Raw genomic sequence first — 58,862 nt, forward strand, 5'->3', positions numbered from 1 at the left:
TGTAATGATTGTTTGCCATTGAAACTTCATTCTGGTTGTAGTCTGAAGCCTGCTTTGGATTTTCACTGGTACATTGCCTTCAGTTGACCTTTTGCACAAGAACAAACTTCATCCAGACCCAGCAGAAAGATTAAATACTTTCTTGGCTGTGGAAGAAGGTGGCTATAAAAGAGACAGTAATGAAAGATAAGGGGACAGGTAAAGATCAGTAGAAGCATATTTATACTTATATATATAGCAGTATATCAGCTCCAGGTATATGCTGCTGAAAGGAATATTTGTTCCTCAGATAGTCATCAAGACCTGCTTTTAGGTCCAGCAGACTTGAAATGATGTCTGGTTGGTGCTGCATATTTCATTATATCAGTTGGTGCTTGCTGGAAAGGAGGGAAAAAGAATGAACTCCATTCTCTCACTTGGATACAGCATATTAAAGGTAAGCTTTGATATGAGATGATTTAATTCGTCTACTGCTTGCTTAAATAGTATATTGTGTTTTTGCAAAGGAGGTGTAGCAGTTAGTCATGAGAAATGGAATTTGCTTCCAGCTCTGAAGAGGGGATCAGAAAATGGCTCTCCAGAGTAAAAAGCATTTACAGTTGCAGAAACAATAGTGTACATCGCCTTTCTGAGCCTTTTCAGAAGGCTCAGCTACCCTAGTTGGATCTCACACAGTGGGTTTAGACTTTTGCAATTGGCCCTTACCCTTACATTCTCCTGGATCTCAGGCACATCAGCTGTGCAAGCTGCGGCACCTCTCCTGCACTGTTCTGTGCCATGTCAGATGGGTCACTGCTAACTTGCAGCACAGTGTCAAGGACTCTCCTCCTGACATGCCTATACCAAATGTCTCCCCTGACAAATTGCTTTGCTGTCAGGATCGTTGGAAAGAGAGAAACTTGAGACACCTTCCTGGTCCTCTGAAGGAACAAGTGCTGATGTTAAGGAAGGTCTATGCCTATCATCACAGACTCACTGAGGGATTGTAACCACATGACTTCACACTCTTAATTTTTTTTTCTTGACCTAACTTTGCAAATGGATTAGCTGTAAATCTGTCCAGAGCTTTGCACTGCCACAACAGTAATAGCTATTATTATGATTGTTGAAATATACTGCTAAGTCTCATAGAAATGATTCAGCTGGCTGTGTATTTCCCTGAATATTTTAGTATTATAAGAAAGTATAAAGTCCCCACCGTCACAAGATTTGAGGTTCCATTTATACAGTCAATGCACTGCAATTAGCCTCCTCAAAAACATGGAACGGGCAAACATAACCTGCAGTTGCTAGCTGGGAACCCTCATTCTGCTATACTGTATCCTGAAGAAAATACAGTATGTCCTGGAAACGCTAATCAGAGTCTAAATGCAGGATGCTTTGGTTTACTTTGGCATACAAGGATTACAGAGAAAATACTTCAATGATTTGGGTGTATAATGGTGGTTGAGGCTTTGGCAGTGAAGGAGAAGAACTGATGATTTGTCTCCGGTCAGACGTGTTGAGGGGATCTTTTAGCTATGCATGCCTTCTGTGGGCTCTCCCAAACATCTGTCTGACCTCAGAGCGGCTGCCTCGTTACCTCAGAGCTCTCAAGCCTGCTTGTACCTGGTATGTCCCTGCTCCTTCCTTGCACATGCATTTCAGATGATTGTCATCATTTCAAGGTTTGATTCTATGTCTTCACTTCTGAAGTGTCTTAGGAGTGAACACTGATGGAAGCACATATAGTTGAGGTACAAGGAAGGAACGGGGAGTTACTAGCAGAGGGGTTCCCAGCTTTCTCTTCAATGTGATTGCAGCCATGCTAAGCTTTGTCCAGGTATTCCAAAATGCGATGTAAGCAGTCACTGCAACTGAAGTCTGTATTGTTTCAAGGGAACAACATAATTGTTTTGACATACAGGTGTTTTATTTAATTTGACCAGATGGAACAACCCCATTTAGATTCAGAATACAGCCAATCGTAGAACAGGTTTTTTTTCAAGCAAGAAATATTCTACCATAAATATACAAGCTTTACACTTGGGAAGATGGAGAGGAAAATTTTATCATCAATGCACGAAACTGTATAATCATTTATAATCATTCTCCTTCCAGCTGTAAAGAGTATGTCTCTTTTCAGTGTATACTGTCATATTCAAATGCTGGCTAAGTGCATGTTTTGCTTTCCAGTATGGATGATTCTCTTGGCAGCAGGGGGACATTCTGCAGCCTTTATTACAAAACCTTACTCCTTTAAATTATGGGTTTTACCCCCTCTGCAGGGCTGCCCCCAGTCCCTACCCAGGTCTGTCCATGGACAGCCCTTCCATTAGCAATGACAATGACGTTGAAGGGTGCAGGCCGTGAGTCACAGGTAAGAAAGCTAAGGAGAGAAAACATGGGTCTGAATACAAAAGAGGGCTCAGCTGCTCAAAGCATGGTCATTGCACCTGTATACCAGGGAGACATGTACACCGTCCTCCCAGTCTAGAGGAAAAATTGTTGTCACCGTAGCAAAATAAAATTTACAGGTCACAAGATGGCAGCATAATCTCAGTAGTCAGGGTGACAAAATTTGAGGGATCAGGTCATTACTCTTCCTCAACTCAAACTCCTATTTTGAACAATCAGAAACTCCTGTGTCTAACTAGCTCGTGCTTCCTGGGCTCTAAACTACTGTGTGTATAGGTGAAACTATTATGTATGTAGGTGAAAATCCTGTTACATCACTTTTCAAACTAACCTATTTAATTTAAATTCAGATGCACTGTGATAGTGTTGAAATAAATTTCTCACCTGGAGTTCAATACTGAACAAAAAATTAGACCAGCATGTTATCTAACTAATCTATTAAAAAAGCAACATTTATGGAACATTGACTTTGCAAAGCCTATGCAACTGAGTCATGTTTGTTATATTTTCCCTTCCTTTCTGCTCTTGAGAGCCAGATATTCTGAATCCTGCCTCAAAATACACATTTCTTACTGAACATTAATTTTTTTATAGTAGTACTGAGTGAATATATTCTCTGTGAAGAGCTTATTTAATGTATTATTCTATTTCTGTTTGTGGGCTATGTAGTAACCTGTATTCAGTTTTCATCTGCCTGTTTGCCTGCCTCTCTCTGTCTCTGTGTCTCACAAAGAAATCTGCCTATTCTTACTATTCTTTGTGAGCTGTACCTTTCGAATGTGCAGTACTTGATTTGGAAAAAAAGAACCGTGCTAGGGAGAGATGATTCATCACATCAGCCACCGTATTATATAACACAGAGTGATAACAACTACTGAGAACATTTCTGGCAGCAATATTCCCACTTGTGAATTGAAATACTTTCCTCAGGACTGTCTGTCAAAATAAATAGAGGTATCTGCATATACTTGGAAGGAAAACAAGCCATGAGAACAAGGCATCTATCCATTTTCAAAATTAATTGCAATTTTTTGTGATATTACTGCAGAATTAAACCATGGATAGTTAGGTGCACCTTCCAGGTGCACTATTTTGAGAAGAACGTAGAATCATAGTTCTACCAGTTGCTTGCATCTACCAAGTGAATATGATGTTTTGGCACATGTGCAAACTGTGCTTATGCGTATTTACTTGCCGAACTTACAGGAGAGTTTTCAGAGGACACTTTCGCAAACATCAGACTTTTGAACATATGCTGAAATCCCAAATGGTCATTGGCTTTGGTTCTGTGTACCTGTTCAGATGACAATTGTTCTATCCAAGTTTACTCTCACGAGTTAGTAAAGTTGTATCTGAGCATCCCTAAGCTAAATTTAATAAAGCAAAAGAAAAAATGAGAAAGTTGTACACTGCCCTTTCCATTAGCACCTCGTTTCTGGGCTGAGCAATTGGCCACATGGTGTCACTGTGTCTTAAGGCAGCAAAAGCTCTAGCAATAAAGCCTTTAGCAACTCCGAGTTTTCAAAGTATCCCAGCCATGTGGTATTATCTAAGGAGACACTTCAGCAAAAATGGCAAGGTCATGGAAGCTTCGCTGTAGGAGTGTTTTAGGAAGATGTTTCATACAAAGCATTTCTTTCCCACCTTCTTTTACCTTCCTGGAATACATCAGAAATGTTTTTAGCTCAGAAGTGCTTGGTCTCCAGATATCTGCATTTGGGAGCATGCTTATATGGAAAGCTTTATCTTAGGTTGTTGCAAGTCAGAGATTTAAAAATTCAGTGGTGCTGGACTCATCCTAAACTTTAGTCTCTTCTCTTTTCCTTCTGTCTTTGTAAATCTGAATGTGCAATATCCTTTGGCGCTGCTGAGCAGAGGAAACTTGGCCTTATGGAGCTCAGAGCAATATAAACTGCAGCTCCTGGGACCCACAAAATACCATTTAATCCCTGCTAGTCCTGAAGAATGCTTTGCACAACACACCTGCTCAAGAGAGCTATGCCAAAAGCTGATGTATTGGGTGTTTAAGGAGTTTCGTAATGTACAGCTATAGCAACACTGAGAGAAACAGTTGTGTACAGATACAGTATGAGCCTTAGCCAAGAAAATGATATCTGGCTCAGGGCATATTGAAAGACTGAAGAATCTCATGCAGTGATAAGTGTTGGTGTGCACTGTTTCTCCTGTAAAATGGTAAGTAAGCCTAGAGTAGCAGCCCTTATGCTAACATCCTGATAGTCTGCGTAGGTTAGATTAAGATTTTGTAGGAAGAATAAATGTCTGGCAATGACTTACCACCTATGTAGAGTGCAAGGTGCTTTGTTTTGATTGATAGAACATTAGGTAGTTGCAATGCTTTTCCTAAGTCAGATGCTCTGCTTTGTATGAAGCTTATTCTCTCCGTAGCTGCTGAGAATGATAGTGCTGTTTTAAGATGTGTATTTCTTAGTGATAGTTTTGCTACTTATTTTCTTTGAGCCCGGAGTTCACTTGTAATATACCTGTTTTGATGGCCACATCTTCAATTTAGTGCATGGTCAACTCATATTTAGAGTTATTAGGTCTACAAAGCATGGGTCTGTGAAAATTCTGGTGCTTTGGTATGAATTTTGGTGCAATAGTATGAATTGAGGAAATGGCTGTGTTAGTCTGCTCTTGAATGTGACATGACACTAAATGCTAAATAAAACCTGGATTGTCAGATCTCACAGGCTAGAGTGGAGCAGAGATGCCCTGGAGTATGTGACTCCCTTGAAGAGGCAGCAACAGCATACAGGGTGGGTTTGGAAGACCAGAACACATTTTTAAGTAGCAGATAAAGTTGTGTTTCTTCTTGTTACTTGCAATGTAACAACAGCTTAGAAGTATGTTCAGTGATGTTTATTTAGGAACACTTACTTGAATATGATTTTGGCCTATGACTCCTCCCCTTTCCCACTCACCATTGCTTCTGTTATTATCTTAACGGTAAGAATTCTCCATTGGCCTCTGTGCTGGCGGTGGCCCTTAGTGTGGGAGCTTCTGCAGAGGGTAAAATGTGATGTGGTTCATCCTGGGGGAAGAAGAGCCTGAAGCAGAAAGTAGCGTTGAACAGTAGTGCAGAAAAGCAGATGAGGTCTGCTGTAGGAGAAGGTGGAACAGGCAAACTTGGGAGTAAATCAGGCACGTTGCCAAAACAATTTGTCTTTGTTTCACAAATCTTGGAAATTGCTGACCTCGTTATCTAGACATACAATGTCTTTTGGTAGTGTGCAAGGGAGTTCTATCATAACTATAATTATACTAATGGCACTACTGCCATGATGGTATATAAACTATAAACAGGAAAGGCTGAAACCCACTGACACAGATGAGATGCAAATGAAGGGCTGGTGCCTCTACTATAGGAATATGAATAAGAAATGGAAATTGACTGAGGAAATCTCTCAAGATTTGTCTCCGGGAACTGCCTTCAAAATGTTTGCTTAGGGAAGAAAAGTGTGAAGAAGGGGAAGGGTGTGTTTCTACCCCTTGTGGTTTTATGTACCCCAGGCCCTGGAACCAAGGCTCCTTTGGAGAAAGCTTTTACATGTTGTCCTGTGCAATGTATTTTCCGGGAAGCTCTGTTGCACCGTATTTGTTGGAAGAGGTACACTATATATCAGTGCCAAGGGCGTTTAGTTTCTAACGTTATAAGACTACAGAGCAAATCTTCTTGAAATAATGGGAACAGCTTCTTTCTTCATGTGAACCTTTTTTATAAAGCACATAAACCATCAAAGCCTATAGTTATTAGTCAACTACAGGCTCCTAATACATGTTCGAGATGTAAAGAAAAGGTTGATGCATGGAAGAAAAAGAGATTTTTAAAGCTAAGGTCAGCTATGGTTATTTAGTCTGATCTACACAATGCATGCATTTTTGTCAGTAATTCCTGAATCAAGTTCCTAATGTCTGATTGAGCTACACATAAAAGACAATCATCCACTCTTGATTTAAATTTAGCTATCATGTGGGAGGGAAATGTGGTGTGGAGGCTGAGAAAAGTCAAAGGTCAGAATGTGAAAGGAAGGTGTAGGAGGGAAAATAGATAGTTTATCTATAACACAGGTTTCAAGGATCAGAAATAGAATTTATTGTTATTTATGGTACTGTGGCTGTGCGAAAAGTCAACAGAGAAGTGAGCCCCATTTTGCTAAAAGTGATAAAAGTTCCCAGATAAGCTGTAGACCTTGCTCAGAAAAAAACCTGCAATCTAAGTAGATTACATAAACACCAATGCAAACACCAACACAAATCAGAAAATAGAAGTAAAAGGGCAGGACTTAAACAATAATTAAGCCTATGAATAAAATTTGATATGATATGTTATGTTTTTTGTGGGGAGCAGAGAGGGGAGAGTAGGCTAATATTCTTTTATTATTTGCTTGTGCTCCAATTCATCACTTATGCACCTGAGGTGGCACTTTAACTGTGATTTTTATCCTATTATTATCAGTTAGACTATTCCTGAGAGGAACATGTGTAAGTGTGTGAGAGGATTAAAGCTTTTGACTTTTTAAATGCATGAGATAACTACTCTGTGAATCTTTTCAGCACATCTTTTTCCAACAGCAAACAGACAACTTTGAACTTTCAGAATTTTACTGTAGGTTGGTTTTTGACTGGCTGAATTTTGACTAGCTCCCCTCAGTAATCTGGCGTGGTGAGGGACAGGAAGCATAGTGTAAGAGATGAGGATTTTCCTCATGCTTGGCACCACACAGGTAGCAGTAAAAAACCTGAGATGCTCTGTTGTCAGTATGTTTTACGTTAGACACTGTCCTGACGCAGACAGACCGCATAATGATGATGACTACATATGTCAGAAGGAAGGAAGTGAAGCTCGAATAGTCACAACCAGAACTAGAATTAATAAATCAAATAGATGTTCCTGACTCTAGAGGCTGAAGTGGATTGGCATGGGTTCATCTGTACAGTTCTTCTTTCAAAATGTTAGGTATAAAAGTTGTTAATAGACAGCTATTAAGGTCTGTTCCCATTTCGGAAAGCATCAAATAGCTTTACAGTATCACAGAATCACAGAATCACAGAATGTTAGGGATTGGAAGGGACCTCAAAAGATCATCTAGTCCAATCCCCCTGACGGAGCAGGATTACCTAGATCATATCACACAGGAAAATCTTTGTTTCTTGGTTTTGCAATGGATACCATAATATATTCCATTGAAGTTATTAATATAGACTTCCTAATACATGAGTATATCGAATGAAAAGTAAGTTGCCCTGCTTACTATTTCTTACAGACTGTCCCTGGTGCCGAGTGAAACCATTAATTAACTGTCTGACTCCGAGGTTGTTCCCCACAGAGTAGAAGCATGTTTTGCTGGGGACAAGTGAATAGCATTTAGCTGCATCTGTAATAATGTAATACAACCACTCATTTAATTTGATTCAGAGCCACATAAGGCTAGACAATGCCCTATGTGGAACAAGAAGCATCCTCAAATATGAATTCAGAGGGTGGGACACATTTCTGACCCATGCTATGTCTGCTGAACGTTTTGGTGCTCTCTACACCATGTGTAAAATGATGTCTCCCATTATACAGACACTTAGTGGGGAATACATTAAATTTCTCTGAAAATTGACAGTATCAGTATACAATGTTTGCGTTCATAAATGGAAGGTGTCTGAAAGGGATGTTTTCAAATTGTAATTATTTGGAGGAAGGGCCCGTAATATTGTGTAACAATAGAATCACGATAGTTTTTCTTTGCGTTTCTAGTTTGTCTTTCCTCTGAGTTGCTCCATTTTCCCTGATCTCAGGTCAACTGGCTGTTGCTACTTTCATTTGACACTACAAATTGTTCACTAACTTGCCTAAGATGTGCAGAGAATTTATGACAGAGCCAAGGAGTATTCAAATGGAGCAGGGGGTACAATACCATTTTAATTCTCATTTCCTCTCACCTCTTTTTCCTGTAAGCAACAGCATGCAGTTGTTGCATAAGGCATTCCGTGTTCCACATATCTGTCCATGTTGTCAGCTGTTTGTGATTCAAGTCTGAGGAGGAGGAAGAAATATGAGGTGTGTTAACAAGTCAGGTACTTCCTATTCACAATTCTAGCATACACGAGGAAGTGACATCTGATGAATAGAGCTGATCATAAGTTTTCTGATGCAATACTTCTCCTTTTGAAAATGTTGATTGGATTCTGTATTGCTGGGTTGGCCAGTTCTCCAGCTTCATGGAAACCTGCTTGGAAAGTTGTCATGCTGTTGTAAACCTTGTGGACCCACTTGGCCTGTTCCACTGGCTACCCATCATTCTGTGATGCCATGACAGTGCTGGCTTCTCCCAGTTACCAGGAGCTACCCCCTAGGCTGGTGAGCAGTTGAGCTGCCCATTAGATGTCCTTCAGCTCTTGGCCAATTCCTTTACTTCCAGCTTCCTAGATCTCTTAGCTTCGAAGCTCCTAGCCTGCCCAGGTGGGTGCCTAGCCACCCATGAGGTAGAAAAACAACTATGGAGGCAAGGTCTGGGCGTGTGAACTGAGGTACCAGCCCAGAAATGAATCAAAATCTTTCTTATATATGTGAATGAAACCTTTTTGGGAAGGGTGAAGGGAGGCGTGCCAACATGATTTCCTCTGTGGAATGAACATTCCAGTTCCCAGCACTGGTGCAGGCAAGTCACAGGATATTTTACCTTTTTGCGGTTCACAGCTTGCTTGCAAGTACTTGGCTGACAAATGCATTCAGTATGTGTGTGAGTACACAGTAGGGAAGACCCAACAATTAGTGGATTTGAATCATACAAGGTGAGGGTCTCTGCAGCTTTGCAACGTATCTATTGCATGGGGAGAGATTGCAGAGTACAAATTGCGTGTGTTGCAGAGAAGGAAGCATTACTGGTTTGAGCTCCACTGCATTGGCAGGCTGTGGGTGAGGCTTGATTCCTGGAGGCATTTATGGGAGAGGTCACCATCTGACATCTAGTCTTCCATCAGATCTCTGCTCCTGGAAGCTGGAGTTGCTGAGCGAGTGCATCACCTCCAGCCCAGACTCTCCCTGGCTAGGCCCAGGAGACCTATTTTTGTGCCTTTGGCACGTAGACTGGATCCTCTGGCAAAGGAGGCAGCGTAGGTAGCTTATTTTAATGTTCCGTTCTGAAGAGACTCAATTCCTCTCATGACCTACACAAAATTTTTCTGGCTTGTTGGCCATATCATGTCTCACCTGCCACATAAACCATGAATGTTGGAGGCCTAAGGTTAAAAGCACCCTAGTTCATTGAGATGCTGAAGGCTATAAATTTCCATTGGCTTTGGTATGAATTTCTATTCTGGGTTCTCAGGTTTCAAGAAGCATTGTACAAAAATCTGAGGAGCTTCAGAAGTCCCAAGGTTATTACCTGAATTAAGAGGTTAAAAAAGAGCTGTGCCTGTGAAAAATCAGTTTTCTACTAGAATGAAAGCATTTAAAATTGCAGTGAAGTGTTTGTTTTATGTGCTGCTGAAACAGAAGAATTAAAACAGACCGAATATGCATGCATAGAGACAGTCAGAGATAGTATCAGTCTCCATGGATGACTCTGCCTTGGCACAGGTTAGCGTAGCTTTCCTGAGAACAACTGAGACGCTCAGTGTGTTTCAAGTGCCAGGCTCTCTGCTCGCACTTGTCTGCTTTTTGCACTGGGTTAAGGGGAGCAGGTGACAGAAAGCTGCTTTAACACTGCTGGAATAAAGCTGAGAGTGCACTCAGCAAGGTGAATTTCCAGTTGCCCTATTAGGAAAACTTTCTGACTTCTTTTTGTGACAAGAATGGTACAAATGGTCTAAAAGGACAGACACATATGTAAACAAGAAATTTTTCTCATCAGAAATATTTTCTATAGGGATAAGTATCAATGCAGAAGGAGCTTTTGTATTAAAATCCGCATGAGACTGTAGAGCCCATGAAGTCCTCATGAACTAGTCTTCTGCTGTCAGAAGTTATAATCCACCAGGAGTGAGTCACAGGGTTCTTAATTGCTGTAAATAAGCTTGCAAGGCTTAGTCAAACTCTGTTTTTTCTGTTTTAAATTGTTCCCATAGCTTGGTTGATGTCTAGAGATATTGTTTTTAAAAAAAAAGATACAATGAAGAACATAAGTGAAGGAAGGGAAAAATTCTATTTTCAATTTTGACAACCTTGCAGTAACCTTAGAAGAACCATACAAAGAGGTAGTGAAAAACCCCCATAACTTTCTGGTACTGGGGTCAAGGACTTGTAATGATCCACTTGCAGGGATGTGCGCTGAACTGTCTAATGTCTTTTCCACCTCTGATACTCATTTCCACATGAGTCTTGATGTTTTAGGCAGTGCTTATGGACAATGCTATTTGCCCATCATCAGATTCCCACTATTGACCTCAAGGTGAGTTTGTACGTTCTAGTAAGCTGAGGTAATAGCTACATGCCACTAAAGAAGGGCAGTCCTGGAAATCCCTCAGAAAAAGGAAAAGAGTAATTTTCTATTGCTTCGGCTCCTCAAATAAGGTAGCATTTGGCCAGAAGAGTGCCAGAGCCAATACTATGGCGTAGAGGCAGAACACTTTAAGCTTGGGATGGGATGGGATGGGAGCAAGACCTCCTCTTTTAGTGACAGCTAGCTCTTAGGTGAGTTTTGCTGCAACATGAAACTTCACCCTCAGATATTTTTAAGACTTGAGCATTTTCAGATATTTACCAACTATTCTGCACCAGTATTCACTTCTTCTTGGTGACCAGTATGCCTGCTACACAGGCATACTTTGCAGATATTTCCAAAGCTACTGGTGATATACTTGGATGTATTCAATTCACTCTGATACTTGGATGTATTCAGTTCACTCTGAATTGGCTGTTTCTGTATTTCTTTACCCTATCTCTATGCTCAGATGAGTGGTTTTCTTACATTTACATGTCACTAAAGTCTTCCGGATTACTTAAGGTAGGACATAGGCTGGCTGATGCTAGCTTCATTTAACAAGCCTACCCATTAACTATACTAACCTACAGAATAACATAGTGAGGATACCTGCTAACTGTCTTTAGTCTTGGTAATTTGGGGGGGCTACTTAGAGGATAAGTTACTGCCAAGAATGAATGAATTGAACCCTTAATGGTTTGTATATTTTTTTCAATAAATCCTTGTATATCTTTTTCCCTTTCTGAGCCAACATCTAAGGGCTGTGCTCAGGTAAAGGTAGAACCTTGAATAAAATCACATACAAGGCTGAAAGAGGATTTGACACAGCAACAGGATTAGAAAGGAAGTACCGCTATGTGTGTCATACAATCACTGTAACCTTTGTTTTTTAATGACTCTTGCCCAGTATAATAACATTCAGTAGCAAGCATTTCCTTAGTAGGTCTTGCCCCAAAGAACAAAGTCATAGAGGGTGAAAAAGAATAGGAGAAAATAAGAGTTACTTTCTTAATTCTAAAAAAGTGACTATTAAAAAAACACAAAAAGGTTGGTGGCAACTATGAAAGAAACCCTTCTCTTGATAATTTGAAGCTAAATACCATAACCATAAGTCAAGCCTTCCTGTCAGCCAAGTGGTAAAGTACAATACTTACCTAACTCTTCTGAGGTCTTTACTCAAGCAATTTCATGCTGACATCAATGTCAGACTATTTGAATAAGATCTGAAGATAAAGGTCTCAGAAACTGGCTTGAGTGGAATGACATTGAAATATCTTACTCAATTATTTCAATTAGATGCTCTGCAATCACTTGGTTTAAAATAAAAAAACAATTTCTAAACATAAACACAGTGGGTTCAACGTGTGGCTTTACATTGACGTTTCTTGGAAAGATAACACTCCAATCCTCAGATACCCCAGGTAAGTAATAAGCAGCTTCCTCCCGTCCTGAAGCTGCAAAGATCACTATCTTGCCATATTTACAACCACACCTGCAAAGTATCTAAGGAAATTAGTAGCTCTCTTACTCTGGCCAGGAAAAAGAGCCAGTGATACTGGCTTTAATGTATGGTATCTTTATTTAAGATTGCAGTGGTTCAGGAGACAGGTTAGAGGATGTAGCACCTTTTACTTTTCTGAAACAGGTCTAGGTCTTGATAGCCAGAAGGACGGTCCATTTACAAACGCTGTTCTTGCCTGACTGCTACACAGATAGACAACTTGGTATTTTGTTCTAATTAATATTAGGTGTGCTGAAAATGGTTGTTTGGAAAGCATTCAAAGATCTAAATATAAAATTAGCTGTGTTGTTTTACTCAAAAAGAATGGGGTGGGGGGAAACAGTGAAAAATTAGAAAGCTTTTATTTCAAAGTTTTATGTTTTGGTTTTGAAAGGTCCCCAAATCTGGCATTTCTGAAGCTTTGCTTTATAGCTTCTAGTTTCACATGGCAATGTTGAATTGAAAAATGGAGGTATATTTTAATAAAGCTTTTTTTGTTTGGATTATTTTTTGCAGAGGTTAAATAACCCAGGTATAAAAAAAATAGTTGGGGGATGAGCTAGGGAAAAAGAAGGCTTTTTTTTCCTCAATTTCTGAGAACGTTTTGAATTTTTTTGGTTCAAACCTGATCAAACCTGATCAGAATCAACCTGATTGATTCTGTGATTCTGTGATTCTGTGAATTTGACTATAGACAATTATTTTATCAGATTACTATAATTTTTCTAAACCAGCCACTGAACTGAACAAGGTATGAACTGGTTTATGAGGCAAAGAGAAAGCAACTATCATGTCCCATTGTCACTGTCTGGCACAACAAGAAGTCTCCACAAAGCTGCACGGTCTTCCACAGAATCACAGAATCACAGAATGTTAGGGATTGGAAGGGACCTCGAAAGATCATCTAGTCCAATCCCCCTGCTGGAGCAGGATTACCTAGACCATATCACACAGGAACGCGTGCAGGCGGGTTTTGAATGTCTCCAGAGAAGGAGACTCCACAACCTCTCTGGGCAGCCTGTTCCAGTGTTCGGTCACCCTCACTGTAAAGAAGTTTTTCCTCATATTTATGTGGAACCTCCTGTGTTCCAGCTTGCACCCATTGCCCCTTGTCCTGTCACTGAGAAGATGTCACTGAGAAGAGCCTGGCTCCATCCTCATGACACTTGCCCTTTACATATTTATCAACATTAATGAGGTCACCCCTCAATCTCCTCTTCTCCAAGCTAAAGAGGCCCAGCTCCCTCAGCCTCTCCTCATAAGGGAGATGTTCCACTCCCTTAATCATCTTCGTGGCTCTGCGCTGGACTCTCTCTAGCAGTTCCCTGTCCTTCTTGAACTGAGGGGCCCAGAACTGGACACTATATTCCAGATGCAGCCTCACCAGGGCAGAGTAGAGGGGGAGGAGAACCTCTCTCAACCTGCTAACCACACCCCTTCTAATACACCCCAGGATGCCATTGGCCTTCTTGGCCACAAGGGCACACTGCTGGCTCATGGTCATCCTGTTGTCCACTAGGACCCCCAGGTCCCTTTCCCCTACGCTGCTCTCCAACAGGTCTGCCCCCAACTTGTACTGGTACATGGGGTTGTTCTTGCCCAGATGCAGGACTCTACACTTGCCCTTGTTATATTTCATTAATTAAGTTTCTCCCCGCCCAACTCTCCAGCCTGTCCAGGTCTCTCTGAATGGCTGTGCAGCCTTCTGGTGTGTCAGCCACTCCTCCCAGTTTTGTGTCATCAGCAAACTTGCTGACAGTGCACTCTATTCCCTCATCCAAGTCATTAATGAATATATTGAATAGTACTGGTCCCAGTACCGACCCTTGAGGGACTCCGCTAGACACAGGCCTCCAACTGGACTCTGTCCCATTGACCAACACTCTCTGGCTTCTTTCCTTCAGCCAGTTCACAATCCACCTCACTACCCGATCATGCAGACCACACTTCCTCAGTTTAGCTGCGAGGATGCTGTGGGAGACCGTGTCAAACGCTTTACTGAAATCGAGATAGACCACATCCACAGCTTTACCACCATCTATCCACTGGGTTACGTCCTCATAAAAGGCTATCAAGTTGGTTAAGCATGACTTCCCCTTGGTGAAGCCATGTTGAGTGCCCCTAATGATCCCCCTATCCCTGATGTGCCTAGAGACAGCACCAAGGACAAGTTGTTCCATCACCTTTCCGGGGATGGAGGTGAGGCTGACCGGTCTATAGTTACCCGGGTCCTCCTTCTTGCCCTTTCTGAAGACTGGAGTGACATTCGCTTTCCTCCAGTCCTCAGGCACCTCTCCCGTTGCCCACGACTTAGCAAAGATGATGGAGAGTGGCCTAGCAATGACTTCCGCCAGCTCCCTCAGCACCTGCGGGTGCATCCCATCAGGGCCCATGGATTTATGGACGTCCAGGTTGCTTAATTGGTCCCTGACCCAGCCCTCATCTACCAAGACAGATTCCTCCTCTATCCTGACTTCTTCTGGAGCCTCAGGGGTCCGGGGCTCCTCAGGACAGCCTCCAGCAGTATAGACAGAGGCAAAGAAGGCATTCAGTAACTCCGCCTTCTTTTTATCCTCTGTCTCCAGGGCCCCTACCTCATTCATCAGTGGGCCTACATTGCCTCTAGTGTTGGCTTTACCTGCAATGTATTTGAAGAAGCCCTTTCTGTTGTCCTTGACCTCTCTTGCAAGGTTTAATTCCAAGGAGGCCTTAGCTTTCCTAGTTGCCTCCCTACATCCTCTGACAACAGACTTATATTCCTCCCAAATATTACAACAGAGTTATATTCCACCTCTGTCTCCTTGATGGTGTGGTTGGATCTGGCCCTAGGAAGATCCATCTCTTATCTCTACTTAACAGATTTCATGGGATGAATACACAAATGTTCTCAAACAAAATCATAGGAGATTTATATTTATAGGAGAGTGTTTCAGTGATTGCCATCCTTGCTTGTGAAGCTGTTAGGATCAAGCATGGTAGGACTATGAAGACAGTGCTTCACTGAGGACATTTTTTGGTACACCAAAGCTGAGACATGCTTGTATGAAATTTTGCCGTTTCTGGGGTAAATAATGAACTCCACTAAATGAGTCTTCAGTACCTTTTGTAAGCTCTGTCCCTGTTAGCTTTTAAGTTTATGCCAGCAGTAGGATGTTCCAAATCACAGCCATTTAGAGGGGCCACCACTCTACTGCTTGGTTTCTGGCAGCTCAGCTGTGACTCTGAGTAGCTTCTTGCAAGGGGCTGTTAGTGAGCAGCCCACAGCATAAGTTGCATGAAGCTGAACACTATATTAATTAACTTTTATTTCTTGCATACTGGGAACAGCATGGGCTTGCATTCCTTCCATTCTGATTCTGTTTCACATACTCTCTTATGTGCATTATCCGAGTGCCAACAGGTAGGGTATGAAGCAATTTAAACTCAGTGCAATTTGATATGCCTTTTAATGTCTTTTTTTCCCCCTCATAGCTTATTTCCAAGTAATTTTCTTAATATTAATTCAGAAAAGAAATAAGTTTTGGTCATAAAGGTGGAATGAAACCAGCTTAATTAAGCTGTAAATTTTTTCTAGCATCCTTCTCCCCTGTGTTCTGAACAGCCTTTTACAAACTTGAAACTGCAGATACAGTGTTATATGTTCCGAATCTAACAACTCCACTAGTATAAGCCTGGCATGACTATGTCCTCCCTATAGCAAGGGGAGGGGGAGGACTTTCTGTACCCCCTTGAAGATATTGCCTACTATTTGGCTAATTTGCTAATGCATTGTGCTGTGCCCTCTTTGCTTTAGATTTAACCTTTTAGTTTTGTCCTTCCTTCTTTATGCAATTGACTTTCTTTGTCTTTCTTTCACCATGCTGTACATTTTTTGTGTCTGTAGTAAGTCCTGACATCACGTAGCCCATCTCCCTCATGTCCAGGAGGAAATGGACATGGTACTTGTCAGCATGCTTGTTGACAAGCAACACAAAATGTTGTATGTATTTTGGCCATGCTGATTTGCTGGAAACATTAACTTCTTAGAGAGTCTGTTGGAAAAATTAGTTCCATAGCTCTCCAAAATAACTTTTGCACCTTGATTTGAAGTCATTCTGGGAGCTTTTTTCCTTCTTTCCTGTTCCATTAAGACCTGGGTGTCCAGCTGTTCTGTTTTTAACATGTTGCTCCGTTTCCAGGCAGACATACCCCTCTTTGAGTAGAGTTCATTTTTCTCTGGCTGTTTTTCCATTTGCCTTCTCTTGAGGAGGTAAATTTGTCAGCCTGCTATTTTGGTCTCTCAGTTCGCTACAGCAGCAGAACCTGTGATCAAAGCTGCAACAGCAATATAAAGGAGGAAAACCAAAACTCCACTCTGAATAAGAGCTTTTTTCCCCTTTTTCTCTGCTTTTTTTTTTTCTTATCTCTGGAAACGGGATGCTACAGACTTCTGTGTCCAAGGAAGCATGGAGAAGAATGCTTGCACCACAGTCTTGACTGCTGCTGTAAAAATGCCCAAGTGAGGCTGTCAAAACAATGTTACTGCAGGAGTGCAAGACCTGCATGGTTAATTGCTCTGAACCCCAGATTGCTTTCTGATGAGCTTGGCTTATTTTTCTGGGAGTTTTGTAGCTGCCCTTTGAATTGTTGCACATACTCAGCAGACCTTCATTTGAGATATCTTTCTTTTTAGTATTTCAAAGTTGGCAACCTAACTATGCACTCAAGTTCGCAGCCTGCTGCTTGGGTAAGCCTGCATCCAGGCCTCACCGCTACCATGGTGGCTGCATTGCCAGCCACAGCAAAGTCTTTGTGATATGTCCATTTGAGCTGTTGGTTGTCACTTGTGTAAGCCCAGGAGCATCTGACTAGAACTGATTTTCAAATGGTGGCAGGTTTTTTTGTGGAAAATGCTTTAAAAAGTGGTTTAAAGGTGATCTACAGTGTGCATCTGAGTTTCAGGAAAAATCTAAAGCCAAAGATTTCAGGTAAACCTGTTTTCCTAAACAATTATTGTGGTTACATTTCATTTTTTTCTTCCCTTGCCAAAAGCCAAACTCATAACTACCATTCAATGAAAATTACCTCTTGACACTCTCCCTTTCCATCAGCATAAGGTGTCCACTGGTTGTTTGATGAGGCTTGGTCCTGTCTGATATTACTGTCCCACAGTGAGGACATATCTTCCTGCAAACTTATGGTGACCTCTAGGCCTTTCCAAGTCTGGGTCTGCATGACATCCATCATGAAATTGCAAGTGTGGATTAAGGTACAGCCAGAACAGATTGCCTGGAGCAATGTCCTGACAGGCACCCTGAGGGTTGTCTGTCAGCAGTCTGCACTAGGCTTGGGAGGGGTGGAGCAAGCCATGCCTGTGCCATCTCCAGAGGATACCTTAGGATCCACCGCTGTCACCAGCAAGCTGGTGGGGGAATAGGATGGGAAGCTGGGAGATGTCAGGTTGTCATGTTCTTCTAATAAGAAGTGTGAGGAGGGGAAAAGCCCAGAAGGTATGCAGATTTCCCTCTCCCTGCCAATATTTATCTCAGTTTCACCATCAGCTCTGCATTGGCCAGGTAATCATCCAGTAGGTACTTCTAAGTAAGGAGATTGATTTACGGGTTAGCAGAAAGATTCCCAGTAATATACTAATAGAAGTCCCTATTGTAGGGAGAGTTGAAAAGAGCATTCAGAAGTGGGTTGGTCTCCCACCAGAAATTTTAATAGATGAGATTTGTCTATCCCCTCCCTTTGATTTTTTTTTTCTGGAGTATTTTGTGGAAGAACTTAAAAGCTACTGGAAATTCAGCTACTGACTAGATAGACGGAAGAGATGGGGAGTGAAGGAAGACTTTTCGAACATGGCAGAATCCACCCAAAAACCTGGCAGGACAATACTGGGGCAATAACAAATTGTGAGAGGTAATAGTGTGACAGGCAAAGATGTGGTAACTGCAGCTTTCCTCTCACCTCTGACATTGCAGATCTTTCCCTCTCACACGTAGGTGTTCTCCACACAGAGGAGGCAGAGGGTGGAGCTCAGTGCCTGTATAAATTATATGTGTCTTTCAGGTTATTTCAGCAGCAACAACAAGCTGTGAGCGCATTTGTCAGCTGGCAGATCTGTTACCCAGACTGGGTTTTCTGTTGCTGTCGCCATCTTGCGTGTCATGGGGAGCCCACCAGCCAAGGTAAGAGAACTGCAGCTCCGTGCTTTGCTGTGGCCGGGCACCTTGCTGTTGGGACTTCCCTGCTCCGCTTCTCTCGAGCAAACTCCCTCCTCTTTGCATCTGCTGAGATGCGGAGACAAACGGCTGCTAGTGAGATGTGGCAGGGTCATATTGAACTTTGCAAATTTACCATTTTCCCCTTTTACCTGACTGTAACTAAAATGAAAGCAAGCTTCAGCGAAAACAAAACAAAAATGTGGCCCTTTTCTCTTATTGTGCGGTGTACGTGCTGGAGTGAACACCAGGAAGGAAGAGAGGGTTGGCCTTGATGCGTTTACCTCACTGTAAAATGAAAGTGCTTTAGCCCTGCTGCATGCTTTTCTCAGGATAGCACATATTCGTTGCTTGCCCCAGCTGAAAGAACCCAGCAGCTTTTTCTAGCAACAAAGCATAATTTATATTACTTTAGCTGCAGGGGAGAGTTCTAATGAGCTATTTGGCTGATTTAGCTATCTTTAATGTAATGTTTACAGCGTCTGTGATTCTAGTAGAACTATTTCATGTCTGGACTCGAGTAAGTTCCATTCAGAGATTTTAACTAATAGTTTTTAGTATAAATCAACAGAATTATTAGCTGAGAGTTATTTTCTCTTGTATATCTTCAAAAAGTAATGGATGCGGTGTCTGTAATGCAAGATGTGAATTATTTACAAACTAACTGTTCTTTATGTATCAAACCCTATGTCAAATTTTGCAGCAAATAAAAGAAATATGGGCATTCATGGGTTTTAAATACAGTGAGAAACAATGTTACATGCTATGGCTTATAGAGAATCATTAATGATTAAGAATAAAGAATACTTACTATACTTGTGTCATGGTAATGTTTGCAGGTGAAGTTAAAGATTCAGAAAAATATCAGTAACTTGAACAGATAGCTCAAATGATAGATTAAAAATATTGAAACATTGTATGCTCAGGACAAAGAATATAAATTGTAAATATAATGTACTTTCTGGATAAAATTAGTAGCTAATCTATCTACTTGTTAGACTCAGAGCTCTCTATCTGTCTTAGATATAAATATTATCTATAAATTTTAAATATCAATGTTGTATCTAATAAGATAATTCTGGATCTGATAGATAACTAGATAGCTTAGGTATAATTTTATCTAGAAAGTCTCAATTACAGCGAAAGTTCTTGCATTTCATCCTAATGCTGCAACTGCTATTCATGAGTATAGACATACTCCTGGTTAATAGGCAACACAGCCAAAAGGTTAGAGTACATGCATAGCTTTGGGTCAGAAAGCTATTCCTGAGGAAGGGTATTCATTCAATGCTGCAGGTAGGTCTGTCATTCTGTCAGGCAAATGCATTTTTCAGTATGTGTAAATTGGTAAATAGAAATAGAAATCAGAACAGAGTGGTTTTGTGATTTTTCTTTTATATTGAAAAAAGCAAGTTGCTTAGAAAATTGTGGATACTTTGAACTATCTAGGAAGACCTACTAAAAGTCTCCCAGTTGATTTTTTGCTGTTTAAAAAGCTACCAAATTGGCACAGAAGTGATGGACAATATTAATTTACAACTTGGTGGGAGTGCTTTTGATATTCGTAACAGGGTCTTTTCTTCTGCCCAGACAAGAATAGTCACTCTTTAACAGTTTTATTTTGTGAACTCTGGAATAATTTTTATGTGGTAAAATACTCAGAAATTCTGTCAACACAAAGCCCCGAGGTACCCACTCATACATGTAAAGAGGTGACTGAGAATTCGAACAGGGGATGCATCCCAAATCCACAATGAGTCTTGAAACAATCCATCAGTCATAACATGAAATGACAGTAACTGTAAGGCAGATTAGATTTGTTAACTAACTGTTCAGCTTCCAATGATAAGATTTTGGATAATTGTGATTTCCAAGGAAAATGAGACTTTCATGGTCATGCTCTCTCCTTCTATCCCCTCTCCTGGTTTTGCATATTTCTTCAGTCAGTCGCTTTTCCCACCAGAACTTTGCATTCCTCTAATTTTAATGGAAATAGGCAGCTGGTTGAAGGGCAAATTGCTAGCAGTGTTCTAACTGATGGAGGGATTAATAAACTTAGCTCATATTAGATGTTAAAGAATCTATGTGGAAGAGAGCGCTTTGGAACCAGGCTGGTCATGAAGCTTTTTTATAGTTTATAAGTTTACAGCTTTAACCTTAATTTGATAAATTGCCAAGTTGTAGTTGAACCAAATCTTCAGTATCTAAGATAAAATAAATAGTAAGAATATGCCAAATGATTACATTTGGTGTGAGATCTGTACATAAGGACTTTTTTTTTTTTTAAAAAAAAAAGACAAGAAAAAAGAGGTGGCAATGGGAGGAGGTTCCCAGATTGCCAGGCTCTGCAGAAACTACCCCCTAGAAAAATAACTTTCTAGTGAAGGTAGCTGTGAGATATTGTTTTAGGAGCAGCATGGAGGGGCAATAAGGAGTGAAATCAAAGATGGGAGCTGTTGATTGATAGGTTTTCTTCTTTCACTTCCATCCAAACACCATCTCGGTAGGCTGCTCATTGCTAGGGAGCTTTGAGAAGATTTCACACTCTCAAAGTTGTCTTTTTGTGATGAAACCTGTAAGTGACTAACTGCCTGTAAACAGGAGAATTATGTGTCCTCCTGAAGCTGACTGGCATATGACTGTTCTCTGGAAGCCAGACAGTAGGTCAGCAAATGTGTATTATTACAATCAGTGAGATGTTGGCAACAGATATGAATGTTCAGTTTGTTAAGTTTTGACACAGCTGTGGCAATTCTGCCATGCTAGTTTTATCTCCTGTTTATTGACTTTTCTGTATTCTAGACCTGAAATGACTCCCCCAAAACTTGCTTTGAGAATATAGAAATGTGGTTTAGTGCTAAATGCTATCAAGTGAAAAGAAGATTGTTTTTTTTTGGTGTTTTTTTTGCATTTTTTAGCCTATTCTTTAGTACTCTGGAGATGCTACTGTTTCTTGGTCTGGAGAGTTATCGTCTAGGATGCAAACATACACAGGTAGCTGAATACTGAACTCTGTCATTGGCCTCAATGTGGCACTACTAATTTTCCAGAAAAAAAAAAGCTACCTTTGACTCTGGGTATTTACAGAGGGGTTTTGTTGGTCTCTGTGTGCCTGTGCAGGAAACTATGGTTCTCCCAAGCAATTGGTCTAAAAAGAGCAAGACCAGTACAGCTGCAAGACTGTCAAGAGCTGTCTGGATATGGATATGTCTGTGCTTATCAGTTTGCATTAATCATGAAATTACACATTGCTTTTCATGTTAGGAAAATAGCAAATGGTATGTCTAACCATAATTATTTTTTTCTAGAAGGGTATTCTGGAGTGCCAGCACTTTTGGGCAAGGATGTTATTTTAGACCACCCAAATCAGACCCTAATAATCTGCTCTTGACCATTGTAGAAGAAAATTAGCTCTGCCTTTTTCTGATGAAAAAAAAAATTAGCCCATTTCTGAATGGTTATCACAGGCTGGAGTAACTGCAGTCTTGGGAGCAGGATGGCTTCTGGCTTCCTCTTGGGATTTGCACAGCCCATAGGGTTTATTATGGGCACATTTACCCATCTGAACCTGTTTATCTTTTACCCTGCAACAACACACGGGCTAAGCTGCACCAAATCAGAAGCAATGAACCGTCATCTTTGGTGATGTTTCTATTGGCAGGCAGATGTTGACATGTTTAAGGGAAGTGATTGCTGTTGAAAGGGGAAGGGAGGAGGAGTGAGGCTCTCTTGCTCCAGTGGGAGAGGACGAAAACATGACACCTATCACAACTAAGAGTACTCTGATGATGAACTGCAGACGCACCGTTTTTATAAGCAGTTAGGAAATTTTCATCACAAAAGGTTCAAAGCAAATTGTATACCAACATCCGTTTCTCCAGTGAAGGCAGACTCTGAGAATGGTTTGGGCTTCTGTTGAGCAAGGGGGAGGTTGATTACAAAATAACACAGAATTAACATATTAATTAAAAACAGCCCTGTAATTGGCTACATAATCCAATATTTCATGTTAATGAAACCCACTAGGAATGCTGACTGAGTGTTCCAGTTGGTACTTCTATGATAAATAACTATTTGCACAGGAAAATTAAGGTCAAATTCTTTCAGTGGGCAACTGGAATAATACGGAAGTGTCCTAACTGCAACTTGTAATGTCCATAATGCATTAAACTCAGAAGGTTTTAAATATGTCAGCTTCAAATTGGAGGAAAGCATAATAGAAACAGTTCTTGTCACACAAGAACAAATGTGTCTTGCAGTTTTATACAAAAAGTGTTTCAATCAAGCATTAAGAGGCCAAGAGACAGAGTACTCTGTGATATTGTAGGTTTAACAACAGGGTTTCTCTGCTCAGGGTGACTCTTGAATATTAATCTGAATTTAAAAAGGATGTAACTTTAAAAATGACATCATAAAATTTAATATTAAGCCTTTATTTGAACGTGCTAATTCACAGTTCAAATGGTATCCATTTGATGTAACATAATTTACCTCTAAACAAAACTGAATGAAACTGAATGAAGGCTATTCTCATCTCTAATAAACATGTCCAATAGTCTCCACCCCATTTAAAAAAATTTCAGATTAACTGTAGTGAGTGAGTCCTTCTATAGAGAAGTTCCTCCTTCCCCAGCTTTTTATGTCGCCAAAGTTAATCATTTCAGTGTCAGGAAGATTAATCTTGGTGCTAACTTTCAAAATAAAATTGTCAAATTATTTCATTACAGTGTAATGGGATACCCTCAGTTAGACAAATAGATACGATGTTTCAGTCGGTGTGTAGTTTACACTGCCATTCAAACTAATGAAACAGCTCCAACATGGTATGGCCCTTTTTAATTTATTAGTGGTAGCAGAACTGTATGTTATTATTGCTTATTATTGCTGACAAGCCATGCTAATATGCAAAAAAACAGATAAAACATTCAACAGAAAATTAAAAAGAAATTTAAATGTTCCAGTTTAAAAAAAGAACGAAACATTTTCCCGCTTTTAGTATTAAGATTGTCATGTGTCTGTATACATGTGTTCATTCAGGCTTATCAGAATGTCTTTTGAAAATGGGAAATATTTTCTGACCAGCTTGGGTTGGGAAGCTTAAGTCTTTGTTAGAGTTAGGAACAAGTAGCTTGAAATAAGCGTTACAATGACAGCTTGCCTGTGATAGAAATAAATCTCATGTCTGAAAGGGAAGTTGTTCCATTCCCATTAGGTATTTTCAAGATACCTAATGATGTGGGGGATTCTGTGATATTACGCCTCCAAAGCAGGGCACTTTTTTCTTCATATGGTCCATTCACTCAAAGTCAGTAGTACATTCCTCTAGATGCCTTCTGGTGAGCGTGGCCTATTTACGAGCGTCATGAAAGTTTAGTCGTAGCTGAGATACAAAGCCAGAAGTTTTTAGAGCACTTTGGTAACTACCATGTCCTGACCTAGTGTCAGTGCTTTGCCAGGACCCAGGCAGGCAGCTGCAGGTTCCTAGTATTGTCTTCCAAAGGTGCAGTTTTGACCTACCTGTGGCACAGGACCCTCGGCAGATTGGCAGTACAACTATCACCATGGCCATGCATGCATCAGTTTGTATAAATGGAAACAGGCACCCCTAGGGTGAATATGAAAGCTTTCCATACCATTGTCTGAGTCCATGTTTTCTTTCTCTGTCTTCACTTTCTCAAGCTACTTAGCAAATAGCTCAGTGTGCAATCGTGCTGTCATCTTAGTGTGGTGTAATTCCATTGGAGGGTGGTCCCCCCACTTCAAACAGACAAACAGAAGGACAGACTGTCCCCTATACTGTTCAAAATACATATTGTTTTTGTATTCTGTGCTGATAAAACTAACTGCATTTGTTTTCTCTACAGATGAAGTTTTGTCCCATCCACATGCTTTCTGTAAGAATCATACAAGCTAAGAACATCAAGTCAAGAGATCTGTGTGAGTTGTGGTTTGATTGTGGTTTTAGGCACCTTCAGAGTTTACACAGTGAGCAATATTCCTCCATTCTGAAGGTCTACAAGCAATGTACATAAAGCACAGCAATAGAACTACTAATGCCAGGGTTATAATTAGATCAAATGCCTGAGGTATCATTAGATTGGAGGACATATCTAGTGGCATTTCAGGGAACTGGTAAAAACCAAGACTACCAGATGAATTTCCTGGGCCAACAAGGGAAGGCAGACCTTGTGAGGACACCACAATCTGTAAATCTCCTTGGAGTTGTTTGGTTTTGATGTTCATAATTGGTATAAATCATATAATAGACTGGAATTTTGCCATACAGGCCACGTATTTAGGGACATTTTATTGAAATGCATCAATTATACACAATAATGAAACGTAAATTAGAGAATTTCAAGCCTTCTAAAATACAATATCATTCAGGGTATTTGTAGTTCTCAGATGACCAATCATGTTAAATTATATTGACAGTTTCTGGCTAAGGAGGGCCTCTGCAGATCCAGCCTTAAGTACATGCTGAACATGCAGTAAAAACAGACTCTTCTGTGTCCTTCTGTAGTCAACTTTCTTTAGCTCACCCTCACAGCCTCCTGCGGCTCCTTCTCAAGGTATACTTTGGACCAGCCATTCAGCTGCCATTTTTGCAGAGGTCTCCTGTGGGTTTCTCCATCAGGACAGAGACCTTGAGCTGCCTTTTCTCACACTCTTGAAACCTCTGGCCTGTGTATTCCTCCAGTGGAAACTGGCATGTTCAGCCAAAAAAGTGTCACTTTGCAGTGAGTTACTTGAGTTACAGCTGAGACCATTTACATCTTGCCGTGCAGGGCCAAACACAACGTTGGCCAAGCCCGGATACGAGGAAGATCAGAGGGAGTGAATCCCCTGCTGGTTGAGTAACTGCCTGCCGAAGGGCATCCTGTACTCCTGTGGCAAAAGCCACGTAGCAACATCCAGAGGTGGACACTAGAAAGGTGGTAGTATGACGAGGCCTGTATTTCTGAGTTTCAATGATCTCTTCTATCTACTCTATTGAAGGGACAGTTCCACTTTCCTGCCAAAACCTTGCGGGGCATTGTTATTCACTGCTTGATACCAGTCTGAAGTATTTAGGCATCTCGGGCTGCAGCAGACATCTTCAGTCAAGTCCAGACTCCAGCTCTGAAAGACATCACCTTGGAGATTTCTTTTCACACCGTTGTCAAGCTTCACAAAGTAAATGTGCTTTCCCACCCCGACCTTCCCAAAGGATGTCTGCTTGAGGCACTGACTGCACTAACCATAAGCAGTAGATGTAAGCTGGAAGTGAGCTGAAGATTTTCGACTTGATGCCCTTGTGTTCTTGGGCCCATACTGGCCTTTAGCTGCAACAGATTTTCTTCTCTAGTGCCTAACCCTTCTAGACAGCTGTCATGTCCCCTCTGCATGTTTGTGTTGTTAGACTGAGCTAGCCAGTCTCCTGTGATCTCTGTAATATGCGTTCTCCTTTCTTGTAATCATCCTAACAGCTCTTTTTGGAACTAGCTTTAGTTTCAGTTAAACTTTTTTAACATCGTTGACTGGAATTGTAGGGAATATGCCCAATGGATGGTCAGTGGGGTCTTTTATACCTTTCTCTTCACATGGGAAACATGGCTTTTAGTGTACTTTGTGTGTGTGTGTGTACATTTGCAATTTGTAGTCACCCAGGAATTAGATAGTATACCAAGATGATTTTCTTTGGTTGCTTCCAACCAATGGTTTCTTAACTTATTTTTAAAAAAGTAGTATTATTTATTAGTCCTTAGAATCATGGTCTTGCCCTACTTTTCATCTATAATATTGGCATTGGGTTTAATTTTTTTCTGCTGCAGTGACTGCATCAGACTGCTATGTGCGCTTGTGGCTGCCATCGGCTTCAAATGGAAAGCTTCAGACCAAAACCATCAAGAATTCTGACAACCCTGTCTGGAATGAGACTTTCTACTTTAGGATCCAGAGAGAAGTTGAGGTAATAAAAAAATAGAAATTTCACCATTTTGAATAGCTGGGAATCCTCAGTTGACACACTGTTGATCAGCTGTGCTAAATAACTTAAGAAAATGCTTGTGTACCAGAATTTGCAACTGCCAGGTTAGCCCAAAACAGCACACATACGGAGTAGTGTTCCCCTCAGCCAGTTATAGACATCAGCGATATGAATGCCTACACCTGAGCTAGTTCAGACTCCCTTTGTTGTTACCTGAGAGAAAGAATTACTGCTGTAGCATGCTTCATCTGGGCTGTTTTGGATGGTTAATTTAGAAAGAGCTTTCCCTCTACTGGTTGTAAGGGAAGGGTGGAGGAGTTGCTGTGGAGTAGACAGCAAATTAAATCCTACCCTAAGCTGTGTAGTTAAGAAAACTTTGGGGACAAACACACTGAGTAAGTGTATTCTTTGGGTGGGATATCAGTGTGGTGCAGAGCACTGACATCTTTTCTGTCTCAGGATAGTGGGAGCTCTCTGTTATAGGTAGTTGTCTTCTATTCCATGATAAGTTTCCCGAGGTTGGGTTTAATGACAGTGTTCCACATTAGCAAACTCCTGAAGGAAAGCACAGTTTTCTTTATTCTTACCACTGTGCTTGTCAATCAGCTGCTAAAGTCTATAACCATTTTTTTTTGTTTTTGTGTAATAGCAGGTCAATAAGAGTTCTTACTTATTTTCTTCTACTACCAGAACATTTTAGAATTGGCAGTGTGTGATGAAGATCCACTCACCAAAGATGACATGCAGTTTACAGTTCTTTTTAACGTTGCTAGAATCAGACCTGGAGAGACAGTACGTGAGACATTTGCTTTGAAACCAGAGGTAAGGGATGAAAATACACGGAGAGATCAGCAAGACCTCATTGTCCACATTGTCTTCCATGTTAAGTGAGGTTTGGATCTGCAATAAACAGATATCCATATATATTGGTATCATTATCAGTATTTCATCAAAACAGATATCATTGTGCTGGATTTTTGTGACTTCATTAATCTCTTTTCACAGATTCAGAAAATGAAGCAGCTTCTCTCTCATGCCCACCACCTCTGTGGAGGCAAAATATGTTAATAGCTAGCATCTGTAAAAAGTCATTTTTATCTTTTATAATCCAAATAAATATCTTCCTTAGCTTTTGGCTTTATTCCACTTTTGCTATGCTTAGAGGACATTTCCTCTTAAATGGCAACTTTTATTAAAAACATGAGACAATCCCCTGACCACTTGAATTAAATGATTCTTCCAGGCTTCTCCTATTGGTGTTTGTGCTGGTTTTCCCTCTAGGTGATTCAGGTTTCTCTAGCCCATAGTAAAAGGATGTCTGTTCTGCTAATATCTTTGGTATTCTGTTGAGAAGCCCATGAAAGAGAGTTGTCCAAAGAACAAAGCTGGCGTAGGTCTGTGACAACTCCTGGGCTTGTCTGAGCTGTGGCTGAGGTATTGCTACATGCTCATTGCATGAAGGAGGAAGTCCATACCCAACAGAACAACTACTTTCCAAATGCTGAAAGCTGTTAACATGGATCTTCCTAGTGACTCTGCAGGCTGGTGCCATGCGCTTCTCAGCCAGTGGGTGAGTCACTGGGAAATATAATGATACAATAACCATCTTAGTGCAGAGTACTCTTGCCTACTTCATCTCTGCTGGATTGAATGTGAATGTGATTTAAATGGTTTGCACACGGAAATGACAGTGGCATTAGTCACATTTGTTGCTGGCCTTCAATGCCTTTCTGCCCCATGCACACCATCTTTGCAGAAAGCCATTATATTTCTGCTTCAGTCAAGCTTTCCCTCTCTGATTGTATCTTTGGAAATATGTGTAATTCTACATATCCCACAATGGAAGAATGTTAATCTTCCCAAGGCTGTGTTTTCCCTTGCAAAGTCAGCTTTGGAAAGAGGTAATACACAGCCTTTTTGGTAAAATTAGTGGAAGAGATGTAAGCCATGGAAGTGCTTTTTAGATATGTCTATACTGACAAATTCTTGCAGCCTCCAATAATCCATATTTATTTTACACTTTTCTTTTTAGAAAGAGAGGTGCACTAAGAAATGGGAAAGTCTGGAAGTGGAATTCTGGATGGAAAGAATGTGAGTAAAATTCCAGAGCTGAAAGATGTAGATCTGCCAGAGAGCAATAATATCTCAGAGAAAGAGGAAATTCTTCCAGATCTTCCTCCCAGCAGTGAGCCAAAATTACTGTTTCAAACTTTTTTTTTACCTTAACTTCCCCAGCTAATTCTGCTTTTCAGTATATTTCATACAAATCTTACCTTCTGTTCAACATGTATATGTTTCCCACAGTGAAACTCAAGAAAATCTATTCAGTTTATCTATGAGAGATACCTTAAGAGATGGTATAAGCATCTCTTGCAAATGTGGAAGCAATCACAGCCAGATATATAAAAAGGACAGAATGAGATGCAGTGCTTGGAAACTGGTCTGAGTAGATTCAGACTAGAAATAAGAGGAACATCTTTCACCATTCTGGTTATAAGGTGTGTGGGGGATTCTCCATCCTTGGAAGTCAAACCTAGTTATTTACATTTAAATACATTCTACAGCTGAAATAGAAGTTTTAAGGCTGGAAGTGGTGCTTGGTAAAATACCCTGGACTTTTCAGAAAGTCAAATATTACATACTACATAAATTTACTGGTCTTTTCCTATATATGAAAGCACTTATGAATGTGTGTAACACAGTGATGTTGGAGTATTTGCCTTAATGAGAAATGCTGTTAGTTGACTCTATAGGTTACTCATAGTATTAAATAACTACATCCATTCAGTGACAGACCTAGGTCTTACAAGGTAAAATATCTGTGACAAAGATTTTTATTACTTACCTCTGTGTTTTCCAGTCATACATGTAGCACAGTGGGAGCTAATTCTTATTTGCCGTTCATTTATGATCAGTTGAGGGCCATAAAGATGATCAGAGGGCTGGAGCACCTCTCCTATGAAGACGGGCTGAGAGAGTTGGGGCTCTTCAGCCTGGAGAAGAGAAGGCTCCAGGGAGACCTTATCGCAGCCTTCCAGTACCTGAAGGGGGCCTACAGGAAAGCAGGAGAGGGACTTTTTACAAGGGCAAGTAGTGATAGGACGAGGGGGAATGGTTTTAAACTGAAAGAGGGTAGATTTAGATTGGATATGAGGAGGAAATTCTTTACTGTGAGGGTGGTGAGACACTGGAACAGGTTGCCCAGAGAAGCTGTGGCTGCCCCCTCCCTGGCAGTGTTCAAGGCCAGGCTGGATGAGGCTTTGAGCAACCTGGTCTAGTGGAAGGTGCCCCTGCCTGTGGCAGGGGGGTTGGAACTAGATGATCTTTAAGGTCCCTTCCAACCCAAACCATTCTATGATTCTATGATTCTATAATCTGGAACAGTCAGAAATGTCTTTCCTAATAAGCATTTCCAGAATACATTAATAGTAGTCTTTGCTTTCCTCCCCAAGTCATATGGTCATTTGTTAATAGCAGGACATGATTCCACACAGACCAATATGTCTTTGTTCTGCTGTATCTTAGCATATAGTTTTAAGCATTGGTATTTTTATGGTCTCTCCTGCCTTTCTTATTGCTTGGCTACTACATTTTGGTTCACGTGCTCAGTAAGTGATCATGTATGACACATTTTAGAAAACAAATTGTGATGCTAACATAACTTTATTCAATTTTAAGCAGGAAAGGTCATAAAACTACTATTTTTAAAAAATACCATATACTCACACAACTTTTGTTTGTTTGTTTCTCGATTCTGTCTTTTCAGTCCTGGCCCTCCAGAACACCTCATTACCAATGATGTCCTAGTGGTAAGGTTCACATATAAATTTAGCTTGGAGTGACTTTTCCTTCACTTTTATTCTCTCCTCTTCCCCCCAGCCGCCTGAGATTTTATAGAGAGAACAGAAGCTACCATGATCAATATGAGCATGGTGTGCGTTATAAAGTGAAAGATGTGGGACGATTCCCATTCGTTAGGGCTTAACTGTTGCCCTCTCCAGGCAAAAATAGAAGCTGTGTTTCTTGAAGTCCTCAGGTATTACAGATATTAATATTTTTCCCAGCTGTGGTTTGTTAATGTTACAGAACCCCATACTTGTTGGTGTTCAAAGTGAAAACTGCTTGTGTTTCATGTAATACAGTATGGCACTTGGCAGGAAAAACAAAGGTTGTAACAGGGACAAATCTGTAGAAGGCAATAGTAAGTATTCAGTGTGCTTATGACTGGAAGGTTATCTAATGTAACAGCTTTTCGGGAAATGAGTTTTTTAATAAAGAGTTATTTTAGTCCTTGAAGCAGAGTCCTCTTTCGGTATTAGTCAGCATGTGTCACCTATCTCCTTGGGCTTGCCCAGCATCTAAGGAGTACAAAGTACTTCATGCCAACCACTCCAAGCCTGCGCATGATTTCCAGATGCTAGCCTTTAATACACCTGAGGCAGAATAACACATATTCTGTTCTTTCCCCCTCATTTGCTGTGTGAGGCATAATAGCTGTAATGATCGGCATATGTTGTTCCTGAAATGGCTTGGAAAACTGTCCTGGCATGAGTTATTAAAGGTGAACTGGAATGACTCAGGTGGAGGTAGGGTGGAATAAATCCATGATCTCCCTACATCAAGACCAGCAAGAAGATGCCTTGTAGACTAATCACTGCCACAATACACAGTAACTCATCATCAGATGTTTCCCCCCTGCTTCCTAAATAATTATCAGATATATGTGTAGCTGTGTTTGGGCAACAATGTGTTGTACAGAGTTTCCTGATTTTGGGATAACTTGAATGGGTATAACAACCTCTGGCAATGCACCACTGTATGGACAAGCTAGTTCTGAAGCAGTGTAATTGGGCTACTGTCCTGGGATAATGAGCTCTGAATTTACTCTCTTGCAGCTGGATTGCTTCCAACACTGAGACCAGTTTAGTTGGCTCTATATTATAGCTAGTGGTTGTCTGCATGATATTTCATTATTTGCTGCAGATGTGGCATTTGCTATCTTTACACTTTTCCACTCCTGTCTTTTACAGTCCCGTGAGGTTTGCTGCTTGGAAGCGCAAGTGGACATTAATGAAAGCAGAAAATATTTGAAAGGTATGCTGATTTCTCTGTGAAGTGAGGACGTGACCAAATCAACCCTATCATAGTCATTCAGACTCAGATGGAGGCACTTCAGGGTACAGAGATGACTAAGAATGTTCTAAAGACAACAAAACGTAATGCAGTGAAAATCCCTGTACTGCCTCCAGTTGTAACACTGATCTCTGTGTCTTTTCCTTGAAGCTATCAAGTTGGGACATAGTAAACTTTACTGGTGGAGGTATGAGAGAGTGCTGACTCTGAGAGCACTCCAAGCTATGGGGTAAAGGCAAGAGTATCACTTCCTGTGCTGCAGGAGACTTGCCAGTGTGGCAGCTTACGGAGGGGTTACCACAGAGAATGACTCCCGCAGAAAGTTTGCCAACTTTGTTAGCTGTTTTGCCCGAACAGCGGTATTATTCTCTAAACACATCTGTTTTCACTAGAGGGTAAAAATCTCGTGCTTACGGTGCCTACATCTCATGAGGGAACACAGAGAACTACAGAGGACACAGATACTTTCTACTTCCATTGCGTGAAGGCTTGGGAGCCAGTTCTAAAAGTCAGGCTGCAGGTAATGGGCACTATACAATACCACTGTTCATACTGCTTGCTTATTTCCAGTGTCACCAAACAGTAAAGAACTGAATTTTTTCTATTCAGTGAATAAAAACCATGTTTTTTTGTTCTCTGTAGAAAGTTTCTGATATGGAAGATGACAACAGCTATTTAAGCGACACCTTAACAATACCACTGAAATTTCTCCCTGTTGGACATAAAGTGAGAGTAACCCTTCCTGTAAGAGATGTAAGTGCTTCACTATTTATATGATATTTTGGAGAGAAGAGTAAAGTAACCCTCAGTATTTAACACCATAACATTTTAAAAGAATCAGTTAGTTAAGTCTGTGTGAGAATTTTGTGCAAATACAAGTTTTCTGTGAAAAAGGTTAGTTTTCTCAGAGAAATATCAAATTTCTGTCAATAAAATCAATAACTGGGAATTCATCCTGGCCAGTTTTAGAGGCATTTAAGACCAGCCTCTGCTGTCCTTACACAGTTGGAGGAGAATATGCAATACCCCTAGCAAGGCTTTGGGATGCCCCACTGCTCTTTATCAAGCCCAGGTGGCTAGCTAAGTCTATATACCTAAATTTTAAATGGCAGAAGTTAGATGAGTTGAATCTTGCCCTCAGAAAACAATTCTGTCAAATTCTTCTATATGTACAGTCATGATGGTAACTGGGGGAGAGATACAACTCTTAAGTTGCTTTAAAAGCAGGAGTAATGCTGCCCTGTGGCCAGATAAATCTGTTAACAACAGCCAGAGATCCTTTCCCAGACCTTGCAGCAAATGAGAGGCAAAAATAGGGGAAGAATTTCACAGCAGCCTTTCCCGTAAAGAGAAGGGAGAATGAATGATTGTTTTGCCATTAGTGATTCCCCACTCCTCTGTTGGGACTCTCTTTTACCTCCAATAGCTTTTTGGAAGGATGTGGTGACTTGCATTTCCTCTTCCTATCACTGTCTTTATCTGGCTGCTGTTCCTCATCCTCAAGAACTGAAGGGTGGCAACGTGATACTGCTGCTGGGTTAGGATGGTTCATGGAGGTATATTCACAGTGAGGAAGAAAGCCTGTTTCACAGCCCATTCATCTAGCTACTTTGACTCCTCCTACCTCTTTTGCTTCTCTGTAGAATAAGTTTGGTGTTTAGTTGCTTTCCTTCGATTTCCCGCTAGTTTTCCAAAAATCTGTGTGCAGGGTGGGGCATTCCAGGAGGCACTGAAAATCTGGATTTCAAAACTTCTCTTTTTCCTAGTCATTCATGTTCCTGCTCTCATTTCTTTGTTTACAGAATGTGCCACTGCAGTTGTACCTCCAACTAAATGATTGGTAAGAGGACTGTTTTGTTCTCTAAAGGTTTTATTGCTCTTTGAACTGTGAATTCTAGAACAGAGCATCCTTTATTTAGATACAAGGAATGCACAAGACTAGGGGCAAAATATAACAATAGTTAAGTCACCACTGAAGAGTCACCACAACAGATCAAAGTTAAATGTCCTTGTGGCAAAAGAGTCATGCCAAGATGCAAAAAAAAAACAACTATGAGAATTTCAAACAGTGAGAAACTTAGTCACCGAGTGTCCTTTACGTCAAAGAACCAAAGACTGAGATTGGAGGCTTCTTCAAAAGGGACACAGAAGCGGGAAGAAGGCAGAGGGAAAAGGGGATATGGAATAAGCAAAACATCCAGAGTCCATACATTACTCAAACCACAGCAGTATTCTTAAGAAAATAGATTTGTGGCTCTGGTGATATCAGTAGACAGAAGCACAAGCTAGGGAAGATGAAATGCTACACTGTAAAATAATGAGACAGGCAACAAATAAACCAAAATTATTTGAATATCTTTTTCATTGTACTGTTTCTGTATAAATCTGTGGTACAAATCCCCATGAAAGACCTTGTTAGGTTCAAGTCACCCTTTGCTCAGAAATTATATGAAGCAGAAATAGAAAGGATTCAGCTTACAAAGCTACTGAAAGACACAAAGAAGTTTTTCTTTTTTCATATTTGCTCTCCTTAGCTGGCAGTAAAACTTAGAGTGAAACATCAGCAGGTAACAGCAAAGCAGTTGATTTCTTTCAAACTGGAAGCTGCATTTCTGTCTCTAAATCTGAACAGTGAATCATGATTTTTTATGATATTTAGTAGACTGCAGTTGCTGAAAATAGATCCATATATATGTTAAACACCAGTCTTGTACCTCTGGATTTATTTATGTTTCAGCACAGAAAAACTAGATGTCCGCTTAGGATATGATCTCTGTCGAGAAGAGCAAGAATTCTTGCAAAAAAGGAAGAGAGTGGTTGCCAGTGCCCTGAAAAGAGTTCTTCATCTGGAAAGAGATCTACATGGACATGAGGTCTGTGAGTTGGAATCCAAGCATGGGGTGTGGGTCTATTGAATTAGGATTGACACAACTCCCCACAAAATTTCTAGTAGTTTTGGCATGTTGATGACAAACCCATTGATTTGAATGGCAGCAGAACAGAAGTTCTCAGTGCAGCATACCCCAAACTCAACTAAAATTTCAGCTCAGCTATTCATGCCTCCATTCTTTTCAGTGGGTCAAATTCCCAAGGACATAATATAGCACTCTTCAAAGCCAGAGTTTCCAACAGTGTGATGCAGTGGGTCAGCAAGATGCAAAGCTTTGGTACATTGTGTTAGACACAGCCCAGCCAGACAACCCAAACCACGTAGGAAAACAGAAGTATTTGAAATTCACCTCACACAGATATTTATGAAATTATTGTAATGTCCCTGCTTTAGGCTTAGCTTTTTTTTTGTTGTTGTTTTCAGAACACTTTTCACAAGAAGTCAAAATTCTTTAGGGTGGAGAAAGAGCATTGTATAACAAGTTCCAGCTGAAGTACGTTTTGTTGCCAAGATCCAGGGTGAATTTTTAAGTGAACATTTATTTTCTTGCTGGAATTGTATTTGTTGAATGGATGCTGTCCAAAGAATCATTTTGTTTGCTTAGTATATTTTTTCTGAACTCTGCTCAGGACTTCCTTGAATCCATTCTTAACTACATTTATTGCAATTTTTGTTATTTATAATAAAATCATATAATTATCTGTTACCAATCATTGCAGTTCCAATTATAAAGAACAAGGGGAGGAAGGAAGGTTAAAATCACTGCATATTCAAACTCATCCAAGCTTTGGGGTTAAGGGAACCCACTGAGTATCTGGAGGTTAATTTAAAGAAGGTGCTGGTAAAGACTGGCTGAATGTTGATTTTATTTCATTGTCCTCCAATGAAGTCTGCTGAGGAAATTATAAGAGCTGTAATTAGACTTTTCCAAGAAGGCAAGTGAGTAACTTTTTCAAGATAATACTTATGTTTTGAACAGGTCCCAGTAATAGCTGTTATGGCAACAGGCGGAGGTCTCAGAGCAATGTCAGCTATGTTTGGCCACCTCTTAGCTCTTCAGAAGCTAAATCTGTTGGACTGTGTTACCTATGTCACCGGGGCTTCTGGCTCGACATGGTATGTATAGAAAATGAGATTTGTATTTGGAATGACTGTGACACTACGTTTGCACACAGTGAGATACATGTATCTCTTTTGAAGTCTTACATTGTTAATAAGTGAACATAATTCACTGGTAAAGCTATTACTGTTGGCTCTCAATCATAAATTCAGCTTAGGCTTGCTGATTCTCTTCTTTGATGAAAGTGGCTGGGTAAATACAGTAATTTTGCAAAATCATCCAAATAAATGGATGATTTTCTCGCATTTCTGTTCTTTAGGACCCTAGCAGACCTGTATGAGCACGCTGACTGGTCACAGAAGACTCTGGAGGATCCACTTAAGGCAGTAAAAGAACAAGTGACAAAATGCAAACTCAACCTTATGTCTATAGAGCATCTGAAGTATTATCACAAGGAACTCACTGAAAGGGCAAAAGCAGGACATGTCTCATCTTTTACGACTCTGTGGTCACTTGTTCAGGAAATGTTCTTACATGAATGGGTATGTACATGGTGCTGCCACACATTTGGGAAACATCTACTCATTGTCTTTAGAGCTTTACTCTTTGAGGGCATGACGTAATGTGTGGAACACATCCAAAGTGACTGAGGTGTCCCAGTGTGATTTGTAAACAGTGACAGAGGATCTTATAGCTAGGTTTTTCTGGAGTAGCTAATGGTTTGAAGGTGCCTCTGTACTAGGGTGCCCAACAGCTAGCAACTTCAGTAGGCAAACTTTCAGAAAAAGCTGAGCAATCCCCCCTGAAAAGTCAGGTCTTTTAAAGTCCTGTTTCTAGTTGGACACTTAAGAGCGAGAGTAATCTGTCCTCATGTGAACACTAGTCTCAGCCTTAGTAAAGATCTGTGGGATGTAGGCAATCAAGGCATTTAGATATTAATGAAGAGGTTACTAGGTATCAAAAAGGCAACCAGGAAGGAAAGTGTAGGAACATCAAGGAAGAGGTCTCTTATGAAAATGTGACTCACAGATTCCTCTGCGTTGTAAAACATCTGTTGTCTATCTGTACTCAGGTAGATTGTGTCAGTCTTTTTGCCTTATGCTCTTCCAGAGGTTTACTGTGATTTTTTTCTCCCTTTGGTTAGCCAAGAAAGTACAAACTCACAGACCAGCGCAAGGCATTGGAGCATGGACAAAACCCATTGCCTTTCTATGCAGTTCTAAATGTGAAAGAGGAAAAGTTCAGTACTTTCAAATTTAGAGGTAAGTATCCCTGGAGTTTCTTCTGACTCTGAGTAGGGACTAAAGAGAATTTGGAGGGAGGGTGCATGTGTGTGTAGAATAAAAGGGGAATACATCTGTTGCTTGCCCTGACACGGTATTCATCTTTTATTAAAACATTTGTCTTTTTTGCGAACTGCTGAGTGTTGATTAGAAAGAGCAGATCTACTGGATAACATCCTCAGGCATGAACAGGGCATTTCGGAAGATCTGGGCTGAAGTTCTAGTTTTGCCATAGACATTGTGAGTGAGTGTGGGCAAATCATGTGATCTTTGTCTGCCTCGGTTCCGCACCTGTAAAACGGCTTTGATGGTTCCTTAGTTTGTAGAGATGCTGTGAAATGTAATTGTCACTTCCCTAAATACTACACTGATGAGGGTAGGAAAATGGAGTGGAATATGATTGCTGTGACCAGTGTGATATGACACCCTTTAAACAGACACAGGCTACATTCAACATAAAGGTATTAAAATGAGCAGATACTGAAAAGAAAAAACAGTACTTACATTTGGTTAGGTTTATGGCTACTGTTCTACTGCAATATGTGTACAGGACAGCTTGAGTCAGGAAACTGTACAGCCATGCCCACACTGTGATACTTTCTAGTTCAGAACTGGTGCATCTCCAGGCTGCTTTGTTGGCATGTTATCACGTAGCCTGACATGTTTGGGTTAGCGGAGGTTTCATGCCAGTCGTTCCTTGCAGGTTGGATCACACTTGCATGTTGTACATTTGATGCTCTTGATTTAGAGGGACAAGTGGGATCCAAGAATCTTTATATAGAAATATAAATTCTATTTATCAAAGAAGCTAATGTTAGACTCTTTCTGAGGTGAAAAAGCTAGTTCCTTTTGTATGCAAATCATCTCTCAGTTTGTATGGAACTAGACAGTATAGTTTGCAATATAAAGCTACTGATAGTACAGAGCTGCTGAGACGGGCTTGTGGATAGCTTTATCCACAGGGGAAGGTTTTGTTTTCTTATTTTTATTACAGCAAACATGCCATGTGTCAATTCTTTTGTAGAGTGGGCGGAGTTCTCTCCTTACGAGATGACCATACCAAAATACGGAGCCTCCATTCGTTCAGAATATTTTGACAGCGAGTTCTTTATGGGAAGGCGAGTGAAGAAGCTGCCAGAATCTCGCATCTGCTATCTGGAAGGTGACCTAGCAGTGCACTATAATTAATCACAACATGGTAGAAAGCATGGTACTAGCTAGCCACTGTCTGTGTACAACACTCCTTGCCAGCAGGTCTGCTCTAGGTCTTGATTCAATGGGCTTTTTACCCCTTTTGTACACTTCTGCTCCTTGTAAAGCTTCTTTCCTCCTGTCCTCCCCTTTAACCTGGGCAGATTTGGGAGAGTTGCAGCATTATTCCCTTTCCCATTTTCTGAACCAAACAAGAAGGTGGAGAAGGCAAGTTGAGGAAATAAGCCTTTCTCCCCTGAGCAGTCATCAACTCTTCAACTTCATCAACTATATTTCTAGGCAATGCATTGCCAGGGTAGAATTAGAAGGAGCTGAAAATAAAATATAACTCATCTAGAACAACCCACAAAGGTGAGAACCACCTGAGCTTTGTGGGTTGAGAACAGCGTCACTAATCTTCCCTGCCCATCAGGATGAAGGGAGCCCTTTTAACCTCCAACAACTACTTTGCCTGGCTGTTCGGCCTCTAAAGGCGAAGAAAAGGGGAAAAATAGCTAGTCAGAGGAATCCATCTACCCCAGGCAGATTTTAAATCCTTGTCAGAATTTCAGCTTTTGATACCGGAAGCAAGGGTCCAGTGGAGACAAAAATCATATTTCTCTCATTGTGAAGTCTGCTAGATATTGAATTTGTTCCTCATGTGAGTACCTGGCATGGGGCTTATGACAAAGGATAGTTCTTTCTTTTCCAAAAGCACATGGAGCCAGTTCTAGTTTGATCCTGGACCAGTAGAACTCCACAGAAACAAAACATGCCTGAAAGGAAAAAATGCGTCTTAGATCAACTTAAAGAATAAATCCGTTTACAGAAGGGCCTGATGCTTACCTGGCTTCACCATGCTTCCAAAGCCTGCTTTCTTTCACAAGTACACAGTAAACACTCTAAAACATCATTTGGGTGACTGATACCTCTTCTTTTGTTACTCTGTACTATACAATGAATGGTCTGTGTGTAGTTATCTCTTGGGAAAGAACACTGAAGTGCTGACACCATTATGTTTGAACTCTGTGAGATCTGCTGCTTAAGCTGTGTCATGACAGGGTCCATTCACGTAGGCCAATAATATATAACTTGTAACAGTCAGTGGTTAACATGTGGTGGTGCAGTATTTTTCCTGTGTGGTTTGACTTGCAGGTCTTTGGACAAACATCTTTACTAGGAATTTGCTGGATGGCTTGTACTGGTCCTCAAATTCAAATGAATTCTGGGAACGATGGGCCAAAGATATGGTAGATATAGGTAAGAGTTTCAAAATCAATATTTGTTTTTGACCAGACAGTGCTTCCTATTGAGGATTAAGAAAGATACACTATTGCTACTGTTTGTGTATAATCTCACACATTCTCCCTAATTGCTGCATGTTGTGTTGCCTCACTATGGATCTTCCATCAAGATTTTCACTTCTATCAGAATGATCACTATGTGATGTTTTAATCTTAATTTAATTTTATTTTATTTTTAACCCAGAGGCACACTTCATGCTAGTTACAAATGGTTTTCATTTAAAATTTGCTCATGCTCTGTTGAATGACTCCTCCCATGACTACAGATGAGAAGGGTGGCTTTTACTTGTAGCCAAAAGTACAAAGCTAGTGTGTCATTTGAAAGAGTAAAAGACAGAAGTTGTGCTTGCTTTAAACAAAACCAAATATCCCTTTGTTTAAATGGGATTGGTCATGTGCATATGTTTTCAAGCAGACTGCAAGAAACAGGGAGGGGAGGGACCCACAAGAAGACAGCAAGGACAGCTAGCCAGTAAAGGTGCCTGGCAGAACAGATTGCTATTGTTTTATTCTCACAGTTCCTTCTCTATTTCAGAAAAACATTCCCCTGAGGATGATGTCACTGCCATTGAGCCTCCATCTTGTTTGTCAGGGAAGTTGTATGAAATGTTTCAGGACATTATGACCAAGCGTCCACTACTGGGAAAGTCTCATAACTTCCTGAGAGGCTTAGAATTTCATAAGGATTATAGCCATCAGAAAAAATTTATTGAATGGAAAGGTAACTGCAACAAAGAGTTAGCTGCAGTGCGCAGGTAACATCTCAGATTTTTTTTTTAGCCTTTGGAAATCTCACATTTAGAGATATTTTCCCAGGGTTTGGAAATATGCTGAGATGGAACTATGTTCATTGTGTCTGTTTCTTTAGGGTAACAGGTTAAAATGAACTAGTCCATGGGCCACTCTTTCACCTCCTGAAGATATCTGTAATTTGGGTCAAAGCACGCTCTTCTACAGGAAGTTTGTTACTCTGCATAGGTACAGTACTCAAAAGATTCAGAAAAGGTAGAATCTTTTGAGGTCAGGAAACAAAGGTAACACCGGAAGCATAAAATAGCAGGTTATTATGTGGATCAGATGAAGGAAAGAACTGGTGGCAAGCATGTGGTTGCCCATATGTGTTATTTCTGCCTGATGATTTATCCATCCGGACAAAGGGACATCTTTAACCCTACAGAAACAGAAATACCAAGATCCAACAACAGAAAGTTAAAGCCACGTAGGTTTAGACTGTATATATTAAACAAACAGAATGTGTAGACTTGGTGTATAAATTGAACAGCATTTTTTCCACGGCCTATGCTCTGCAGGCAGGCAAAGTAAACATTGTAATAGTTTTACCTCAAAATCTATGAAACAATCTGTGAAATGATAGCAAGGTGATGGAGCTGAGGTTTTGTGCATCACAAACCTTCCTGAAATCCCAGCATCCTCATTTTTTCCATTGGCAGGTAGCAGTGTGGGAGGACCCCACATTATTAAGAATAATCTGACTTCAGCAAGAAAGCACATGTGCTCTGCCTCCTCTGCATCCTTCTCTTTGGCAACTTATATTTTCTTTCCCCCGTTTCATTCAAGTTACAACACTTTTTGTCCCTGGCTGCCATTGCTACATGGTTTTCTGACAATGGCAAGAGATGGTGGAGCTTTTTGTGGATTAAGGCAGAGGCCACAATGTGCTAAGTACTTTCAAAATGTTCAGTAAGCAAGAAGTCCATGTCCTAAAAGAGTCTGCTCTAAGAAAACAAGTGAGAGAAGAAGAAAACAAGTAGCATAAGAAGGGTGGGTGAGAGAAGAAGCAAGCAAGTAGCTTAAGAAGGTAGATGAAGGCTAAAATTGTCAGTCAGTAAATGTGAAAAAGAATAATTTTTCTTACATTTGCTGACTAGCAATTTTGTAAAGGCAAATGGGTAAAAGCAGATTTCAAGGAGGATTTGGAGGAAGAGAGCATAGGGACACTAAAGACTACCTCAGGGTAGATATTCTACAAATAAAGTAAAATAAGTGGAAAGCACGAAGTCTGGAGTGGGAAAAGGGAAACAAAGCCTGGAGTGGGAAAAATCAGCAGATTTTGTATCCTCTTTTGGCTGCCTGCACGAGACCAAGCTAGAACCAAGTACAGATACATCTCTAGGAGCAAGAGGAGATGCCATCTCTGTGAGCAGAAATGATAGCCTCATGGTAGGTGAAGTCTCCAGAATATAGCTGTGTTCTAAAGGCTTCCCTGCAGCTCACGTTATCTGACACATTAAAACAAGACTTTAAATGCCATGTGAAAAGCCTAATTTTCATGGTGAGAAATTTAAGAACTCATAGCCTGGAATTAGTGTAATACATTTACAGTAGGGTTCATGCTTTTGAGGAAATTCCTGAGGCAGGACTTCTTCAAAGTCCCTTTTTTGGGTGTAGGATGGAAGAAGAGACTGTCCCAGGGAAATGCCTACTTCTATTTCACATATCCAGCTATGAATAAATGCTGCACAGTTCCATCTCTGTGATGAGAAAATGGGGGTAACAGAATTTCAACTAAAAATATTCACCAGGCCAAATAAAACTAGGTACACTCTGTTTCTTCTGTGAGAGACTGCAAGCAAATGTCTGTCATTACAGCAGAATCTGTGAATTCCCAGCAGCCATGAATGCTAATATAAGCAAATAATTTTGTAAAGACCTGACAGTGAGGGAATGGAAAAAAGATGAGTTATTACTCCAAGCTGCTGTCAAACATTCCAGGCTATGGAACAAACTGGAGTTATTCTGCACAGTTTAAATCGACAGTACAGAATGAGGTCAAGGAGGCACAGACACCGAAAGAAGTGAAATGCTGGAACTTACCTGCAGTATTTCTGTGATCAACAGTTTCTTAAAATACCCAAGCACAAATGATTTAAGGCTCAAGGGGTCTGCTCTGGGCTTTGCTGCCTCATTTTGTGAACTTGAGGAACTCTCTTAAACCATTATTTTGATATTTAAGACCATGGCAAAAGGTTTCTTATTCCATGGGGCTAGAAATGGCACCAGGGGAACAACAGTGGACTTGCTGTCTACAGGGCAGGCTGGTGGGGTTGCTAGCAGAGAAATAAGAGTCTATCAGAAACTGGCTTTAGATCTCAACTTGCCAGTTGGTATAATCCCCTTTTGTCTCCTTTTGGTGTTAAAGTGAGGTTTAATTAATTCAAGCAATATTTTAAGCTGTTGGCAGGGAATGCTGTGTGCATGATGTGGTATTTTTTTTGCAGCATGGCTGAGATAATTTATATGAGAGATCACTGAAAGCAGGTTGAAGTCAGATTTTTCACCCTGGAAGAGGAGTCTAATCCTGAAAATGAAAAAGCAAAAAAGAGAAATGCAAAAGTGCAGTCATGTACTTCATTTATTAGTTTTGTTGCTATACTGTGAAATTGTTTTTGTTGTTTGCATTTTTCCCAATTCTTAGGGGAAAAAAAATTGGCTAAAGTCTGTATTCTGTGAAAAATCAATCCCCAGAGCAGCTGTGAGGCCAGTGGAATCTGTGTCTCAACTGTCCTCTGCCTGGCTGCCTCACGGCCTGCCTTTGTGAGTGTGCCTGGGGGAGTGTGGTAACAGGCCAGATGTGCTCAGACGTGCAGTTTGGAGGGCGTGCTCCCGAGGCCACATTCGTGGGCTCACGTTATGGAGGGAGGTGAGCCTGATCTTGAGGGCAACCAAGGGGCTGCCCTTAACATGTAGCACAGACAGAATTACTGACTCCTCCTTTCCTACCAATGCACCACTAACTATATTCAAAATGTTTTTCAGACACTGTGCTGGACTCTTTCGCTAACAATCTGACACCGCTGCAGAAATATCTTTGCTTGATAGATGTTGGCTATTTCATCAACACCAGTGGTGCAGCACTTTTCAAGCCAGAGAGGAATGTAGATGTCATCATCTCACTTGATTATGGTTTGGGGAATGTGTTCAAGGTGAGATTAACATGCTCTGCTCCTTGCAGCTCTGGTAAAACTCTTCTTGTGAAGCTGTGAGGTTTAATAGCCAAATTCATAACCGATGCTCAAATTACATAATGACCAGTCACTCCAAAAATGACTAATTGGTAAAGGCATGGAAGTGATACTCACGTTAGAAAGGTTAGCTTGTGAGGTGAGTAATGGATTTTGTTGGTGTTGTGAAGAAGAGGACTGAATGAGGCTTGATCACTGCAGGTTGTATTGTAGGTACCATGCTTATATAGTTTTAATCACATCTTTCAGGGATTCTGCAGGTCCACCTAGGTGGTCAGGAATATTATTCTGCCTTCCCTTTAGTTGTTTTTTTTTGTGGTGAGGAAGGATGGGGATTGATCAACAGAACAGTGAATGCAGATGCCTGTGTTATTAAAACTTTCAAGTAAGCAACTGTCCAAGTCTTGATCGTATACTCAAGAGCAAACTAGTCACCATGTCTTGGAGGAGGAATGACACTTCCCTCAAGACCAGAACTGTAGAAACTGTTAGGCTCTTTTCTCTGTAGTGGATTGGAGCATACACTTCCTAGGATCCTCAGGGAATTGCAGTAACAATCGGTTGCTGGAGACCTTGATCCCTCCTGCTCTGTCCTCATGACAAATTCTAAGTTTGGCTTTTGGTCATTCCCTCTAGCTGTAAAAAACATCATAGGGTGATAAGAAGCATGTTCTGACTTGCAGTGAATGGTGGCAGAAAGTAGGGTTATTCTGTGGCTACTTTGGACTACACGTTCATTGCAGAGTGATTCTAGGGACTGAATTAAGTTGCCACAGTATTTCTATGATACTTCAGTAAACTTGATTCTTGTCTCAGTGTTGGCTTTAAAGCAATGACATTTTGTGTCCACAGCAATTAGAGATGACATACAAATACTGCAAGATACAAAAAATCCCATTCCCCAAAGTGGAGATAAGTAAAGAAGAAGAGAAGAACCCAAAGGAATGTTACGTGTTTTCAGATGCAGAGGACCCCAGAGCACCCATAGTAATCCATTTCCCACTGGTGAATGACACCTTTAAGGAATTCAAGGAGCCTGGTAAGTTCAGTCAACAAAACTATACTTTCTAGTTGAGTTCAAGCCATTTGTCTTTCCACAGCACGGATCTTATTTGTCCTGTGTAGCAATAATTTTAAGCAAGGGCACAGCCTTTGTGTGAGTGAGAACATCCTGTTTCCTACCCATCATGGTGAAGGTTCTAGAGCACAAGTCTTATGAGGAGCAGCTGAGGGAACTGGGGTTGTTTAGCCTAGAGAAAAGGAGGCTCAGGGGAGACCTTATTGCTCTCTACAACTACCTGAAAGGAGGTTGTAGCGAGGTGGGTGTTGGTCTCTTCTCCCAGATAACAAGCGATAGGACAAGAAGAAAAGGCCTCAAGTTGCACCAGGGGAGGTTTAGATTGGATATTAGGAAAAGTTTCTTCACTGAAAGGGTTGACAAGCATTTGAACAGGCTGCCCAGGAAGTGGTTGAGTCACCGTACCTCGAGGTATTTAAAAGATGTGTAGATGTGGCTCTTAGGGACATGGTTTAGTGGTGGACTTGGCAGTGTTAGGTTAATGGTTGGACTTGATGATCTTAAGGGTCTCTTCCAACCTAAATTATTCTATGATTCTATGGTCGTACATGTATAGAATCATAGAATGGTTTCAGTTGGAAGGGACCTTAAAGATCATCTAGTTCCAACCCTCCCTGCCACAGGCAGGGACACCTTTCCACTAGATCAGGTTGCCCAAAGCCTCATCCAATCTGGCCTTAAACACTGCCAGGGAGGGGGCAGCCACAACTTCTCTGGGCAACCTGTTCCAGTGTCTCACTACCCTCACAGTATATAATTTCTTCCTGATATCTAATCTAAATCTACCCTCTTTCAGTTTAAAACCATTCCCCCTCGTCCTATCACTACATGCCCTTGTAAAAAGTCCTTCTCCCGCTTTCCTGTTGGCCTCCTTCAAGTACTGGAAGGCTGCTATAAGGTCTTCCTGGAGCCTTCTCTTCTCCAGGCTGAACAGCCCCAACTGTCTCAGCCTGTCTTCATAGGAGAGGTTTTCCAGCCCTCTGATCATCTTTGTGGCCTTCCTCTGGACTCGCTCCAACAGCTCCATGTCCTTCTTATGTTGGGGGCCCCAGAGCTGGATGCAGTACTCTAGGTGGGGTCTCACGGGAGTGGAGCAGAGGGGCAGAATTACCTTCCTTGACCTGCTGGCCACACTGCTTTGGGTGCAGCCCAGGATACAATTGGCCTTCTGGGCTGCAAGCGCACATTGCCAGCTCATGTTGAGCTTCTCATCAACCATCACCCCCAAGTCCTTCTCCTCAGGGCTGCTCTCAATCCATTCTCCACCCAGCCTGTATTTGTGCTTGGGATTGCCCCGACCCACAGGCAGGACCTTGCACCTGGCCTTGTTGAACTTCATGCGGTTCGCACAGGCCCAGCTCTCAAGCCTGTCAAGGTCCCTCTGGATGGCATCCCTTCTCTCCAGCATGTTGACCGCACCACACAGCTTGGTGTCATCAGCAAACTTGCTGAGGGCACACTCAATCCCACTGTCCATGTCGCTGACAAAGATGTTAAACAGGACCGGTCCCAATACCGACCCCTGAGGAACGCCACTCATCACTGGTGTCCACTTGGACATCGAGCCATTGACCGTGACTCTTTGAGTGCAACCATCCAGCCAATTCTTTATTCACCGAGTGGTCCATCCATCAGTTCCATGTCTCTCCAATTTAGAGACAAGGATGTCATGCGGGACAGTATCAAATGCTTTGCACAAGTCCAGGTAGATGACATCAGTTGCTCTTCCCCTATCCACCAGCACTGTAACCCTGTCGTAGAAGGCCACCAAAATTATCAGGCATGATTTTCCCTTAGTGAAGTCATGCTGGCTGTCACCAATCACCTCCTTGATTTCCGTGTGCCTCAGTATAGTTTCCAGGAGGATCTGCTCCATGATCTTGCCAGGCACAGAGGTGAAACTGACTGGCCTGTAGTTCCCCAGGTCTTCCTTTTTTCCCTTCTTGAAGATGGGGGTTATGTTTCCCCTTTCCAGTCAGTGGGAACTTCACCAGTCTGCCACAACTTCTCAAAAATGACAGAGAGCGGCTTAGCAACTTCATCCTCCAGTTCCCTCAGGACCTGTGGATGCACCTCATCAGGTCCCATGGACTTGTTCACCTTCAGGTTCCTTAGATGGTCTCAAACCTGATCTTCTCCTACAGTGGGTGGTTCTTCATCCTTCCAGTCCCTGCCTCTGCCTTCTGGGACTTGCATGGTGAGGCTAGAGCACTTGCTGGTGAAGACTGAGGCAAAAAAGTCATTGAGTACCTCAGCCTTCTCCATATCCTGGGTAACCAGGTCTCCCGTCTATTTGCCTTTTCCATTGGGCTATGACTGAGGATGCCCAGTCATCTGTCAGGCCAGGTTTAAGTTACTGCGTTCAGCTCAGAGCACATGAGTTTCCACCATGGCAGAGGAGAAGGAGGTGTTAACTCTTTTCCTGTTAACCTAATCATGTTAACCTTCTCACCAAAACCGGGATTATGTTCCCCATACACAAAGTGAAACTGTATCTCTCATCCAGTAAACCATGATGCAACAGAGGTAGCTGAGGCAGGTCCACGTCTCTACTGATTAGCCTCCACAAACTCCACATACTGCTCAAGAGGCAGGTTAGCAAACCACAGCAGACTCAGTGATGTTGGGTAAGACACAGGACAGAATAAGGCTTTAAGCCACACCTCACACTGCAAGGCGAGGAGAAGGCAGCAGTTGCAATGGTAAGATGTTGGGGAAAAGACAGGGCCAGAATTCCTCCTCGATCTAGACAAGACCAAGAACATTTGCCAACTGCTTCGTCCCTCACTTTCCCCTTATCAATTTAAGACCTAGCAGTAAGCAAGCAGGCTGGGCACTGTTTTCTTCTCCCATACTCTCATGCCTTTGTGTCAACCACTGTCTAGATGGAGAGAATTAGCAAGTCTCTCCAGCAATAATAAGAATGAAGTTTGTGGCCAGAAGGAACAGACATATGGCTGCTAACAGCTGGGTCAAGTAATTCTGTTGTGAACATGCTCAGAAAAATAAATTTTTCTGGAGGTGGAGGGGATGCAATGTTTAGTTGGCATAAGGGTAAGAAGCATAACAGTTACTGATCATCCTACCTTGGCCTAGCCATTATATGGTGTTGGTACAAGCATCATGGGAGAGAAAGGTTACTTCCTTTAATAAAAGACAGTGAATTAGGAAGAGCTGTCAGAAAAGCTCTGTTAGTCTGTGGTGTACACAAGGGAGAGCCTGTATTATTCACAGAGAAGAGCCTTGTCCTGTACTTGCTAAGGAGCTTTGCACACAAGTTTGGCAGCCCTGTGCACATGATTAACAGACAGCAAGTTTCTCAGGTAACACAGCTCATATCCTTCTTCCCTTTCTCCAGGGACTTCAACAAGAGACATGGCTTTGCTCTGGGGACATAGAGAGTTGGGCTGGCTCTGTGTAGAGGCCCAGCAGGCCCTGGGCAGTGCGATCTGCCCTCAGGTGCTGTCTTTGAATGCAGGCATGAAAAAGGCCAAGTTAGAAGAAGAGAGCCTCAGTATAGACTAGGTCTTCCCAACAGCTTGTGTGATACTCTTCAAAATCAGACAGGTGGTATCTTTTTGGTGCCTCTGCTGTTTGACTTCCTCAACCTCAGCTCTTCCTCTGTGCTGGAGCTCTTACAGCAATGAATCCTGAAATATCTCACACACTACCTTTTGAGTTATCAGGCTACAGGGAACTTCTGCTCCCCCTTGCTACTGCTCAGCACAGCAGACACAGCATTCACTCTCCTTCCAGCTTTACCCAAAATTATGTTGTGGTTCTGGGACCACAGCAAAATGGATGTCTCTGAGGGAACATTTGGGGAAGGTTATAAACAGCAGCAGAACAGGTTAAGTAAAGCTCCTTTTCTGCTATGATGTTCACTATGCTCAAAGAATATGTGCAGTAAGAGATACACCAACAAAATCACGTTTAGAAACTGTACAGATTAAGAGAGGAGGCACCCAGTGGAGGGAACTAGGCTTGTTAGGTGGACGCTAGAGATGGTCCAAATGGCAATATGTGGTGAGATAAGGCCATTGAGCAGTGGCTAGCAGGTAAAACAGGTGGGTGTTTTATAGTCTCTCTCTAAATGAAAGATGGATGAGATTATACAGAGCAAAGTAGCTGCTGCAGCTTCTCAGCGCTCCAGGCCCAAATTCGTGAGCTGTGATGCTCACCTGCATGTCTCTGAGGAGCTGGTGATTCATCAATCAAGCTGACAGCCGTTAACTGATGTGGGTGATTGGGGGAGGAGGGTCCTTGGCAACCTGCTTGCTTGGATTTCACGTTTGACAGTGGAGATTTTCTTTTCTAGATGGCTGAGAGACACCTTGTGGAATGTGGGTATTTAATTTTCCTGCTTTTAACTATTTAAATTCTAGAAAAGAGAGAGAATCAGCTTGAGAAGTACCCATTTACAATACAACTATAGACTGTGCTTTTGGGTACCTGAGACAGATGCAGCTGTATCTGGATGTGGATAGCACAGATAATATGGCTCTCTGAATATTGGGACGCTCAATGAAGCAAAACTTGGACATTTCTAATACAGCCACTTCTAGTGACAGCCTGTGTCCAGCACTCTGAGATCACACTGCACAGGAACCACTAGGTTGGACTAAATCCTGCTGTGTCTCAAGCAAAGTTCATGTGTCATTGTCATGCAGTTCTGGTAGACATCATAGGGAAAATCTCAGTAGTCTGTTTGTAGCCCCACTGACAATCACCTCACAATACATCTGTGGTTTGGGCATATTTGCCTCACACTGCAAGACGATGGGTAAAAAAGAGAGAGAAAAGAAGTGTAACTCTAAACATTTGTAGAAGAATAAATATGAGGCTGCTGAAGTCCCTGGTGGAGGGGACTAGGGTGTCCTGCTTTTAGGCAAAAAGATTGACCCAACAGGGAGGATGGATGTTGGTAACTCCAAGGTTAACCCAAGGCTGAAGTGGAGCTGAAGGTTCAGAGGCTGGTGTGGGGTGCTCTGTTCCCTCTGTACCTCCACACTCTGCAACAGGCGATCCTGCCTGGTTAGCATCACACAGCCTCCTTGTATGTACTAGGTTGTCCACTCGCTCTAGCTGGCACATACGCTCTCATCACCGCTAACTGAGGTCTGATCATGGATTTTGGAAGCTGTTCCAGGTGTGTGGCTTGTCTGAGAGTCAGACTTAGAGGGTTTGGAAAAGGATGTGGACCCAGCGGTATGCTGCCCAGGAATGACTGTCTGCAGGGGCAGGACGAGGGGGAAGGTAATGATTCCTGCCAGCCCTGCTGAGGGAATTCCAGGTCTGATCTTTAGCATGGGGAGAAGGAGGAGCAGCTGGGAAAGCTGACCAGGAATGTCTCTTTCAAGCTGTGAGGGGGGTGCAGTCTTTCCTGGAGACTGTTTTTAACAGCGAGTTCTGCCAAGTAGATCCGTCCCCTCCAATAGCATGTGTTTTGTGCTCCAGATTCAGCTCACTGTGGTGGCTTTTGTCTTTCTCTGCAGGGGTAAAGCGCTGTGTCTCAGAGATGGAAGAAGGCAAAGTAAATCTGGACAACAACTGCTCACCCTATTACCTCATTAGGCTAATCTATTCCTCTGAAAATTTTGACAAACTCGTGAACCTGAGCAAATATAACATCCTCAATAACAAAGACTTGCTCCTCCAGGCAATCCGGAGTGCTGTAGAACGGAGGAGAAGCGTCAGGACTGGGAATCTCCCCAGCCACTCTGGAGCTGGATACTGCTAGGCTGGGTTTTTGCACTGTTCCCCACTGAAGGCTATGACAGTCACATTACAACACATCACAGTCACATTATAATGTGTCACAGTCACATTACCACACATCACGGTGTTCATTAGTTGCAGGAAACTGAGGAAACCTGTACATTTCTCATCTTGCCATGTTCAAGTTCCTAGCTTTCAAAAGGGTTTATTTAATCTCCTTCCCCCAGGTTTTCAGACCATGAGAGCCTCATACTGTGGTCTCACTTGTTAAGAAATTAGGGTCCTGGTTAGCAGAGACCTTCCAGGATCTCTCCGATGTTATAGAATATGGTGGTGGTGACAGTGATAGTTCCTCGTATGTGCTTGTCCCCTCAATCCTGAGCCCATTGTCAGTGTCTTTTCAATGCTTCATTACAAACTAAGTCCTGGCCATTTGCATTCAATAATGTCCAGATTTTCAGATAGGCTGAGCAACTAGAATTTGCACTGAATTGGTGGGCTCAGCTTTGAAGTCAGGCCAAAGAGTCATATATATCTGTGAACAACGGCCAAAGTGCAAAGTGGACAATTGCATTCTGTCTGGCCCATTCCCCTTGCTGATTTAGAAATTATTCCTTTTTTCCATTCCCCTGCAAGAGTTTGGCATAGAGACGCTGCTCCAGACTGCCACATTTCAAGGAAAGAGGACATTTAGCTGCAGAGAGCGAGTATGGTTCTTTTGAGTCTTGGCTGGAGGAAAAATTCTACGTAAGGCATGAGTGATTATATTGATTTACACGGGTAATGCCTTTATGCATTAACATGTCAAGAGCCTGAAACAAGTTTTTGATACCAGAAACTCAGGTGGAATAATTACCATAGACTCAAGTACATTTAATTTAATAATCAGGACCAAGATGTAAGCTGGTGCTCCTTACGTATGTAAACTGAATGTAGGATAACATAACTCACTAACAGAGTGCATAGCCATTGTGTTTTCACTCCCACAGGATTTTTTTTTCCCTCTACAGTCTTCTATCCCTAACATCATAGGCAAGGTATTTTTAATAGGTGCCACACTAAAATACAGCACAAATAAAAAAAAAAAAGGAAATTCTTTATCACACCTCCTTGCTGGAGGAAAATATTTGGAAAAATGATGCCTGGTTTTCATTTGCTTTGCAGTGCAGTGAGAGACTTTGCCTTGAACTAGGAGCTTGGAACATCTTTATAGCCCTCCGCTGTATTAAAAAGATGGTAGGGAAGGATGCTAAGCAATACGAAACAGAGCTCCACAGAAGTCAAAGAAGTTTCCAGACCTCCTAGCACTGAAGGATTTGGACCTGCTTCTGGTTTATTTAATCCAAACACAGCATATCCATTGGGACCTCCAAGGAAAATCTTATACATTTCTTGTGTGTTGGAAATTTACTTGATACCTATACTTAGTTTTACTTGAAATCCAAAATTAGACAAAGAAAGAGAAACAGGGGTCTGGCTTTTTGGTATACACAGACAGTACTCAAGCTCAGAGGGAGACAGAGCATTTACAAAAGGCTTCATTGCCCAAACCCTGCATCTACTAAGTGTTTCTGCTGCTGCAAGCAATGGCAATGAATAAGCCTCAGCAACAGTCCTTGTACAATGCTTATTTGCTGAGCTAAGGAATACCATGCAAAACCTGACGAATCTTAACAGCTGGAATGCAACTGTACAACTGAATTCAGACCATGAGAATATAAGAACTAATCGGATACTGGCTGCAAGAAAAAAACAAAGAGCCATTTTGAGTTGAAAGGTGAGATGGCAGCAGGGGGCTATCTCAGAAGAGAGAGTTCTACCAGCAGGATCTATTACCTTCGTGTGGAAGAGCAGCACATCCTGGCACAGTGTGCCAGGTATATGCACATACAAGCACATGTGGCTATATGCATGCACTTGCACAGAGTATGCACTGTTTTCATGCTCCTCTGGCCGGTCCTATAAAGGAATCCCTTCCTATAACCCACTTGTACAGAACAAAAACTGATTCCAGTATGACTGCGAAGAAGCTGCGTGCTCCCACGTCCCGTGGCCTGGTGCACCCTGATTCTCTCAGGCTCTGGCGCTTGGCCCCACAGCCAGTCAGTGTTTGACCCCCATGCTCACCTTGGCCAGGCAGCAGGAACAGAAGGGATGGACAAGGAGTGAGTGAGGCCATCATGCTGCCCTTCTCCATGCCCTCATTGCTTTGGTGTGCTTGGGGCATGAAATTATTGCTTGCATCTTCCAGCATTTTGCTATTACACAGGAGGTGCAAAGGGCTGAGCTGGAGGAGAGGGCTGGGGGCTGAACAGCTTGTGGGGAGTCCCAATAATAGCAGCTGACAGCAGTTTTTCTGCTGCAGTGGTTAAAGGACTCAGTTCAGTCAGGAATACTGGTGTTCTTCACAACAGACTGGGATTTCTTTCGACACTAAACAAATATATCATCTAACTGAAGCTGGAAGACCTGGCCTTCAGGAACAGAGATTCAGGGCAGCCCCTGCCAAGATACAGCAGATTCGTCAGGAACAAGACCACCAATGATGTTATGTAATTGCTTTTTGTTTACATATCATCCATACCATAAATAAGAACACCGTTTTACCTCATCGACCTAATTTTTATGCTCTGCTGCTGCAAAAAGATACTCTTGTTTTGTTCATGGGCTACAGTAAGTGATCTGTAACCCTCATGAACCTTGGCAGCACATGCCCAGCAGCAAGGCAGCTCAGCCATGCTCAGAAAATTGGGTCTCTAAATGCTCCACAGACCGATAACTGGGGCATGTTTGGGGCATTTGTAGTGCTGTGAATGCAAACGGAAATGCCCACTAAAATGTGAAAGAGCCAAATACCCCACAGGGTTTTCAAGTAACCCACAGTCAGTGGAGAATAACTTTTCTGAGGGACTGTTAAACCCTGTGATAGAGTGAGGGAGGTGGCTATGGGTAGGGAAGGAGGTGGGGAGGTGTGTGACTCTCCCTTTGCCAGGAGAAATGTCAGCCAACGTTGTGCCAACACTTGACGTAGGGCCGGGGACGGCTGTTTAATCTTGCAGCCCACAGGCATAGACAAGCGTGTGCCCCTTCATCTCCTTGCGGCCCCATGTGGTACCCCTGTAGCCTTAAATGGTAATAGTTTTTTTTAAATATATTTTTTGCATTTTAGAGCCTGAAATGATGTGAGGGCTGTACCATTGACCATCCAAGTGGTGGGGTATTTTTTTTGTTTTGGTGGGTTTTTTTGGTTTTGTAGCAGGACATGGAAGGAGTATGTTGCTTCCCTGACGGTGTGTCAGAAGGACCTGGAGGCATTAGTGAGGGCAGAAGCTGCTGGAGGACTCTGCAGGGTGGAGGGACCCACACCTGGCACAGTCTTATCCATGCAGCTTGTTGGGAAGTAGTGGCTGGCACATTCTGCCCCCCACCAAAGCACACCTGGGCTCTGGTTCAGAGCATGCTAATTTGCACAGCCCGAAACTCACAAAACTATAGAGCATAGTTGCAGTGACATAGGGCTGATCAGTGACCTGCGATTAGGTCTGCTCCTTGGTCCTTGTTGCCTTTAGGGTGTAGATGGAGTCTAAGGGAATGGAAGACTGAAATGTCGTGTGTTTGTTCCCCAAAGGCTGTATGTTCGTTCCTTGTCCCCAGTCTTGCCTGGCCTGGTGCCACAGGCTGTCGAATGGCTGTTAGAGAAGAGTGCATGAAAACCAAAGCAGGCACTGCGAGGAGAAAGCTGTCTCTCCGTGTCTCACCATGAAGAGGGGTGTGTGTGTGAAAAGGCACATGGTGTGTTTTACTGTTCTGGCATTATGTTTGCTTAACCACCAAAGATGAATGCATGCATGCATGCAAACACCTAATCCAAAATGCACCCCAGATCACTGCTCTCAGATGAACATTTTTCTGGAAAACCCCCACAAATACAGAGCTTGCGATCTGCTGCCAAACACAAAGGAAACAAAAGTTTGTTCTTATAACTGTTAGCTACTCTTTATAGAAATTGCTTGCTTGTGTCTTTTAACCATTTAATAATATACTAATTACAAATAAAATATTGCAAAGGAACACCAGATTCATGAAAGTCTTTATGTGCTTAAAACATGAAACTACATTTTTCCCAGTTGTATTAGCACTACTTATGCTAGATGCCTGCTGAGCACTTTGTAGGGCATTTACTGGTTTCAAGATTGGGTGGAAAAAAATCAGAAAGATGTTCTGGTTTACAAAGGCATTGAGAAAAAAAGTGAACAAAATCTACCTCCTGTGATAAAACCCTCTTCAGTGGAACGGCACAAGGCAGGGTAGGAAGGCAACTGTACTGAGCCACAGCCAGGGCACACCTTTATTTTGCATCATGGTGATTTGATTTAATTCCTTTCACCGAGCTTTACTGTTATCAATGAAATGGTGAGTTTAAAACACCTAAGTTAAAAAAAAGAAAGCGTTTTTGTTTTTTTTTTGTAAAAGTGGTTAAAAGTTATCAACAATAAAGGAAAATGCACCAGTTTTCCATTACTTTCATTTGCTGTATTTTTTTGTGACAGGCAGCGGCTCCAGCAGAGGTACAGCAGATGAGAGAGCTGGACTAGCCAAAAAAAAACCCAAAATGTAACGATTAGATCTCCTTGTTGGATGTGAGTGACTGATCTGAACCAGTTAGAACATAAATTTAAACTCTAGATGTTGCATGTACCCATGAAGTATTTACATAAACCTGGTGTTGTGCACTCTCCTTCCCTCCCACTGGAAAATGAGTGAAGGCAGAGGAGAAAACTGCAAGCAAAGAGCAAGAACCATGCTCCAGGCTGGCTAAAAAAGGACTGAGGCTGAAGGCCTTGTCAGAGGAGTTAAAGACTTGAAGCTTTAGCTTCTACTTCTCAGGGAAGAGCCCCCAGCCACTACACTGTCCTAGGTGAAAAAAAAAATGCCTTTTCTCCCCAGCTGCGTGCTAGGTAACTTTTCTTTGGCTCAGAAACAGAGATAAGTAGGGAAAAAAAGATAATCTTCCTCATGATTGCACCATACCTTAATAAGTAGAGCTTAAAATCCAAATGGTTGCACCAGTAGATAGGTATTTAAGCAAAAAAGGGCTAAAGAGGCCCCACCCCATGCTGGAGGGTTCATCTCATCACTCCTTCATTAGCCTCAGGAGCCTGGGCTAAATCTGGGGTGGCAGGACTTGAATCTGTGTCTCAGGTGAACAGTCTTATTGGCATGTTATTTTGAGGTGCACCAGGAGTCTCTTTCTTTCCCTTTTGGATCTGCTCTGCTTCATCCTGACTGGTCAAAAAAGCAAATTCAGGATCAGAGCTGAAACTTGCTCTCTACGAGCCCGTTGCAGGGTGTGGACCTCCAGACGTGAGAGTGTTTGGACAAAAACGCATGCCCAGCTTTAACTGCATGCCTGCCACTTTCCTATATTATTACACCTCTTAGGCATAAGGATTTAAAGTACATGGAGATGAGAATCCCAGTTGAACCCTCTTGCATATCCAGGCTGAGGCACAGAAAAAAAAAAAAAAAAAAGAGAGAGTCAACAGCAGCTCTGTGCCGAATGCTTTTCTTCCAGGCTTGGACTTCTCCCTGGAAGAGCACTGGCAGTCGCGCCTCTGCTCATGGGGAGGAGCTACATTTCTAAAACCATACTGATTACTAAATTTTCCCCTCTTGAAGAGAAAGGAGGCTGTCCACAGCTGCTAAAAATTTCCAGGCGTAGCACACTGCTAACACACCGTTCAGATAGGACTTCTTAAGAGAAAAATTACCTTGAGCAGCCTTGGTGTTAGACAAACTGGTTTTGTGGTGGCAAACGGGAAGGAAAGAATAACATGCCTTTGAGGTCAAAACCTCCACTTCCCAAAACAACCAAACCTGCCTAACCTACAGTGCACAAACAATCCTGCTGCATTGTCCCTATCAGCATTTTTAATTGGTTTGGGTGCTGTGATGTGCAGTGACTAGTGCTGGTAACAGGTCCCAGGACTGACCTGTGCTATGTGGAGTCCTCTGGGGACACGCATGGGCTGGGCCTGGGCAGGAATTAGGGCATCAGGGTGGTCAGCAGAGCTTGCTGCTGTGGTTGCACATCTTCCCTTGAGAAGTAGGAAAGCTTAAGGCATTGAAATATGTTCTGGGGGAAAACATGATATTCATAAACATTGAATTATATTAGAAAGATAGAGTTTAGTTTTGGGTTATGGGGAGGAGACTTGCTTGGCATCTCCATGAGTTTCTTCATTTCATTTGCACAGAGTCCTTGGAAGAACAAAATCTGCATCTCCTGGCTTTCACCCTCCCAGAACAACAGTTACCAGGAATTTCCTTTTTGTTGGCACCCAGGACTGGAGCAGTCGCATATATCTAGCCTGGATTTCTCTGCTGGGAATGTGTAATAAACATCTAACCCATTGCACCTCTATGATGCCCCATATTTAAGGATGTAAGGGTTTTCCTAAAGCCTTAGACCAATTTACTGCTCGGTACCAGAGGAGAGAGGAAGGAGGCAAGAGTCCTCCCTCCCAGAAATGGCATGCAGCTTCATATTATAGTTCTGCTGTGGAAGAGTTTAGGTATCATCCTATGTGACCATGTCTCTTAATGCTAATGCCAATATGTTCTATTCAGACAGCAAGATACTTTGAGCAAGGATTTTAGCTTTCTACTTCAAGCATTCACAACTAATTCATTGATATGAGTACTACGAGTAGCATAAAACTGTAACTGTATGTAATGATAAACTACTGACCAGTGTATATTGCAGTGTGACAAATCCAGACAGAACTTAAAAAGAGCCATGGGCATATGGAAGCAGCAGTTTTAATGTGAGGGTAGTGAGACACTGGAACAGGTTGCCCAGAGATGCTGTGGATGTCTGCTCCCTGGCAGTGTTTAAGGCCAGATTGGATGGGGCTTTGAGCAACCTGGTCTAGTGGAAAGGTGTCCCTGCCTGTGGCAGGCGGATTGGAACTAGATGATCTTTAAGGTCCCTTCCAACCCAAAACATTCTATGATTCTATGATAATAACGGTAATGACATTGTTAAAAGAAAATAGAAACCACATTCATGAGATATAAACCAGTTCCTGAAGGTAAAATAGTTATTTGCAGGAGAGAGAAGGAGAGAATCACAGAATCACAGAATGTTAGGGATTGGAAGGGACCTCGAAAGATCATCTAGTCCAATCCCCCTGCCGGAGCAGGATTACCGAGACCATATCACACAGGAACACGTGCAAGTGGGTTTTGAATGTCTCCAGAGAAGGAGACTCCACAACCTCTCTGGGCAGCCTGTTCCAGTGTTCGGTCACCCTCACCGTAAAGAAGTTTTTCCTCATATTTATGCAGAACCTCCTGTGTTCCAGCTTGCACCCATTGCCCCTTGTCCTGTCAAGGGATGTCACTGAGAAGAGCCTGGCTCCATCCTCATGACACTTGCCCTTTACATATTTATAAACATTAATGAGGTCACCCCTCAGTCTCCTCTTCTCTAAGCTAAAGAGACCCAGCTCCCTCAGCCTCTCCTCATAAGGGAGATGTTCCACCCCCTTAATCATCTTCGTGGCTCTGCGCTGGACTCTCTCTAGCAGTTCCCTGTCCTTCTTGAACTGAGGGGCCCAGAACTGGACACAATATTCCAGATGCGGCCTCACCAGGGCAGAGTAGAGGGGGAGGAGAACCTCTCTTGACCTGCTAACCACACCCCTTCTAATACACCCCAGGATGCCATTGGCCTTCTTGGCCACAAGGGCACACTGCTGGCTCATGGTCATCCTGCTGTCCACTAGGACCCCCAGGTCTCTTTCCCCTACACTGCTCTCCAACAGGTCTGTCCCCAACTTGCACTGGTACATGGGGTTGTTCTTGCCCAGATGCAGGACTCTACACTTGCCCTTGTTATATTTCATTAAATTTCTCCCCACCCAACTCTCCAGCCTGTCCAGGTCCCTCTGAATGGCTGCGCAGCCTTCCGTTGTGTCAGCCACTCCTCCCAGTTTTGTGTCATCAGCGAACTTGCTGACAGTGCACTCTATTCCCTCATCCAAGTCATTAATGAATATATTGAATAGTACTGGTCCCAGTACCGACCCTTGAGGGACTCCGCTAGACACAGACCTCCAACTGGACTCTGTCCCATTGACCAACACTCTCTGGCTTCTTTCCTTCAGCCAGTTCACAATCCACCTCACTACCCGATCATCCAGACCACACTTCCTCAGTTTAGCTGCGAGGATGCTGTGGGAGACCGTGTCAAACGCTTTACTGAAATCGAGATAGACCACATCCACAGCTTTACCACCATCTATCCACCAGATTAAATCCTCATGAAAGGCTATCAAGTTGGTTAAGCATGACTTCCCCTTGGTGAAGCCATGTTGAGTGCCCCTAATGATCCCCCTATCCTTAATGTGCCTAGAGACAGCACCAAGGACAAGTTGTTCCATCACCTTTCCGGGGATGGAGGTGAGGCTGACCGGTCTATAGTTACCCGGGTCCTCCTTCTTGCCCTTTTTGAAGACTGGAGTGACATTCGCTTTCCTCCAGTCCTCAGGCACCTCTCCCGTTGCCCACGACTTAGCAAAGATGATGGAGAGTGGCCTAGCAATGACTTCTGCCAGCTCCCTCAGCACCCGTGGGTGCATCCCATTAGGGCCCATGGATTTATGGACGTCCAGGTTGCTTAATTGGTCCCTGACCCAGCCCTCATCAACCAA

General features: G+C 42.1%; 1 protein-coding gene across 1 annotated transcript; it reads left to right on the forward strand.

The window, feature by feature from the left end:
* Nucleotides 1–337: 337 nt before the first annotated feature.
* Nucleotides 338–54,614, forward strand: LOC137663145 (cytosolic phospholipase A2 beta-like). The gene is made up of 22 exons (XM_068400047.1): nt 338–436; nt 18,385–18,503; nt 24,401–24,473; nt 25,536–25,712; nt 26,351–26,487; nt 27,196–27,327; nt 28,538–28,596; nt 30,272–30,314; nt 31,536–31,599; nt 32,031–32,158; nt 32,281–32,391; nt 33,441–33,478; nt 34,376–34,511; nt 35,508–35,644; nt 35,908–36,130; nt 36,733–36,850; nt 37,896–38,033; nt 39,218–39,322; nt 39,902–40,087; nt 43,144–43,310; nt 44,202–44,388; nt 49,923–54,614. Exons 2-22 carry the CDS (start codon nt 18,483–18,485, stop codon nt 50,165–50,167), a joined length of 2,625 nt encoding a protein of 874 aa, XP_068256148.1. The 5' UTR covers nt 338–436; nt 18,385–18,482; the 3' UTR covers nt 50,168–54,614.
* The last annotated feature ends 4,248 nt before the right edge of the window (nt 54,615–58,862 follow it).

The sequence above is a fragment of the Nyctibius grandis genome, chromosome 4, assembly GCF_013368605.1.
Source record: "Nyctibius grandis isolate bNycGra1 chromosome 4, bNycGra1.pri, whole genome shotgun sequence".
Classification (NCBI taxonomy): domain Eukaryota; kingdom Metazoa; phylum Chordata; class Aves; order Nyctibiiformes; family Nyctibiidae; genus Nyctibius; species Nyctibius grandis.

Excerpts from the sequence above, each read along its gene's own strand:
- LOC137663145 (XM_068400047.1), top strand. The coding sequence starts at position 18,483 with ATGGGGAGCCCACCAGCCAAG. Across the intron at positions 32,159-32,280 it reads TTCTAAAAGTCAGGCTGCAG|AAAGTTTCTGATATGGAAGA; the intron begins GTAATGGGCACT and ends TGTTCTCTGTAG. Across the intron at positions 35,645-35,907 it reads GGGGCTTCTGGCTCGACATG|GACCCTAGCAGACCTGTATG; the intron begins GTATGTATAGAA and ends TCTGTTCTTTAG.